The following is a 59,796-nucleotide window of genomic DNA, read 5'->3' on the forward strand; positions in this document are numbered from 1 at the left end:
TCGGCAAGGTTCGGCAGAAATTTGCCGAACATTGGTTCGGTTCGGGGTTCGGTAATGATAGACTGATAAAGCTATAGTTCATTCAGCTAGCGCGCGCTAGGCCGGCAAGGAGCTTCCTTGATTCAGGTATATACGTAGCGTACCGGTAGACAATTTGTACTTGATTGACTGCATGTGCTCGCGTGTACCTCTGTCACATCAAACCATTTTATCTCTATCTTGTTGACATGAAACTATGAAAGTTATAGCGCTCAACGAATCAACTGTTATCTCGAATTTGATTATCTGATGACAGATTAATTGGGTAACTCACAGTTCTAAAATGGCGACTCTTCCTAGTCGTCCATACCTGGACCACACTTTGGATACTTGCCAAATTAACTACGCTCGCACTCGTACCAGCTAGGCTAGCTAGGCAGCCAGCGCATGCAGTCCCCTTGTAGCGGGACTCTGAGCTCATGAATATTTATATATATATACAGTCCGGCCAAACGTGATTGGCAAGAGGCGGCCAGCGCCAGTGCACTGAACTGTAGGCATAGTAGGGCCAGGGGCGTGTCGAAGAAAGCGTGCTTATGTAATGCGCCCTTCGCTAATTGGCTCGATGGGTGAACTAAACCACCAATCGCATGTCGCTGATTGTCGCATAGGTACATACAGCCACGTGCTTTGTCTGCTCGCGAAACTCAGCTCACTGAGCTGATTGAAGAGCAATTCCCGAGATTTCTATGATTTCATTGGTCAGATTTCATTCGACCATGAACATACAGACCAAGTGGGATGCAAAGTTTTACGACTGTAATGGGACAGGGGGAGTAGAGTGATCATCGAATTGTTTATGGTTAATTTGAGAAGTTGATAAGAAAGGAAAACAAAAGTAAAGATTGGGGGTCATTTTCCCCCAAGAGATGAATGTTTCCGCATGGCTTTATCTTCATTCAACTTGTCAACGAGGGGAAGGGGATCTTTGCTAGTAGGTCCATGCTATACCGTAATCATTCATGAGTGTTTGATTTTTATTTTCATCTGATTGTTAATAATAAAAAAGATAACTTCACCTCATCTCATTTCTATATTATTTGTTTTGCGTCTCTCCTTTCCATCTCTAACAGTCACTCACTTTATTTCCCACTTTCACTTGATCTCTCGTTTTCAAAACTCTTTACTTCTCTCTAAAATCATGAAAACTAGACAGTAGCGAGCCGACACCTCAATAATAATGTCAATCATCTCAATCAGATCTTTATTCTCCGCCACAACAATACACGAGTTACGATCTTAATCACATCGTATCGTAATTCGTAATATTAATGGTACTTCATCTTTCACTTTCAGTTTATTGAGCTCGTTCATTCAAAATACTTTGAAGATTTTCAAACAAGAATCTTGTTCGCCACCTAAAAACAACAATATTTTAGATAATTAGATTTAACCAATGAACACTCATACAGTTTTGGTTTTCTTTACCATGCTTCGGCGATTCGGCCACAGAGCGGGAGATGATGAAAGCCAGTAAAATGATTATAGCGCAAGCTCGCGCAACATCATTCATCGGATCTCCTTTCTTAATCAGGTCCGTAAAAACCACAATGTCAACATGAAAATGAAAACAAAATCTAGTAACCGCAAAATATGCGCATACTTCCAACATAAAATTGCAAAGAAGATTCAATAGAGAATGCGCAAATATAATGATTATAAAGGGTGTAAACTTATAAATTTATTAGCTGAAAGCCGTTTTTTTTTTTTTTTGCCGAACTTCCGAACCAAGTCTTAGTGTTCGGTTCGGTTCTGTTCGGTTCGGAAGTGCCATGTTCGGCGAACTACCGTTCGGTTCGGCGGTTCGGCTACAGCACTAGTGTATTAGTAGTCTTCCCGACATACTGTTTGTTGCAGCGTTTGCAAGTAATGAGATATAATACCCATGAAGATTTGCAATTGATTTGCTGAGTAATTGGGAATTTCTCTCCTGTTACTGTGCTTACAAAATATTTAGTGTTCAACATGAATGGACAGATACAACATTTCTTAGCTTCGCATTTGGATGAGCCCATGTGTTCACTCTGATTGTTTTCAGAGTTTTCAGAGTTGACTGAAACACGGGACGATACTAATAAGTCTTGAAGAGAGCGGCATCGTCTAAATGCGATAAGGGGCGGTTCTGGAAATATTTCCTTTGTCACTTCAGATTGGTGAAGAATGTCCATGTGTTTGCGAGCAATTTGGGCAACTTTACGCAGGTTGGGGTGATAGGTGAGCACAAGAGGTGTTCTCTTCATTGTTTTGTCTTTCTTCTTATAATGTAAGAGGTTTTCCCGAGGGATTTCTTTAGCCTTGTTGATGGCTTTGCTCACTGAATGAGGATTGTAATTACGTTTCTGGAGATGTTCTTGCAGATCTGCGATACTAGATTCACAGTTGGCTTCTTCGGAACAAATGCGCCTTATTCGGATTGTCTGGCTATAAGGAATGCTATTGAAAACATGGTGTGGGTGAGATGAATCGGGAAGAAGATAAGCATGGGTGTCCGTAGGTTTGGAGTAGAGAGAGGTTTATAGAACGTTCTCTTTCATGTAAAGTAGAACATCAAGAAAGGAAACTTGAGAGTTAGACGTTTCAAACGTGAATTTGATTGTTGGATGGAATGAATTGGCAGCTTGGATAAATTGGTCAAGAGACTCCCTGTTTCCAGACCAGAGAAAATTAATATTGTCTACACCAGGATGATCTGTAAGGCTGTTGTGAGACTGAGGAGAGGAGTTTGTCTTCTAAGTCTGCCATAAAGATATTGGCATAAGAGGGTGCAACTGGAGTGCCATAAAGATATTGGCAAAAGAGGGTGCAACTGGAGTGCCATAAAGATATTGGCAAAAGAGGGTGCAACTGGAGTGTCCCAAAAGACATCAAGCAATTACTAATCCCTATCAAATCGGAATGCCCACAAATGTACTTTTTGCCCAAAATACATAAATTGGGCAATCCAGGAAGACCAATTGTTTCCGGATGTTCTTGCCCTACTGTTCAAATATCTCGCTTTCTCGACACAGTATTGCGTCCATTGGTACAACATACTAAGTCTTTCATACAAGACACAACGCACTTTCTGAAACATATCTCCAAAATAAACTCAGAGGGCCCAATTCCTAATGGGATATTCTTGGTCTCAGCCGACGTCAAATCCCTGTATACCAACATTCCCCATGCAGATGGTATCCAAGCCTGTAAGAAAGCTCTTGAAAAACGGAGATCGAGAGATCCCCCTACTTGTGATATGGTTCGATTACTTGAACTAATTCTGAAGTTGAACAACTTTCAGTTTGCAGGGGAATTCTACATTCAGAACCAAGGAACAATTTTTATCTCCGTGAAATCTTCACTAAAGATCAAGAAAATAGACATATTTTTAAAAAGAAACTTCAAGGAGAAGTCACGGAAGGATCTAAATGATGTCATAGCAGAATGTGAAATACCAGATCATGCGTGATATTTTATGTGGGCAAAAGCCCCTTATATTTTGGATGAGTCGTGTGTGTCGCGTGCATATGACTGATATTCCTTCGCACGCGAGATGATATGAACCCAGGGTGGTAGAAACCCATATTTTCTGAAAGTTTGAAGTTTTCTGAATGTAATGGTATACAATGTTTATGCATTTATACAATGGCATGGAATCGCATACGCTTGAAAAAAAAGGCACACATGGAAAATGAGGAATCTCGTCGACCTTGTTTTGACTCATTACGTAATTATATGGCATAAATTTTTTTAGTTTGTCTTTTAATTAGGAAATATGTTGCCTTGTGATATTTCTATTGTTGAAATTCATTGTAAATTTGTGTTGTGAATGTGATATTTGTCTGGGGAGTGGGGGCAATTGTTACCAAAATTATATTCAAATATAAATATATATATATGTATACCATATAGATTTCTATATAATATATTATGTCATTCACTTCAATGTATTCAAGTTAATTGTGTCAATATTTTTATTTTCTTTGTTGCTTTATTATAGAAATAATGTAGTCTATTATTAATATGATTAGGCCCTATTAATGTTATCATTAATATCATTATTATGATAATTTTTTTTTTTATTATCATCGGTAGTATATGAGAAAAAAAATATTACTACTGTTACATTTGAAAGGGGTAGCATCTTTTAGCTCATATGCCTTATTTAGTGAGAGTTAAACTGAGCACTCTTGTTTACAAATAACCTTTATTGTACAATTATTTAATTAATATATTGTGCCCTGTTCAATTAAATTTATTGCTTTGATAATTGTTTACATCAATTGGAGAAGATTGGAAAATAAGATATGGTTTTTGCTGTTATGGTATGACATCACACTATGTTTTGTTGATCTCTAGATTGCCAAAATGCATTAAGGATTGCATCAATGTTTTAGTTTACCACACAGTACCATATTTGGTAGCAACTAGCATTCATGAATAATTTAGCTGCAATTGATGAAAGAAGACCATGTGTGTCTAACTGCTAATATGTTTCCCCTACAATTTGGAATGACTAGAGGCAAGAGTCATAACTTGCATTTGCAAACAAGATTTTATTTTTTGTATATATACAGTGCGTCCAAGAAAAAACAAAACCGAGATTAAGCGATGATTTATCATAACTTAATCACAAATACAATAGACAAATGACCTACCAATGCAAAGCTTAGAATCTCCTCTTTCATCTGATATTACTTAGATTATTCCTCATTCACGCATGAGTGAGCAAAAACAATTTGAAGAAAGGATACCAAAAACCCATTTGGCGTGGGGTATCTGAATTTCAAAAGGAAAATCACATGCCTAAAAAGTTCAATATCTGCTCTTTTATTTGATACCTTAATCACAAAAAATGGTCAAGAAATAAAAAAGTTATGTTCCTTCGAAACAATACTTGTATTTCCATAATTTCATTAAATAAACGTGTTTTCACCGGTTTCCCACAGAAGCTATCTCATGGTTAACAAAAGACTTAATGCATGGCTGATCATCAACAAAATGGAGTGTCGAGTGAGTTTGAACGCTAGCCTGTAGAACCTCTTCATTTTATGAAATTATTGAAATTCAAGCCTTATTTCAAATAACCAGAACTTTGTTATTTCTTGACCATTTTCTGTAATTGAGGTATCAAATTAAAGAGCAGATATTGAAATTTTTTAAAATTTGGTTTTCTCTTTGATACCCAGATACAGCCTGCCAAATGACTTTTTGGTATCCCCTCTTCAAATTATTTTTGCTCACACTCATGCATGAATGAGAAATAATCTAAGTAATTTCAGATGAAAGAGGAGATTCTAAGCTTTACAATGGTAGGTCATTTGTCTATTGTATTTATGATTAAGTTATGATGAATCTCGGTTTCGTTTTTTGTGGGACGCACTGAATATTTCAGATGCCTGGGTTTCCAGAATGGTATAACACAAAGTATGAGGAGGATCCTGCCATCTACACATACAAATTGCTGGAGGACTACAAGGATGGGGAGTTGGAAATTGTAGTCTAATGGTGCATATTTACATACATAGCATTGGTCATAATAACCCACATCCACCACACCCCCTCCCTCCCACACTTTAAAAAGAAGTTGAATACTAACAGCACATTTCCTCTAATCCAGTTTTTAATTTACCAACATTTTAATTTCAGCTGCCTTGATTTCATTTCAGCACCATTGGCCTGGATGAGGATCCTGCCACCAGTTTCTGCAAGAAAACCAGACAAACGTGTTAGAACAGAAGGATCGCACAAGTACATGTATTGTCATCTGACATTGTTTAAAGGTACTTATCATTCCTTGTTTGTTGTTTTTTGTCTCATAATAACTTAGAATGTTTTTAAGTGTACTGCAATCAATTTTTTTTTGGGGGGGGGTAAATAGACTGTATTTCATGATATTTCTTACCGGGGGAATGGAAGGCGACAGACATGAAATGGAGATTCGCGAAGCTAAAATTGCCTGTAACTTCTCTAATATTCAAGGTATGGAGCTGATTTTACGACCATTCTTTTTCTCTTTTAATTATCTTTCCAATGATACCAAATTTATGGGGGTGCTGTACAAAAATCAAAAACTCACCGAACTCCCTAATGTGGAGCCAGCAATGGGAAAATTACTCTATTCTAACAAATCTCTCTCAACATTCTGATAGTTATCAGACTGCCCTTCTCCGTCACAGTGTTGGACCGTAATGTCTTCGCGTCTACAATGGCATGAAATTTGCCACTGGGCTGATAGCATCAAATGTTCTGTGATTATGAAAGTTTAACACACATTTCCTTGGGGAGAGCAGGGAATTCTTTGAGAGATTTAAATTCAACCAGCGAAATCAGGAGATTGATGAATCCATTGAGCAGTATGCCACGGTTCTTGGTATGATGAGCAAAACATGTGGATTCTGTGACTGTATGAAAGACAAGCTGCTTGTTGATCGTGTCCTACTCGGTGTGCGTGATGATCGTATGAGAGAACTTCTCATTTCGAGATATGACCTTGACCTCACAACTGCTATAGACGTGTCTAAAGCTGTAGAGGCTACATCTGTCTAAATGAAAGCTCTGAGTCAAAAGAATGAAGACATACATAAGGTTGGACAGAAACATTTAACAAAGTCTGGAAGAAAAAAATAACATGCAGAAACCACATTTTAAAAAAATATTGAGTGTCAGGGGAGAAAGAGACTACTATCGCTGGATCTCGGAGCTTAGAAATAGAAGCATCACCGGAAACAGGTATCTGTGGTGAGAACATAGAGATGTATACTATCTCTATGGGTGAGAAGCATCTTTATACAGCTCTGTAGAGGTCAGTGGTGTAGTCGCTTCCGTTAGCTTTCTTTAATTGAGCACAAGAGGGTGCGTTACATCCTCTACGTAGAAGTCTATGTGCTGCTGAGGATGACAAATTTCCCTAGATATAAATTCCAACAATATTTCTTGCGATAAATGACAATATATCGTTGATTCCAAGATAAATTACAGCAGCAACGGAGACTGTAGTGGTACATGTAAGTCAAACTCTCTTTTACATTTTTAAAAGAATTTTGTCTATGAGTATGACTACGCCTCACATACACTAGTCCCATCCCCTACCTTTTGCTGTATGGCGAATGGTCGGGGATGAGGAGTGGCAGAAACCAAAGGGGAAAGATCTACAGAAAGGTAAATCAGAGGTTAAGAAGTGCAAGTTCTGTAACAGGGTTCATGAGATGAAAAAAGAGTCCTGTCCAGCATGGGGACAAAAGTGCAAAGCTTGCAGTAAGCCTAATCACTTCAAGCAATCTTCAGTGTGCAAGACCAGGAATGTTCACCATGTCGGAGATGATGACTACTCATCCTCAGCTGAAAGCATTAGTTTTGTGCAAATTAATGCAGTGGATATGGACAAAGAGCCAATTATCTGTAACATGCTTATCAACAATCAGAGGGTACCGTTCCAGCTGGACTCAGGTGCAACAGTGAATCTTCTACCACAAAAGTATCTAAAAGAGGAGGATGTAGTTCAGAGTGCAAACATCCGTCTATCTATGTGGAATAAAGCTACAACTCAGGCTATTGGCAAGTGTAAGGTGATAACCAGAAATCCTGCTACTGGCAAGAAATACAAACTTCAATACCTCAGAAACAGAACCAACCAACCCAGCTTCCCTGAGACGATCTAGATGTCAGCGACGCGAACCGCTTAAGATGAGGGATTTTGTTACGTTTTGAACATTTAAACCAAAGAAGGAAAGAGAGTGAATGCTGAAATAAACAAACTGAACACTAACATTTCTCAAACAACTTTTTTTTTTATATCAAGCAAATTTTGAAGTCAGAACTGAACCAACAACCAACTCTTTCATCAACTCATCTATCTGGACTTTTTATTTTGTGAAATCAACCTGGACATTTTGTTTGCAACTGGAAGAACTGTTTTGAACTCAATTATTTTTCTGCAACTACAAAAATGTGAAAGTCTCATAAACTGGTATTTTGGTTTTATATTTTGGAAATATTTAAATACATTAATTGTTTGGTTTATCACTGATATTTTTTTTATTATCTACATTCTCTCTAGCACAAAGCTCAAATAAGGGAGGATGTTACAATATCTGCATGTTTATGAGATTTGAGGAGCATGTAATGATCCTGCCAAAAGAGGGCCCTACAAACGTTTAGTACTTATTAACTGCTACTCTCTCGACCATACAGAAGCTGTGTAAATTTTGTTTGTTTCTGACTCATAATATAACTTGAAACAAATAGTAGTCGATAGGACGGGCAATCAACTTTTCATTTGTGCCGTGGCAGTTAGGACACATTATTTTCTACCAGCATGCAGTCGGAGGAGCCCGGAGATACCATCGAAATGCTGAGAGCAAGAAAGGGGGAAACTCTAGAGGACAAGCTGGTTGGTCCGTCGGTTTAGCTGAAAATGTCTCGATTCATGGACGTTGTGTCCAAGACTAAGAGTGAGACAACCCCACGTGCCAAGCACGTGATACCACGGAGATACCATCGAAATGCTGAGAGCAAGAAAGGGGGGTAACTCTGGAGGACAAGCTGGTCGGTCAGTCGGTTTAGCTGAAAATGTCTTGGTTCATGGACGTTGTGTCCAAGACTAAGAGTGAGACAACCCCACGTGCCAAGCACGGATAATAATGTTGGAGTAGCTCCATGCTACAAACGCATCCATCTGCACACCCGTCTGGACATCGCCCGGCAGGGCTGACAGTTACGACCCTGACATTGATTTAGACTCTGTCGAAAGGCCTGAAGATGCAGTGGTCCTCCCTGTTGATCGCGACCTGTACAAAGGCGCAACCGAATTCGGTGCACTGGTTTCGGATTCTCTGGTTAATCACATCGCATGTCAAAGGCGGTAAAGAGAGTCCAAAAAGTTGCTCAGCAATATCTCATTCCTTCGAAGTGCTCACCGAGGGTACCCCCAGGAACTTTGGGGTTCGATTCCATGGAGAGTTCGTACTACTGAGGGTCGAGTACAAAAACTTAAGTCTCATACGATGAAGGGAGTCAAGGGACTACTCCCATATTTTAAATTACTGTGTGAAATGTTGGTTTTGTAAGTTGTCAACTGTCCTTGAAAGGAATTTGTTCCTTAAAAGGAATTTGTTCTTGAAAGGAATTTGTATGAAGATGATTGAATGCATTACAAATTTTCTTTATAAAGAAAATGAATATCTATCTTACCAAATGAAGAAGGTAAAAAACAAAAGACTGTCAGAAAGTCATTCAGAAAGATACAAAGATACAAGGAGTTCTTATGTTTAAGAGAAAGGGAAAAAAAAGAGATCAAAGAAGAAGAAGAAATGATAAATCTATCAAGATATTGTAATCATAATTAGATATCCTATCTTTGTTATCATGCTATCAAGTTTTTTGACATTGAGTAAACATAATTATAAACTCAGATTCTTATGTTGCATTTTTCATTAATACATGCCCTTTTGTCGTATAACTGTTTCTCTTCAGTTTCTGAACATGAAACGCTCTGAAGACTTGTACAAATGTTACATAATAGAATTCCTAAATTAGACAAGCTGATAGCTGTCAATAATCAACCATTAATGGGTATGACCTTGAAAGAAACCCAGTCTGTTACAAGAGTCAGTATAAAGTAAGTGCAGTGTTGATTATTACTTATTGAATTGATAACTTTATTATCCCCTGACGGGAAATTTGCTTTTCACTGGTGCATTACAAATACAAAATAATGCTTACAAGGATATGAAGTTTACAAATGAGATGACAAATATGAATAAATCAACAAGTCAGCAGGAATAATAAACTTAATTTAAACATAATTCAAACGTAGGGTTTACATGGTCAAAATCTTGTAACAATAATAACTTCTGAATAGAGATTAAAGTGTAAAGAATCAAGAATCCGGGCATACACTCATTCGGTGGCTAATTGTCAAATTGATCAGTATCTTTGTGCAGTAGCGTTTAAGAGGTGGACCGAGTTTGGGGTGAAAGATTGTCTCGTCCTTGCTCGGGCAGATCTCGGTACGCAAAGGCGAAAACCCGACCTATTTTAGTTATAGTTATAATGGAGTGGATGGGTGGGGTCATTCATGATTCTTTTTGTCTCGCCTGCATAGCAGAGCGAGACTATAGGCGCCGCTTTTCCGACGGCGGCGGCGGCAACATCAAATCTTTACCTAAGGTTAAGTTTTTGAAATGACATCATAACTTAGAAAGTATATGGACCTAGTTCATGAAACTTGGACATAAGGTTTATCAAGTATTACTGAACATCCTGCCTGAGTTTCAGGTCACATGACCAAGGTCAAAGGTCATTTAGGGTCAATGAACTTAGACCATGTTGGGAAAATTATTTTCAAAATCTTAACCGAAGGTTAAGTTTTTGAAATGACATCATAACTTAGAAAGTATATGGACCTAGTTCATGAAACTTGGGCATAAGGTTAATCAAGTATAAGTGAACATCCTGCTCGAGTTTCAGGTCACGTGACCAAGGTCAAAGGTCATTTAGGGTCAATGAACTTTGGTCAAGTTGGGGGTATTTGTTGAATTACTATCATAACTTTGAAAATTTATGGATTTAGTCCATGAAACTTGGACATAAGGTTAATCAAGTATTAGTGAACATCCTGCCTGAGTTTCAGGTCACATGACCAAGGTCAAAGGTCATTTAGGGTCAATGAACTTAGACCATGTTGGGAAAATTATTTTCAAAATCTTAACCGAAGGTTAAGTTTTTGAAATGACATCATAACTTAGAAAGTATATGGACCTAGTTCATGAAACTTGGGCATAAGGTTAATCAAGTATAAGTGAACATCCTGCTCGAGTTTCAGGTCACGTGACCAAGGTCAAAGGTCATTTAGGGTCAATGAACTTTGGTCAAGTTGGGGGTATTTGTTGAATTACTATCATAACTTTGAAAATTTATGGATTTAGTCCATGAAACTTGGACATAAGGTTAATCAAGTATTAGTGAACATCCTGTGCGAGTTTCAGGTCACATGACCAAGGTCAAAGGTCATTTAGGGTCAATGAACTTTGGCCAAGTTGGGGGTATTTGTTGAATTACCATCATAACTTTGAAAATTTATGGATTTAGTTCATGAAACTTGGACATTAGGTTAATCAAGTACCACTGAATATCCTGTGTGAGTTTCAGGTCACATGACTATGGTCAATGGTCATTTAAGGTCAATGAACTTTGGCCGTGTTGGGGGTATATGTTAAATTACCATCCTAACTCTGAAAGTTTATGGATCTAGTTCATAAAACTTGGACATAAGAGTAATCAAGTATCACTGAACATCCTGTTCGAGTTTCAGGTCACATGACCATGGTCAAAGGTCGTTAAAGGTCAATGAACTTTGGCCGTGTTGGGGGTATTTGTTGAATTTCCATCCTAACTCTGAAGTTTATGGATTTAGTTCATAAAACTTGGGATATAAGATTAATCAAGCATCACTGAACATCCCCTGTGAGTTTCAGGTCACAAAACCAAGTCAAAGGTCAGTTAAGGTCAATAAACTTAGGCCATGTTGGGGTAATTGTTGAAGTGCCATCATAACTTTGAAAGTTTATGGATAGAGTGAATGAAATGTGGACATGGGTGTACATGTAGTTGACAGTCTTAAGTCTCTGTTCAAATGTCATTTATGGTCAATGAACGTGGTATTATGTAATTATATGAATGATGTTTTTGTGAATGATTATTTTATAGTAGTTTTCAAAGTTAGCACTGCTGCTATATTAAATTGCGTAATGCAGGCGAGACTGCCAGAGGCGTTCCACTTGTTCTTCTTTCTTTCATTCTTTCTTTCTTTCTTTCTTTCTTTCTTTCTTCTGTTTGTTCTTCCGTTCGTTCTTTCTTCCTTCCTTCCTTCCTTCCTTCCTTCCTTCCTTCCTTCCTTCCTTCCTTCTTTCTTTCTTTCCCAATTTCCCAATATGACATTTCTGAGATTTTTAGTAATAGTGCTCCTTTAATGTTTACATCCTTCACAAAAATATACACTCAAGAGTCAAATTGCATATTTTATCCATTATTTTCATTGTCTGTTATATTATTTGGTATTTGTGATTTGAATACAAATTTCTTTTTTTTTTCAATGTATGTCTTCACTTTAAGTTACCTAATTTTTTTTTCATTTCTTCTCTGTTTGATTAATCTCAGCAGGTTTTAGATGATTCAAATTCTCAGCAAGAGCAAAAAGACACACTTAATTCAACTACTCAAAATGAAAACGTCAATGCAAATTCAAATAGTGAAGGAGAAGGGCAACTTGATACACCGCCAGAGGAAGCGCCTCTCATCCATGATGAGATGAATCGAGTTGATTATCCACCTACTGATCCAGGAGATACTGCTCCTGAAGCAGCAGATGCCCAAAGTCAAGAGACTGAAGCCGTTCCTTCAGATGCCACTCATAGTGTTCCTGCGCTGGCTTCAAGTACCTCTGAGAATATTTGCCGAAATGCCAGCAAAGAACTAGACCCAAAGGCCCAGGAAGCCTTTGATCGTGCTGTCCGTGTATTCTGCCCACTTGTAGATCCTAAGCACATGCTGGATGTAGTAGCTCCTGGCATTGGCAGCTTGCATCTGGACCATGCTCCTCTCAAGGCAGATAGTTCTTTTACCCAGCTTCTCACCAAGATGACTGATGTAGAGGTATATTCCTATTTTCGTATTTAGTTTTCTGTTCTGATTTATTAGTTTTACATTCAGTTTGTTATTAAATCCACATGTATGACCTTGATGCAATCATTTCTTTCTGAGTGTTCTGAGTAAGAATTTCATAACTTATTTTTTTTTTGTGGAAAAAATGCATATACAATGAAAGCACAGAAATAGTTAAGTTCTTGTCATTACCATGGGACTATGTTTTTTTTTTTCGCAGAATTTGACAAAATATTCTTGTACATGTGTACACAATAGTATTCAATTCTCTTACTCAAAAGCTTCAATAAAAGTCCAGAGTCTTATATCAGTATAAGTTTGCATTCTTCTATAAGTAACATGGAAATTTTATTCAAATGATTCAATACTTGACAGGAATTAGATTTTGGAAAGAATGAGATGGGACCTCAAGCATTCCGAGTGATCATGATGGCACTGTCAGCCAACACTTCCATCAAATCAGCTGTACTCTCCAACAACAAAACAGACACAGATACAGCAGTGAGTAGCATTTGTTTATTCAAGCCCCCTCCTGCATATAACTTGCCATTTACGGTAATTTGTATGAAATCATTGAATTTGATTGGTTGTTTGGCAATTCCACCATTTTTATTCCCATTGGATGAAAAAATTTCCTAATAATAACAGTAATTTTAATAAAATAGGGTATTTGGCACTTTGTCCTGAATGTTGCCATTCTATGAAAATACTAGCGGATCTTTTGGTTTTGATTTGATAAATAGCCGTGCTACAATGGGAACCATCTGTGAAGATCGCTTTAATTAGCGTTGTGGAGCGTTGTGGCCCAGTGGATTAGTCTCCGGACTTTGAAACAGAGGGTTGTGGGTTCGAATCCCAGCCATGGCGTAATTTCCTTCGGCAAGAAATTTATCCACATTGTGCTGCACTCAACCCAGGTGAGGTGAATGGGTACCTGGCAGGAATTTATTCCTTGAAATGCGTGTGCGCTGTAATCTTAGTAATTACGGCTGCCAAGCTACAGCTGGGGTAATAATATCCAAGTCCTTTGGAAGCGCATAGAGACATTATTCATAATCGTGATATGCGCTATACAAGAACTGTTTATTATTATTTAATTAAAACAGTTCTCTTTTGCGTAATAATCTGTTTCAAGGGGGGTGTTTAACTCTGAAGTAATGTTTAAGCAGTAAGTACCAACATACACACAATTATGTATTCATATATTTGTCCATAAAATAAAAATTTGTATTGTTTACATGTTTTTGTGAAAAACCTAATTAAAGACAAGATATCATATGGAATTTATAGACATGCAACAATAACAAAAATTATACATTTGATAATGACATTAAGCATATACATTAGATATACTGTATATTAGATAATTATTTACCCAGTCAATGTCAATGATAATATACCTACAATAATGCATCTTTATAAACAATCTCATATCAATGAGATTATATCATGTCACATATAAAATGATATGATCTGATTGATGAATTCCATGGTTGCATATGTTCTCAGAGTGTGTTCCCACTTGTGACAGGAAATTAAAATGTAATTTTGAGTCACTTTCGGTTGTAGCCCCCACCCCCTCCACTCCCTTGTACTATTACAAACTGCTTTCTCTTTAATAAAATCAACATCATAGCCTGCAATAAGAAAAAAAATGGAAAGCCTTAAAAATAACTAAGATTACAAGGCTCTGTGCAAGCTATTGATGCTCTTAGCTGGTCAAGAAATACATTTCAAAGGACAATAGACACTGCTCTTTGAAAAATGTTCGCAGAAGGGACAGTTTTAAAATACTTCTTTGATAAAGTTCTCCCAAAGCAGCTGTATAACTAAAGTCTCTACTTTCATCTTTCAGCAGGAATCACACCGTAAAGGATCTTGTTATCTTTCACATCATGATTTCTGCATTTTGACATTTGTCAGATTAGAATTAATGGTGACATATATCTCCCCAATTTATTTCATTGATTTGTATCTCTTGCAGGAGAGTATAGGAGTGATGATTACGACCAACCAGACATTGAAGAGCTTGGATCTCTCAAGTAATCAATTAGGGAAGGATTATCTATCAAGATGCATTGGACCTGCTCTCAAGACAAACACTTCTCTGACAACCCTCAAGTAAGTCTTTGATTTGATTGCATATTGACCATGCCTAAGACAGTGATACAAAAGGAAGCTTTTGTCTCTGTCTTACACAGAGTTGTAAAATACAAATTAAATTAAATTTGAGATTGACCTACATTCTGAACTCTTACAGCATTTGAGATCAATTTCAGAAGAGTTTGATTTGATTTCTGTAAATCGGTTGACTGAGCAAACAATGATTAGTGTGACAAGCCATTGTTAACCTAACACACATTTTCTTGCCCATCCAATCTGTTGTTCCTCTGCAGCTACTTTAAATGCACCAATGTTTTTTTTTCAGGGTGAATCAAATTGTCTATTCAGAGTTTGACCTCTGTGGCTACCAACCAATGAATAATGTAATTCTCTTATTTTCAATGTGTGCCATTAATATGAAAGAAGTTTATCATTGATTGTCAATTTATTTTTATTTTTTATTGAAAATGAAGATTTCCTTACTCCATATTTTATCCTTTCTGGGTTTTTTTACCATAAAGCATGTCAAGTTGTGGAGCTACAGACCTTTCTGCTCTCATGGAGGGCCTTCAAGAAAACAATCCTTAGTAGTCTTGATGTCAGCCACAATCAGTTGTCAAATAGCAATTCATTTGTCACTTCCCTTAGTATAATATTAAAGGTAAGTGTAAAGAAACCTTTCATATGCACAAGCTTATTTTGAACTGTCCTGTCATACCCATTGAATAATGGCTGATCAAATGTATTTGGAATGAGATAATTACTAGGCCTAATAATTACAGTGATTTTATATTTGTGATAAATTGTCCAATCTATGATTTTTTATATCTAAGTTTTAGAAAATATTCACTTTTGCAAACAAAATCATCCAAGAACTTCCATTTTGAACGATTGCTGGATTGTTTTGACAAAACGGCACACTTTTTTTTTTAACCTTTGTTTGTAAAAGCACGGCGGAATTCACTTAATGAAATAAATGTTTAACCCTGAGATTGCTGTCGTCCCTTCATAATTGTAAATCAGTTTTCACTTGACTTTATATTGCTACATTTGCTTTACTTTGAATTAAAATTTCAACCATTTGAATGTCTGTTTGATGAAGATAATGAGCTCCTGTTACAGAAATAAGATTCTTGGAAAGTGTCATTTGAATTTGGAAGCTCATATTGGTACATTTATGTTGGTATTTCATGATGTCGTTTCCTTGTTCCTTCCCAGAATTCCTCATGTGCAATAAAGGAGCTGAATGTTCGTAACTGTGGGATCCAGGGTACAGGGCTCCAGGTCCTGGGAGAGGGAGTCAAGGAGAATTCCTCCCTCGTTATATTTCATGCAGGAGGCAATGATGTAAGCTCCATGTGATTCTGTTTTCTTGTTCTGAAAGTGTCTGTGTTTGTCTGGAGTGGAATGATTGGGAGCGAGAAGTACATAATAAAGTGTTATTGAAGAAATTATCGGCAACGTGCGTGCAAAATATTGATATTTGAATTTTTATGAAATATAAATGACTGTGTACAACCGAAGCATGCAAGATATACAAGGACAGTCCATGTACACGGCCATTCATCAGTTGAATACATGTGTAATATTTCTATAATCCCTGTCCATGCAGGATAATGCTGTTATTTTTAAGGTGCTAAAGACATGATTTCTAAAAAGCTTTTTCTTCTACAGATTATCATAATTGTCATTAGAATTAACGTACATTATTGTTAGTCTTATGTAGTAGTACAACCGATCCTTGTCATGTAATATAACAGTAGTTCAAGTGGCTTAATTATAATTGTTTCATTGGCATAATCATTTCAGGTTTCAATTCTGGTTTCTGGCTATTTATGGTTTTGAAGATGTTCATATTTAAGGAGAAGCTACATGTATTTTTGGGTGTCTGAGATACATATGTTTATGGTATTTATATTAATCAGCACTCAATTACAAATAAAGTAGATGCAAAGATAATAAAAGCACAAGAAATACTTGTTTGACATTTCAATCATTTAAAGCATAGCACGTGCTTAGGGCAAGTCATGATAGTAATATAAACACAGAATAAATTATTCTCAGTTCCTGAAGAGTAGGCCTATATATATTGATGGTATGCAGTAATAATGATATTCTAACAGTGGCGTACGCAAGGGGGGGGGGGGGTTACAGGTGGGGTTTTTTGGGGGGAGTACAAAACGACCTAAAATATGTGGTAAAGACCTTTTTTTTTGTCAGCATTTCTTTCAGCTTGAACCCCCCCCCTTTCAAAAATCCTGCGTACACGACTGTGTTACATATCAATCTTTTACTTTTACTAGTAGAGATCTTTCCTAATCTGCTTTACTTGGTTTACTGTTTAACATTAATTCAATTAATTGAATTACCCAATGTTATCCCTCTGAGAAATGTACTATACAGTGCGTTCCACAAAAAAGAAACCAAGAATTATCAATGATTTATCATAAATTAATAAAAAAAATATTAGACAATTGACCTATCCTTGTCCTCTCTGGTATAAATTAGATGATTCTTCATTTATACATGAGTGAGTCAAAACAATTCTTGGCAGGCGGTATCTTAGTTTCAATCATCTACCGGTACATACAAGTTATATCAGATGAAAGAGGAGACTTTAAGCTTTACAATGATAGGTCATTGTCTATTTGTCATTTAGTTAGTTTTTATTTTTGTTGTTTTCTGAGAAGCACTGTATATCTAAGAAATCCCTGTAATACATGCGAACTTCAATAAAACAAAATTCTCTGTTTGTTTTGGCAGGTTTCTGATGCAAATGTTTTTTCGGAGGTATTGCTGACCTGTCTCCAGCATCCTTCCTTAGAAACTCTGAATGTGAATGATACCAGAATCAGTGAAACTGGCAATCAAGACATCGGTAGGTTAAACCATTAGCATTATGAATCAGGAGAGCTTTCTATGAATGTGAATGATACCAGAGTCAATGTGACTGGCAATCAAGACATTGGTAGGTTAGCATTATTAATCAGGGAGCTTTCTATGGATGTGAATGATACCAGAGTCAATGTGACTGGCAATCAAGACATAAGTAGGTTAGCATTATGAATCGGGAGAGCTTTCTATGAATGTGAATGATACCAGAGTCAATGTGACTGGCATTCAAGACATTGGTAGATTAGCATTATGAATCAGGAGAGCTTTCTATGAATGTGAATGATACCAGAGTCAATGTGACTGGCAATCAAGACATTGGTAGATTACCATTATTAATCAGGAGAGCTTTCTATGAATGTGAATGATACCAGAGTCAATGTGACTGGCATTCAAGACATTGGTAGATTAGCATTATTAATCAGGAGAGCTTTCTATGAATGTGAATGATACCAGAGTCAATGTAACTGGCAATCAAGACATTGGTAGGTTAGCATTATGAATCAGGAGAGCTTTCTATGAATGTGAATGATACCAAAGTCAATGTGACTGGCAATCAAGACATTGGTAGGTTAGCATTATGAATCAGAAGAGCTTTTCATGAATGTGAATGATACCAGAGTCAATGTGACTGGCATTCAAGACATTGGTAGATTAGCATTATGAATCAGGAGAGCTTTCTATGAATGTGAATGATACCAGAGTCAATGTGACTGGCAATCAAGACATTGGTAGGTTAGCATAATGAATCAGGAGAGCTTTCTATGAATGTGAATGATACCAGAGTCAATGTGACTGGCAATCAAGACATTGGTAGGTTAGCATTATGAATCAGGAGAGCTTTCTATGAATGTGAATGATACCAGAGTCAATGTGACTGGCAATCAAGACATTGGTAGGATAGCATTATTAATCAGGACATTAGCTTTTCACGAATGTGAATGATACCAGAATTAATGTGACTGGCAATCAAGACATTGGTAGATTAGCATTATTAATCAGGGGAGCTTTCTATGAATGTGAATGATACCAGAGTCAATGTGACTGGCAATCAAGACATAAGTAGGTTAGCATTATGAATCGGGAGAGCTTTCTATGAATGTGAATGATACCAGAGTCAATGTGACTAGCAATCAAGACATTGGTAGATTACCATTATTAATCAGGACTTGAGCTTTTCATGAATGTGAATGTTACCAGAGTCAATGTGACTGGCAATCAAGACATTGGTAGATTAGCATAATGAATCAGATGAGCTTTCTATGAATGTGAATGATACCAGAGTCAATGTGACTAGCAATCAAGACATTGGTAGATTAGCATTATGAATCGGGAGAGCTTTCTATGAATGTGAATGATACCAGAGTCAATGTGACTGGCATTCAAGACATTGGTAGATTAGCATTATGAATCAGGAGAGCTTTCTATGAATGTGAATGATACCAGAGTCAATGTGACTGGCAATCAAGACATTGGTAGATTAGCATAATGAATCAGGAGAGCTTTCTATGAATGTGAATGATACCAGAGTCAATGTGACTAGCAATCAAGACATTGGTAGATTACCATTATTAATCAGGACTTGAGCTTTTCATGAATGTGAATGTTACCAGAGTCAATGTGACTGGCAATCAAGACATTGGTAGATTAGCATAATGAATCAGATGAGCTTTCTATGAATGTGAATGATACCAGAGTCAATGTGACTAGCAATCAAGACATTGGTAGATTACCATTATTAATCAGGACTTGAGCTTTTCATGAATGTGAATGATACCAGAGTCAATGTGACTGGCAATCAAGACATTGGTAGATTAGCATTATTAATCAGGGGAGCTTCTTTTGAATGTGAATGATACCAGAGTCAATGTGACTGGCAATCAGGACATTGGTAGGTTAGCATTATTAATCAGGGAGCTTTCTATGAATGTGAATCGATGTGACTGGCAATCAAGACATAAGTAGGTTAGCATTATGAATCAGGAGAGCTTTCTATGAATGTGAATGATACCAGAGTCAATGTGACTGGCATTCAAGACATTGGTAGGTTAGCATTATGAATCGGGAGAGCTTTCTATGAATGTGAATGATACCAGAGTCAATGTGACTGGCATTCAAGACATTGGTAGATTAGCATTATGAATCAGGAGAGCTTTCTATGAATGTGAATGATACCAGAGTCAATGTGACTGGCAATCAAGACATTGGTAGATTATTAGCATTATGAATCAGGAGAGCTTTCTATGAATGTGAATGATACCAGAGTCAATGTGACTGGCATTCAAGACATTGGTAGGTTAGCATTATGAATCGGGAGAGCTTTCTATGAATGTGAATGATACCAGAGTCAATGTGACTGGCATTCAAGACATTGGTAGATTAGCATTATGAATCAGGAGAGCTTTCTATGAATGTGAATGATACCAGAGTCAATGTGACTGGCAATCAAGACATTGGTAGATTAGCATTATGAATCAGGAGAGCTTTCTATGAATGTGAATGATACCAGAGTCAATGTGACTGGCAATCAAGACATTGGTAGATTACCATTATTAATCAGGACTTGAGCTTTTCATGAATGTGAATGATACCAGAGTCAATGTGACTGGCAATCAAGACATTGGTAGGTTAGCATTATGAATCAGGAGAGCTTTCTATGAATGTGAATGATACCAGAGTCAATGTGACTGGCATTCAAGACATTGGTAGATTAGCATTATGAATCGGGAGAGCTTTCTATGAATGTGAATGATACCAGAGTCAATGTGACTGGCATTCAAGACATTGGTAGATTAGCATTATGAATCAGGAGAGCTTTCTATGAATGTGAATGATACCAGAGTCAATGTGACTGGCAATCAAGACATTGGTAGATTACCATTATTAATCAGGACTTGAGCTTTTCATGAATGTGAATGATACCAGAGTCAATGTGACTGGCAATCAAGACATTGGTAGGTTAGCATTATGAATCAGGAGAGCTTTCTATGAATGTGAATGATACCAGAGTCAATGTGACTGGCAATCAAGACATTGGTAGGTTAGCATTATGAATCAGGAGAGCTTTCTATGAATGTGAATGATAACAGAGTCAATGTGACTGGCAATCAAGACATTGGTAGGTTAGCATTATGAATCAGGAGAGCTTTCTATGAATGTGAATGATACCAGAGTCAATGTGACTGGCATTCAAGACATTGGTAGATTAGCATTATGAATCAGGACTCTAGCTTTTCATGAATGTGAATGATACCAGAGTCAATGTGACTGGCAATCAAGACATAAGTAGGTTAGCATTATTAATCAGGACTCTAGCTTTTCATGAATGTGAATGATACCAGAGTCAATGTGACTGGCAATCAAGACATTGGCAGGTTAGCATTATTAATCAGGAGAGCTTTCTATGAATGTGAATGATACCAAAGTCAATGTGACTGGCAATCAAGACATTGGTAGGTTAGCATAATGAATCAGGAAAGCTTTCTATGAATGTGAATGATACCAGAGTCAATGTGACTGGCAATCAAGACATTGGTAGGTTAGCATTATGAATCTGGAGAGCTTTTTATGAAGCAACCTGTCAGTGATTTTCAGCGACATATTTACTCTTAGCCCTTCAGAGTTTCTGTTTCTTGCATAGTTGTTTTGGAAAAAACTGCTTCTTTCATGAAACACTCACTTGGGGACTGTAACACAAGGCTTGGCAATCATTGTACAATTTTTTGTATGATTGATTACATTGACTGCAATGTATAATATATCATGAAAATCACACGTATGATTAATCACCAACTTTTGTGTTATGGGACCCAGGTTATCCCAGTATTCAAGCTTATGAGAATAAACATTTTTATAGTAAATGAGTTAAGAAATCATTGAATCTCTAAGAGACTCAGCTTACAGCGATGATACTGCAAAAAAAAAAAAAAAAAAACAATTAATCTTCAAAATACAGTACTTAGCCAATATAATGTATAACTTGTAGGTTTCATGTGAATTTCTTTGTTGAACTGGTAATAGTATGACTCTGTTAAACGTCAATATTTTCGTCAATAAATTTTTCTGAGTACAATTTTGTATAATTTGTATGTAAAAGAGTTATGTAAATTAATTTGATTCGTTATTGATTTGTTTATGTTATGAAATAAAGTTTTTTTTTATTCTCTGGAATAAAAAGGAAAGAAAGAAAAAAAAATGAATCTGTTAAACTATTCTTCATCAGTATGCTTGAAGAGATTAGTTGTTCTACTCAAGCTTTCAGAACCAAATCTGGCCCATTTAAAGGATTTCAGGCTTTTCACCAACTTCTTGGCAAACATGCTTCCTCAGTGTATCGTATTAACACAAGCAAAAATTAAAAATTAAGAACCTAGTATAACTATAAGACATTATTAGTCTTTAATAGGTCAGATTTCTTGTCACAATATCCTGTATTCTCGTATTCATTTAATCAGCAAGGCCTTTCATCTCCTGTATTCTCTCACTCATAAACACATAGATTCAGCATCCATAAGTGAAAAAAGGAAAAGCAGCCTGAAAATGTTGAATTTGGCGAACTGCTCCATAACTGATGACATCATGAAAGTACTGGCCAATCAGCTTCCTGCATGCTTACCACATGTCACAGAATTGAGTTTATCAGGAAACTCTGAGATGATGACAGTCTCGCTTCAGTATGTTGCTCAGCTGACTGCATTGACAGAGGGTTCAGGTAGGTAACCAACATATTTCTACAAGATTTTACTGAAAATACTTTGTACTTTATACTTTGCACTAAAAGCAACATAATGGTTCATAGCAAATTATTTTACCCTTGTTTGAATAAATCAAACAAACAGATGAATTAATTCCATACCATCTTATATACATGTAGCTAAATATATGTAGAGGGAATAATTGTTGACATACTGTATGTTTTCATATTAGGAGGTCAAGTAAAGGGTATTACTCAAAACAATGTGAATAAAATAGATCACAGTGGATGAGCCTCTAGTCAAGAACTTGCGACTTATTCAATTAACTATTCTATTCCATCTGATTACTGGTTAGATCTCCACAGAGCCTGCATCTATTAAGTCAAAGTTATTGGCAAAGTGAAAAGAGAGCATATTGGTCATTACACAAAATATGGAAACATTAAGATAGAACGACAATTGGATTTTTTAAAATATCATACCATAATATGAATATCTGAAATTAGAATTAAACTAAGTTTTGGCTTGACGCAGTCCTCACTATAACCCTGTAACATAAAGCCGAACAAGTGATTATAGAACTGAAATAGAATTGATAATATGATCACTGCACAATCAAGCATTAAAATCAGTTGTACATAATTGCTAAGCTTTGCTTTCATAGGGTCCTAATTGTATTAGCCAGAGCGTTGGGAATTACACCAATTGGTTTTAGACCAAATGGTTGAAATCTTCTGCTTTGGCCTAGAGAAATTATTCTTGATAAGTAATTATTAATATTTAATCTGTGCTAATAGTGTATTCTCCAGGATACCAATACCATTAGCCTATTTGAAGGAATTACGGTCTGAAAAGGATATTTGTCAGTGCCACCTAACTTATACTGATTGATTGATCGTAGAAATTTGTATTTTCTTTGTTAATTTGGATTTTGCACGATCTTCTTTATTGTTTAACTTAGAATACAAAACTGATTTGAAGTATTTTGCACTTTGCAATTGGCACTCCAATATGCTACACTAGTCTTGAATGAATTTTCTCACAATATCAATTCTCCAGCATAAGTGTAGTATTCAGACCACTATATAACATATTCTAATGTGTCAGGTTTTCTGTTTGCAAACTTGAATTTAACAGAGTTAAATTAATTAAACTAATTTGTTCAAATATGTCCTCTGTCTTAACTTCAGAATCCTCCATATCATCAGGTTTGACTCATCTTCACCTTGATCAGCAGTCTTTGGAAGATCTTCCTGATCATCTTCTCAACAATCCATCCTTCCCTAGCCTTACCATGCTGAGTATATGTAAGGCCAAGATATCACCAGCTAGTCTGGGTAGACTATCTCATCTACTACAGGGACCAGGTGGTCTCACAGAGCTCTGTTTGAGCGGACTCAAACTGTCAGAGACAGAAGCATTGGAACAGCTCTTTGAGCCAGGTGAGGGGATTGATAGTATGACACATGCCTTGATTCGTGCATTTCATAGTACATGCGCCACCAAGTCATTATCATTAGAGTCCTACGTGTACTTTTTTTTGTCTCGCCCACCGGAGGTGAAGGCGAGACTTGGGGATCCAAATGTCGTCCGTCGTCCGTCCGTCACAAACCTAATGACACAACTCCGCAACCATAAGTCACTTTTCAACCAAACTTGGATGGTAGATGGACTTGGGGGACCTGCATGTTATGCTGCAGTCGGATGTCACATGGTAAGGTCAAAGGTCATTTTCAGGACAACGTTAAAGTTTACATGCAAGACTCTTATGACACCTAACTCTGCAACCGTAAGTCACTTTTCAACCAAACTTGGGTTGTAGGTGTACTTAGGAGACCTGCATGTTATTGTGTTTGGAGGTCACACGGTATGGTCAAAGTTCATTTTGAGGTCGACATTAAAGTTTATGGGCAAGACTCTTATGACAAGTGTTATTCCATCCCAGTCATTTCACAATGAAGTTTTGATACAATTCTGTTGCGTGCCCTCGCAAAGTGCAGGGAAGAATAAGGATTAATCAGTAGAACTACAAGTGAGGTCAAAGGAAAATTGTATTTTTAAATGAGGTTTGTATTTACTTTGAAAGAGATATAGTGATTAATGCATAGTGTTGAGTATACTGTTGTTGACCAGTATTTCAGGAACAACACAAAGGAGTGACGTCACAATAAGGGCACAACTTACATAATGAAATGCATAAATTTTGAAAGGAATATGATATTGAAAAATGTGTACTGTTCATGGGAAACATAGATATGTTGGCATTGCACATCATATGAGTAAATCCCATTTAGAACAAAGTAACCTCATTTTCTGGTATGGCTCCATTACTTCTCATGCATAACACTAAAAATCATACAAAATATATCATTTTGTTGCATTGTTATCTTTCTCATTGCTAATCATTTTGAAAGGAAAATAATCACTTAATGTGACAGGGAACAAATGAATCACTGTTTTCTCTTGAAAATTAGCAAATATCTCAATTCTATTGGAATTCTGGATCAAGCTCCATTTATATTTTATACATAAACATTAAAAAGGGAAATGTAGCAATGAAAGAAAAATTACATTTTTCCAATTAATAGAATTAAAACTGATCATTGAAGATTTCACATTCCCCTTAATAACCAAGAAGATGTTAGTTCATTTGTTTTTAAAGTCAAGTTGACATAATTACATTCACAAAGATTGCACTGAAAAGTAATGTTCAATTGTCTGCTTTGTTGTGGTTACAGCTGTCAATCTGAGCTTGAAGAGTCTTTCCTTAGCTGGTTGTGCCCTCAAAGACTCTGACCTTCAACCGCTGACCTCTGCACTTTCTGCTGGATGGTGTGTGACCTCATTGACCTTAGCCAGCAACAGATTGACGGGGTCAGGGGTCAATCCCCTGCTGGAGGCCTTGACCAGTTCCGAAGAACCATGCATTGAATCTCTGAATCTCAACTCAAATCAGGTAATTAAAAAAAAACAAATTGAAGGGTTTCCTCTGCTGTTTTCCATCATATCATCCTTCTGCAATAATGAAACAAAGGGAAGAAAACAGAGTTGATATCCAGTTCATATACAGCATAATAAATATTTGTTGTTGTAATTTATTTTGTCAAAATGAGGGAAATATTATCGTAACTCTCAATTCCAGCATTCTAAATCAGCATCTTTTGAAGTAAATAATGTGAAACCAAATAAAAATCAACTATGTAGGAAGCTGGTTATTTTGAGAGTTTACTATACTATTGAGTGAGAATGTACAAGGATTCATTGTACAGAAGTCTTTTTGATGTGGTTGTATACATGATGTATTTGGGAATTCTAAGGGTTGAATGTCGATCGATTTTATTAAATTCTATAAGAATTGCATGCTTACAGGCTTTCAATTTGAAAAAAAATCTATATTTTTTTCTTACTTACATTTACATCATCCAGCTATCAGATGACTGTCAAGATGTGCTGACTAGTCTCCTTACCAAGGCCAAGAAGCTGCATACATTATCTTTCAATAGAAATAGCCTGGGTTGTCAGACTTTATCAGCAATAATGAATGCATTACACCTGGCAGAGAGTCTAAAGCTGCTTGATCTGAGAAATCCTTTAGATGAAGAAGATATGGAAGAACTCATGAAGAATTTATCAGAGGAACTAGGTAAGAATATATCCATTGACTGGTGGGGTATATCAAAGATATGATATAACATATTCTGTTCCAGTGGTAAAGTCAAATTAACAATATTTGACAAGAAAACATGATTTCTTTCTTTAATCATCTTGTGGTAACATATAGTTTTATAAGATTCTGTTCATGCTATACAGGGGGGGGGGGGGGATACTACTTTCCCTATAAGTGAAGATTGGGAGAAAGAAAAGTTTTACAAGTTTTAACTAGTTATAGACAAAGCTTATATCTTGGTCTTCTTGGACAAAACTACAATTTAATTTTGTTTTTCTCTTTTGATTTCTCTGTTTTCTCTCTTAAGTTACTTACTTGCAATTGTCTAAATATTGGCACCTGTTATGCATACTTTTAGCTCTTGACTGATTACATCGCTGGTTCTCCTACAACTCCTACTTGCAGGACAATTTATAAAATACTAATAATGATAATAAAATGAACAATCCAAATGTCCCTGTATCTGTCATGTGTAGATGCTCATGACGCAGTATTGAAAGGAAATAGAAACATTGTGAAAAGGGAAGAGAGCTACTTTTACTGGAAAGCTTTCTGAATAACCAGATTTTTTGTAAGATTTTGAAGATGCTAAGAGAGGAAATTTTACAGAAATCTTGTGGAAATGATAAAAAATTATGGAGGGTCAATTGTCATAAGCATATCAGTGATTTTAATTTTCTGAATGTATCAGCAATTACAAAAGAATATTTGTGGAATTGGAAGATGAATATCAAAATATGTAACTAATGTGACCGAAACTCAAAGCAAATTTGACTGAATAAAATTCAATTTCTTATCCTTTCTTATCCAAGGATACACCATACATGAAGACGAATATGGTGGTATCGAGGCTGGACGTGGCCATCTTCCATCCAGATCATCTGACTTGTCCATCTTGTTGACTGGTCTTGGAGCTGACCTTGGACCTGTTGGTAGGTCACTGGACAGTGCAATGGTCAAGACTGACCATGGATTAAAGCATCCTCTTCCGCTTAGTCTTCAACATGCCTTACATCTTGGGGCTTGGATGACTGCACAAGATCCCATGAGTAAGTGATAAATTTTCTTCGACAGTCCAGCTCAAATTCCCTGATAAAGCAGGCAATTTCTGATTAGATTTTTGTCTAGTATTGTAGTTCAGAGATCATGAGTTTTAAAGTTATCGATCACACTTGAATTATTCAGATTTAATATTATTTACTTCAATTCAGCCCCACAATGCAAAAGGGATGTGTACCTGTCCATTGATCATAATTTCTTCTCTGGTGATCCAATTCATTAGGACAAAACTTTGTTCAAAAATAATAAAATAGCAAAATGTACTTCATAGAGGTACATAGAGAAGATTTTGATTCTTAGACCAATATCCATCAAGATAATTTTTTTTAAAGAGTTGATGGTACTTGATTCAATGTACACAAATTTCTCTAACAGATTCAAAGAATAAGAAGATGGAAAGGAATTTAAGTTTCTCAATTATAAAATTGCATACCTATGCATGATCTGTTGAAACTCAACAAAGTCTGAAAAATAGAATCGGTTTTAAGGAAATTCTTTTACATCATTGATTGAATTTTGTACTTTGGCAGGAAATATAAGAGTTTCAATTCAAGATCAGCCAATTTAACCAAAAAAAAACATGGAATTTGAGCTTGACTTTCACGTATTCATTTATACATTGCTTGAATTTGCAAAAATGCTCCGCTGGCCTGTTATAAGGTAGATTTATCTAATGATTCTAGATTGTTTTGATTTTGAAATAAAAAGAGAAGAACTTTACAAAGTCTCTCATCGAGATTATTGCCATACTTTATTTATTCAGAAACATTTAGATGCTTGCAGATATAATTTGCTATGTAGTCTCCTATTCTGAATGTTGCTTTGATGCTAAATAGTATTTTCATTTTATTTGAAAAAGAACAATGTCTGCAATGTGGAAATTCAATAACTGTACCATTTCATGCATTTCTTATTTCATGCCCTGAAGTCGCGCATTTATTGTGATGTCATTCTACATTAACTCTGAGATATTGGTCAAACAAAGTGTAATAAACACCATGAAATAATCCCTGTGTTTCTCAGTCAAAATAATTACAAACCTCATTTATACATAAACTACACTTCCCTGGAATGACAATTGTAGTTCTACCAATTGTTTCCTGCACTTAGGATTCATTATTCAGTTGAATATCTCTTTGTTTTTGTCTCACCTGCATAGCAGAGTGAGACTATATGCGCCGCTTCTCCGACAGCGGCAGCATCAACACCAAATCTTAATCCAAGGTTAAGTTTTTAAAATGATAGCATAACTTAAAAAGTATATGGACCTAGTTCATGAAACTTAGCCATAAGATTAATCAAGTATTACTAAACATCCTGCCTGAGTTTCGGGTCACATGACCAAGGTCAAAGGTCATTTAGGGTCAATGAACTTAGACCATGTTGGGGAATCAACATCAAAATCTTAACCTAAGGTTAAGTTTTTGAAATGTCATCATAACTTAGAAAATATATGGACCTAGTTCATGAAACTTGGATATAAGGTCAATCAAGTATTACTGATCATCCTGCTCGAGTTTCACGTCACATGATCAAGGTCAAAGGTCATTTAAGGTCAATTAACTTTGGCCAAGTTGGGGGTATTTGTTGAATTACCATCATAACTTTGAAAGTTTATTGGTCTAGTTCATAAAAATTGGACATAAGAGTAATCAAGTATCACTGAACATCCTGTGCGAATTTCAGGTCACATGACCAAGGTCAAGGTCAATAAACTTTGGCCATGTGGGGGAGTATCTGTTGAATTACTATCATAACTTTAAAAGTTTATGGATCTGATTCATGAAACTTGGACAAAGAGTAATCAAGTATCTTTGAACATTTCGTCCGAGTTTCAGATCACATGACCAAAGTCAAAAGTCATTTAAGGTCATTGAACTTTGGCCATTTTAGAGGTAATTATTAGATTGTTGTCATAACTTTCAAAGTTTATAGATATAGTGTAATGTGGATATAGGGGTAATCAAGTTTTACTGACAAGTTTTAGGTCACATGATCAAGGTCAAATGTCAATGAACGTAGTATTGTATCATTATATGAATGGTGTTTTTTTTAAATAATTATTTGATAGTAGTTTTCAAAGTCAGCACTGCTACTATATTGAATCTCGTGATGCAGGTGAGACCGCCAGAGGCATTCCACTTGTTTACTTTAGCCACTACTCTTTCCTCATATAGAATTGTCATCGAATCTAAATCATTGCGTCCAATTATACGTTGGGCTACTCCCCTCGTTCTGTCTAGCTTTTTTTTATATCTGCCTGCGTTGCATTACCAAAATAGCAGATGATGTTGTATGTAGCAACACTTTCAATTAGTGATCTGTAAAAGAGAATTAGTATAGTTTTATCTACATGCATTTTTCTCATCATTCTCAGGAAATACATTCTCTGATTGCACTTTTTCCTAAAAAAAGTGACATTTGGTGACCGGTCGAGAAACTAACATACAGTTGTTCCCAGATATTTATAAGTTTGCACTCTTTCAATTTCTGACCCTTGAATAATAATCTGCTGTCTTGCTTGTGGATTTCTCCGGAAATCTATGACCATTTCCTTTGTCTTTGAGACATTCAATTTGAGGTAGTGGCGTTCACACCACTCTACAAACCAATTTACGCAACTGACATACTCATTTTCTTTTCTGATATCTGATATATAGCCCTAAATTACCCTATCATCGGCATACTTTGTGATGTGGCAATTTGGCAATACACTCTTACAATTACTTGTGTAGATAGAAAATAACACTGGGGAAAGAACACAGCCTTGGGGCGCTCCAATACTAATAGATCTGACATGAGAGTTTACGTTTCCCATGTGAACATATTGTTGTCTTTCGTTTAAAAAATCTTGAATCCATAAAATAAGGGTAGGATGTGCTTTCATCTCTACAAGCTTGTTAGCAAATATATGCGGTACAATTGTATTGAAAGCACTTGAAAAATCAACGAATAAGCATCTAACAGAATTACCTGCGTAATCCAAGTGATTATATACATTATGTAGAAATGTCAAAATTGCATCGTCTACTCCTCTACCTTCTCTATAAGCAAATTCAAATATTCAAATATGATTCAGTACAGGCTGGTTTCCTGTAAACACTGATGGATTATAATTGGATCATTGTTTACACAGACCATCGTGTCCCAGAAGTTGAATGACCTCTGAACTTCTTCGTCAAGAGTGAAGTTTTGGTCAATGTTGTTGATATAATCGGTGGATTGTTGATATGGTCACAACGATTACTAATGTGTCGTCCACGTATCTCTACCAAATCTGACGGGGTGTGTTGCTTCCATGAACCTGTTATAGTTTATAGGTATAAAGAACTTAGTGAATGTAGTTGTTTCTTGAAAATTCCCCGAGATTGTCAGAAATTCCCAATCTTCCCACAAATTCCTGTTTATTCCCATGGAAAGTTTCCACCACAAAAATTCACGGGAATTTTGCAACACTTATACAGGCAAGTTGCTGGGTCCTCCTTTTGTTACCTCTCTGCCACATTGTTGATGTTACCACGTTCAACTGCTCGGCCTACCTCTCCCATCTGAGCTTATCCCTCCATGCCCCTGGAACAAGGTTGTAGACTTCATCTTCTGCATACATCTGGCCAAAATCCAAATTGGCATTCCCCATTATCGTAAGGTTGTGAAGGAAATACAAGCAGTGGCTATAGTCCTCATAATCTTTGGAGTTTGAAGTGTTCTTTCACTCAATCATTGACAGTTCTTGTCAACTCATCTCCTTTTGTGAGAGATGGTAATTGAAGATCTGCTGATGTGTGACATTGGCATGCCTGTAAGGTCTTGTCATTGTGGTTCTCATAAGAAAGATGTCATCCTGAAGTATGACAAATGGAAAACATTTAAAAGTGTCCTGCCGTCGTTCAGGATTGGTGATAGATCTGGGAACCCAATGCTATCGTCTTTAATGCTGTCATCCCATTCGCAGTTGTTATAGATCTGCGCATCGGATTGTTGGTCGGATTGGTCCAATCCTCTGATATCGAACCAAATGAACTTGTACTTACTGTTCACCAGTGCCATGAGGACAATGTTAGTGAAACCTTTATAATTGTGATAGAGGCTTTTGGAGTGATCTAGTTTCTTGATGGCCATGTGCTTGCCATCTAATGCTCCCAAAGCATGGGGTATATTCCACCTTTGTTTCGAGCCATCCTACTGGGGTTAGGGGGGCAGGGTAGTACTTCTTCCTTGTATTCAGCTGCAGTGGCCCTGCAGACCTCGGGTACGAAAGGGCATATTGATTCAGATGATGTCCAGAAGTCAAATGACAATGAAGTGTAGGTATCAGCAGTTGGCATGTACCTTAACCTCATGGCCAGCTTCAGGCATGCAGTGATAGTTCTTCCGAACTATGTAAACTGCTTCTGCATTCAATGATGTACTCAATGACACGGTCAGTTGAATATTGCTGGGGTAATTCTCAGGTACCTTTTGAACGACTGTATGTCTTCAGCTTGGAGTTCTTGCATGTGTCCAAACTGAAGCCTCCTTTCTGTTGTCACCATGACCATGGCTTCACAAACCCTGCTGTAACGTCTTCTTTTTTCCTTTTGAGAGCCAGGGCTAGTCCTAGTTGAAGTTCAGCAAGATGAACGGGTGTGATTGCCATGACGCAAATAGGTACATGTACACATAACGCTATCTGTGTTTTAATGCCAGCACAGAGCATTCTTTTTTACACAACATTTAGCTTTTTTTAAATTGTGCTTTTATTTTCTTTCTCTCTTCATTTGATTCAAATCCAAGTTGAATACTTAATCAAGGGGTTTTTAGCTGTATACAAAGGGGTTAGGGGAATACAAGAACTTTTTAGTCAGGGTTTCATTGATAGCTCTATCTGTTATATTCAATATAAGAAAGTCCAAACAGAATTTATAGTTTATAATACTGTTACCTGTATCAAGAAACTTTTCTTTGCACAAGAAGCTCTTCTGTCTGCACAAGAAAGGTATTGTGAAGAGCATAAACAGTCTTGAAATCCAAAACTGTGAAATTTTGGATTGGCAGTGCATTTTAAACATCATTTCACAATCACTTTGAGAGGATTTCTTTCATTTTTCAAATTCAATACTGAATAGTAAGAATTAAATTTTGTCTTGAATTAACATTTTCTCTCTGCAGCAGGCACAGACTGCTATCCAAGAGAGCAAAGTCCTTAAATCAAGGGTTTATCTGGAAGTCCTCAGAAGTCACCTAACATGAAGCAAGCAATATGGACAAGGTTAGGAAGAAGTCATTGTCATGCTGGAGGGATTCCATGACATTTGCTCCAGCAACAATTGCTCTTGTTTTAAATTCTACACACTAAACAAATGATCACCTTCAACCCTGGGTTTAACGCTATACCCTACCCTAAACCTAACATAGGACCCTATTGCAAACCTAACCCTAACCCTACATCTTACATAAAACGAAGTCCGGAGCAACTGTTGCAGGAGCAAATGTCTTGTCACCACTGGAAGATGGACTCGACAAACTCGGTCAAAGGTCAAGAAAATTATCAGAAATATGCTGTGAGATCCAGTGGTAAGTTGTGCAATATTTATTATTTTTATCTCTATAGGGCATTGTAGCAGTGCATTTAAAAATACTTATTTTTTATAAATGTTTTTTTGGTGCAATATCAGGGCATATTTAACAATGGCCAAAATCTGATCAATTCCCCATAGAGGCAACCTGCTGTGCAATGTCGGGCCTCAGGTCACTTTGATAAAAGTATTCAATTTGTATCAAACATTGTAGGAAAGCGACGTTTCGTACAACGTTTGATACATCGTGAGACAACTGGTTATTTCTTCTACTCAATCCTTCACCACGATGAACCTCTTCCACATCATCTCTCAGAAGTATTCAATTTCTTTGTGTGAGATGATTTAATATTTGATATCAATAATTATATTCTGTCATGAAAGTTCACCTGAAACTTCTACTGACGATAGTAAAAGAATAGCATGTTTTCAAGTCATGGTCAAATGTTATATTAGGTCAATGAACTTTGGATTTTATTATCAAATAAAATAATTTCATTTTGAAAAATTGTTCATTTTGATTACTTTTCATGAAGCTTCTACATGTATAAAGTGTCTCATTTTCAAACATAATTCTGAACCTAATCTTATCCTCATATTATTATAAACTTACAAGCTTTGCTTTTTGATAAGTCCCTCATTTTCATTTTCACATGCTAACTGTAATCTATAATTTGTCTAATTATCAAAATGTGTTTGGAACAAAAAGACTTATATATACTTTGACTATTTCCTACGAATTTGTTAATTAATTATTGAAGTAATCTTATGACACTTATTCTGTTATGTACATTCATACATATGTATATATGTTTGTTATGTTTATTATAAATCAGAAAATGGAAGTGAAATAAACTAAACTGAAACTCAACTGAAATAAACCAAATCCAGTCACTGCCTTCAATCTTATGTCTTCCATGAAAGTTAGATGGGAGTGGTCTGTCACCGTAGTAACTGTTTGGTCAGCCATTGATAGGAGCTATGCATTGTATCGGGATTCAGTACAGTGAAGTTTGCTTTTGCAATCACCTTTTTTTTAATATAAACTTGATTACTTTTTCATCTTACAAGGACTGGAATAATTAAGTTGTTACTTTTCTTTGGTTCACAGCTTTACCTCATGGCTGAGAGGAGGCTTACACAGCTGATGGATGACAGTGCTATGTAAAGTGAGTATAGGGAAATAAAGATAGTTGCAGTTCATTGAAAAAAAATCTTGATTATGGAATGCCAATAATGCAATATTGAGTGATTTCAAGTTTAGTGTTGTTTGCAAGCACGATTGCGATCACCTTCCATAACACCTAATGGGACTTCATAACAAGAATGATCCAAATCACTTTGTTAGCTCAACATAAAGTGAGATTGGTTCTTGAACCAGCTTCACTTAAACATAAATGCCCAGTTCTAGTGACAACATGTAAATGAGTCAAAAAAGAATCCAATAAAATGACCACCCAAGTGTTTGTATGTATTTGACAGTGAACAAATATGTACCAGATGATTCTAGTAGAAAATGTGTAATTGGTGAGAAATGGACAGAATAAACAAGGCATTCCAGGCAGGCATTGGGTCCATTTTTTTCCAAGCAATGATGATGCACTGTACCACATGTGCTTATCTGTGTTTATGATCTTGAGTGTAATCATTTTCAGCCAATATTTCATGATTTTACAGATTTAGATTGATGTACCGATAAATGAACCATGACTAGGTAGTGTGATTTCAGTTATGACACAGTGTACTTCTTCATCAAAGAGGCTCTTTTCAGAAGAAAACATTTTGGAGAAATTATTTTTCAATGCTGGAAATATATGTGTGTAAACATCATGCCTTATGCTGCAATATGCACATATGAAAACTAGATACAATGTAATCGAGTTAATTAGCAAGATGTTTTTGATGATGTCAATGAATTGATGCAAATCCCCAAATTAAATTTTGTTTCAGTGTAGTCTAGCGGTAGTACATTTGTCCGAAATGCAAAATTGTATTAAATCCTATGTAGATGTGTCACAGTACAATTTTTATACAGGATATATTGTTAGAACTTCGAATAATGTTTTGTTCTTTCTCCTTATACTTGCAGTCATGTCACTCGGTGTACAACATGGATGCACCCCCTATCTGGGAAAGTCTACCAGAGCTAAAGATGTGACACCAATCTTGACATCTTCTTCTGCACTGAATGTCTGGTGCGATCATTTGTTGGTACATACATGGACATGATGTGTAATCCACCTGTAAAGAAAGACCAAATGTTATATCCTTTGAAACATACAACAAAGGAACCTGTTTTGTAAATACCTCTTTTTCTTATCTCTGAGAGAGACGACTACCAGGGACTGGTACTTTGACACCAGACATTATACACGCTCTGTTTTTGGTGCTCCACTTATGTACTTAATATGGAAATTTCCACCATGTAAATCAAATTGAACGAACCAAATGCTGATTTAAAAGACTATCTGCATTCGCTACTTATGAACCAGGATGGGAAATGGTTTTTGTCTCACCTGCATAGCAGAGTGAGACTATAGGCACCCGCCGCTTTTCCGACGGCGGCGGCGTCGGCGTCAACACCAAATCTTAACCTAAGGTTAAGTTTTTGAAATGTCATCATAACTTAGAAAATATATGGACCTAGTTCATGAAACTTGGACATAAGGTTTATCAAGTATTACTGAACATCCTGCTTGAGTTTCATGTCACATGACTAAGGTCAAAGGTCATTTAGGGTCAATGAACTTTGGCCATTTTAGAGGTAATTATTAGATTGCTGTCATAACTTTCAAAGTTTATAGATATAGTGTATAAAGTGTGGATATAGGGGTAATCAAGTTTCACTGACAAGTTTTAGATCACATGATCAAGGTCAAATGTCAATGAACTTAGTATTGTATCATATGAATGGTGTTTTTTGTGAATAATTATTTGATAGTAGTTTTCAAAGTCAGCACTGCTGCTATATTGAATTGCGTGATGCAGGTGAGACCGCCAGAGGCATTCCACTTGTTATTTTTTAGGGGCTATTTTTGTCCACAATGGGGGTGATTGCTGACTTTTTGGGGCTATTTCTTTCATATTAAGAGCTACATTTTTTGCAACAAGCACTTACGCTGCAAAAGCATTTCTCATCATTCTGCTGTATGTAGAAAATTTATTTTTAGACAATATTAGCGCCCCAAAGTGTTCAATTTTGTGAATTTTCCAACACTGTCATGAACCCATTTTAGGTATTTTATGATGACTTTTGTGTATCTCAAAGAAGCAGGTCCAAGCTATTATCTCTGAACAGTGATTTTCAGTTTAAATTTTAAAAAAAGACCTTTTCTCTTTCTTAAAACCTTTTATTCTGTTTCAAACTTGATTGAGAATGAAATTCTGTTTTTGAGAAAACGTACACATAAAAAGCACGAATTCCATTTTGCAGTGAGTTTTCTCCCTAAAAGTATAGAACCAAAACAGATTTTTCGTTTTGATTTACTGGTAAACAGAAAATCACTGTCCCTAATTATTTGCTGACTTTCCAAATTATCTGAATTATCTGTTGTTTGATTAATGGATGCATAGAATGTAGAACATGATTACTAGGAGAAAATATGTGCACAAGGTTACAAATGATTTCCAAGTATCATGAGGTTTATAATAAATATGGTGTGGTAATTAGGGCTTGTAGGTTTTTGTGGAGTTAACTCGGTTTACATGAAGTTAGTAATTGTGTTTATTTTGTGTTTACTATTCCGCAAAAGTGGACCCAAAGGTTTTCCAGAGTTTTCCTCGAATGAATTTTATCTCTGGTTTTTTACCCTGGATCTACTTGTCGTAGAATAATTGTTTAAAGGGGAACGTAAAGGCTTGTTTACTTTATGCACACAATAATAATACTGTACTGGATTAATGAAATCAAAAATTGGAAAGCGCGAATTTAACCCATCCCAGGGTCATCATTTATTTGAGTTGCCGAAGTTCTCTTCAATCTTTCGCCCTAGACTCTTAACTTGCTTCTGGATGGCTCTGCGCCAATTATGTGATACCCCTTAACCCTATTAGGACTGGGAGGGGGCCATGATGGCCCCCCTCGACGCGTTGCACAATATTTCCGAAACGCAAAAGGTAGCTCCGCAAAATTTTATGACTTTTTTCTTTCAAGTCTCGCAAAACTTTTGAGACCAAATTTGCGACCTACGGGTATAGCATCGGGACGCTACGTGACTTTTTACGAGACAATGTCATGCCGAAAATGGATCATTTTTATACTTTCTGTACAAAGTCTGTGGGAGATGAAATTCATAAAAGTGTGATTATTTTTCATTCTAATTGGTCTGCCTAATTAATATAGAGTTTAACTTAGTTGTTAAGTGGTCTGTAATAATTTCCATTGAAAAAAAAAAAGAAAAACAAAAGATGAAAAAACAAAGAAATACATAAATTCTAAAAACAAAGAAATACATGAGGAAAAAATTGGCTTTCGCAATTTTTCTTTGTGGAAACCTTTAAATTAGTTTACAAATATGACATCTGGAAAAAAAAAGAAAATTTGAAGTGAAATTTGGTGTTAAATATGCAAATAATGGTTTACACGAATAAATTTGCATATATTATTCATAATGAATAAAAAATTATTTTCAGAATTCTTTTTTTTATACTGGCTTGTAGTTTATGCGGTAAAGAATGCGCAAACGGCGGCCGAGATCAGAAGGGGGGGCCATCAAGCCTATCATGCCCCCCCCCCAGTCCTCATTATGTCTCAAATAGCCCAGTCCTTTTCTCTGATTTTATTTGTAATTGCTTTTTCATGTGACCAGCCACCCACAAAGCAACAATAAGTTGCCAGGGAAGCTTCTCTGTAAATAGCCAAAATAGCAAATTTGATCCTCAAAATGAAAAAAGAAATACGGTATCTTCTTCTTCATACTGTCAGAATTTTAGATTAGAAAAGTTAAATAGAAAAAAAAATAGATACAAGAGTTTCTTTGACATGAGTTTTTTGCAGGCTGCTTGAAAGTTCACTTGCGTCCACCTTGAACACAAAGATCCCCCCCCCCCCATTTGAATTTGTGCGTAATGCAGCACAATAGCTTGATATACACTTATTTTCCATGAATATCATTACTATGTTCTGTCCAGTTTCATAATTTATTATGATACAAAAAGAGTTTATGATAATTTTTTTTATTTCATATTCTAAATAAGAGATTAAGGCTATTTCAAATGCAGGAATAGCAGTTTGTTCTAAGCTAATTCAGTCTATTTTTTTATATTAATTTCACAAAATATTTTTTGTATCATCTGCATAGATAATGAAATGTGATATTTCAAAGGATTCAACTTTGTCATTAACACAACAAACACCCAAGTACACTTCATTGCAGGATAACTCATGTTTCGGAGAGAATGTTTTTGGACAAAGTATCAGATCAATAGTTATTGAAAGAAGTTAACTAAATTGGTCCTGAGATGAAAAAGGTCACAAGTCAAAAGTCGCAGAGGTCATTTTGTACCCCCACAATATCCTTTTTTCATGAAAAAATAAATAACTGTGTGAAGATTCAACTTCAAACTTACCTCTTGCGTATGGGTATGACAAAGCTCATGAATCCATCTATTTTATATCAATTTTTGTTTCATTAGTCCCAGTAATATATAGTGCTATACTGCTAGTGATATGTTTTTCTTTTTGTTTCATAATATCCAGAGTATATAGTCATGGTGTTAGATTTATGAAAAGTTTTATAATTAATATGGTGTGGTAATTAGGGCTTGTAGGTTTTTGTGGAGTTAACTCGGTTTACATGAAGTTAGTAATTGTGTTTATTTTGTGTTTACTATTCTGCAAAAGTGGACCTAAAGGTTTTCCAGAGTTTTCCTCGAAATAATTTTATCTCTGGTTTTTTACCCTGGATCTACTTGTCGTAGAATAATTGTTTAAAGGGGAACGTAAAGGCTTGTTTACTTTATGCACACAGTAATAATACTGTACTGGATTAATGAAATCAAAAATTGGAAAGCGCGAATTCAACCCATCCCAGGGTCATCATTTATTTTGAGTTGCAGAAGTTCTCTTCAATATCCTTTTTTCATGAAAAAATAAATAACTGTGTGAAGATTCAACTTCAAACTTACCTCTTGCGTATGGGTGTGACAAAGCTCATGAATCCATCTATTTTATATCAATTTTTTTTTCATTAGTCCCAGTAATATATAGTGCTAGACTGCTAGTGATATGTTTTTCTTTTTGTTTCATAATATCCAGAGTATATAGTCATGGTGTTAGATTTTTGAAAAGTTTTATAAATCTAGCAAAATGATTCTTCGAAATTGTTTCACGAATAGACTGAAAGTCCTGCCTAATTGTTAATGTGCATATGATATTTCATGTGCAGTCTCATTGATTCATACACAGTAGAGTGCATCTACTGAGGGTGATCCAATCAATATGGTCATCTGTTTCTTTCCACATGCAAGTGGAAATTAAGAGCAATTTTTTTGTCACACTCAAATCTTTGTGAAACACTCCTTTGATTTGTCTCTTATGTCACATATAATGCCAGATAGCTTGGACCTGCACAATAATGTTTGCTTGTCTGTACTATATACTTGTTTTGTATTCATGATTTTATACTTATTTTTTTATGAAATTATGTAAGACCAGCAGCCTGGAAGATTTATTCAAGTTGCAGGACCATAGCAGTTGATCTCGATTGATGGTGGTAGGCCCTAAACCTTACAAACATGGCTTCCCGTCTGGTTTGAGCTGGGATCTTCCTGCCAGAATCACACAATTAGTGACGTCACTACCGAGAGATTTATTTTTCAGTATGCAGAGAAGGGCACTGGACACTGTTGTGCATGGTATACAACTTACCACAATGTAAGTGCGTTGATAATGATTTCAATGATTTTTTTTGTATGTAGAGTATGCAAGACAATGCAATCGGTTTTCCAGTAATTATGTCCTGAGGGCAATAACATTTGTGAAAATATTGGGTAGCAATTTTCCCCATATCAGGATTTTCTCTCTTTTCTTTTAATGATTGTAATCCCTTCTCTTGACCTTTACTGTTATTTTTTTCCATTCCTGTATCCTTTTGTTGGGTATGTGTCAATCCATTGATTACAGTCTTTCTTTATATACCTCCCAGTGCTATCTGTTCTAGCTGTTCTAACTATATCTTTGTTTCACATTGTTGCAACATGATATTTGCCATGACTGAGTTAATAATTTGATAAAAAGATAAAGAATTTTTATAAGAAATGTTATATATGTATTCATATATACAGACTTTGATCATGTTATTTTTTAAAGCAGAGCAATGATAGAGCAATGTAAAATATGTTGCAAAATATTTATTCTCCTTTTCTGTATGTGTTATTTTTGGGGTCAGACTAAATTTGAATTACTATTTTCAAACTTTATCGCGGTCATTTCACCATTTACCTTCATGAACCTCATGTTTGTGCTAAAGCCGATGGCACCACCAGAAACATAAGGGTTGTGCGAGTGCCGAGTGTGTATCCATCATGTAATCACAGAATGAGAAGAGGTAATGTGGACTGCACGAATGTTAAGATATGTGATGATAAGGTAGATTCTCAATATAGGTTTGTTTGTCCAAATCTTCAACTTCGGATATGAATTTTTCACCCATTTTTACGAGGATAATGCACCTGAATGGTTTTTCCACGGTGTGTAAAAAAAAATCTCCTTCAATCAAAGCAATATATGTAAGTCTGGAATCTTGTTTTAGAAGTGCAATGTCAAATTTTGATTTCTAGAGCCTTGCCAGTATAGTGTTTCAAGTTGACCCATATTGATATTTGAAATATTGATGGAGCGGTTTAGCCAATATGGCTTTGGAGCTCGGTGACATTTGTCAAGATCGATCAAAAACTGGTTTGCACTCCAAATTGACGCAGGTAACCATTTATTTTGCACAAAGAGAAGACGGAGGAACTGGCAACGTATGTTTGAAGAGAGGGATACTGACTTCCAGAAATTTGTTTAAGTTGCATGTGACATCTTTATATTTGGTGTTTGGAATCTGGTAATGTTGCTATAATCTTCAATCACTCTCTGACCACAAGGAATGGTGCTCCTTTCAGCTTTAACCCTATCTAGGCCGGGGTATTTTGAGAGTTCATATGGCCAGGGGGGGGGGCCTCCCAGGCCCCCCCTTTAGATCTCGGCCGTCGACCGCCGAAAATTGGCATGCGGGTTGCCTGGGACATAATCTACACAATTGTATAGTAATTTTTTTCATGCGAATTGCTATTAAGTAATTATGCTAATTTATGCGCAATTAGTATGCGAAATCATACTATTATCTCTTACTCCCTAAAAAAAGCTCCAAATGTTCTAATTTTTGGTATAGAAACTCTTTGTGGTATTCTTAGCAAGTGTACTTGAACAAAATTGCGATATCAAATCATTTTCTTATGTATTATATTGTTTTTTGCAATTTCTTATGTATTTCTTTGTTTTTTTAACCTTTTGTTTTTCATTGTTTTTTCTATGAAATTTGTTGGGGACTCTTCTGAGATCATAAAAAGCATAAAATAAATACATTTAGACCAGCAAAACTAAAAATAATCATACATTTATGATTTTTGGTTGAAAACACAATTTGCATTGACTTTGTACACAAAATCACGTTTTTGAGCAATTTTTTGTCTGACATGCACTTACATAATGTTGAGTAAAAAGTCAGCAAGCGGCATGGTCAAAAAATTTCGCGCGGCAAAAATATTGCGCGAATCGTTGAGGGGGAGCCTCCGAGGCCCCCCCCCCCCCCCCCCGGCCTAGATAGGGTTATGCATGATATCCAGACCTCTTCAAAACCTCATACAAGTCGCATACTTCTTGGATTCACAAATGCCGATATCTTGTGAGAGTGTTGGCCTCTTTGTGGTGGCATTAGAGGAATTCTCAGTGGATCTAGTTCCAGGTGGTCATTTGTGTCTTTTCCAGCCATTTGTTGATATTTTCCTGTGTTTATGAGATTTTCCCAGATTTATTTGCATCTGATGAAATGAAAGGCAATGTGAAGTCTTGGTATTATAGAGTCAGAGTCAATAAAGACTATTTTTTCTCCTCATGCATGCTGATCTTGTCACCAAAAGGGAAGCTTCATACATATGATACATTTTCTGGCTAAGTCTGTAACTCTATTATTAAACCACAATGCACTAGTTTGAATTCTGATAAGGCAGATTCTTAAATTGTTTGTCAACATTCATTTTCTGAGGAAACGTTCTTTATCTGGAAAGAATTTTGAATAGATTTCCTGTGTAAAGGAAACTTCATCACATTCAGAAATGTACAGAAATGTAATCCCTTAAAGTGAGGGGAAGTTACAGTGTACTGTGTTTAACCCTATATAGCCAGGGCTATTTTGAAATTGCATAGCCAGGAGGGTAAGGCTTTTTAGACACCCCCCCCCCCCCCCAGATCATGGTCGTTGATTAGGGCCGGTATTCAATTTGATACTTAGGCCAGAATTTTAGGTACTAGTATTTTACTCAGTATTTTGCCTTTAAAAAACGCACAAAAACACATCCATCTTTGGTATTCAATTGTATTTGGCTTAAATATAGGTCAGCCACACACCAAAGTCTGGCTAGCATATACCGTAGTTTACAAACGTGATATGCGCAGTCATACATTCTGCGCTCAGATGATAACATACATTGCGCGTTATTTGGCTCAAACTTTATCATGTCAAAATGGTTGTTACTTGTTAGTATTTTGCTTAAATATGGCTGAATGAAGTAAAATACTTGGATGTGATCCAAATATGAGGTCTTTTTTTAAAAGCCCCCCCCCCCCCTGGGCTATAGGGTTAAGTGAAGCATGTACCTGCTTATCATTGCCAGTTATTTTGAGAGAAGGGCCTCCACTCAATGATTCTGAATTTCAATATCCTTTGATCTTGTGCCATCTAAAAATCTTTCATGGGGACTTGTGAGTCTTTGATTTTCTTTGCAATGATCATACAATGCATAATTTGCAGACCATCATAAAATTATTTCCTTCTTGCTTATAGTTCCTCTGATCATGTCAGAGAAGTTTCTCAGCCAGGTCCTGAAGCTTGACATGAAGTGATGTTAGGCTGTTCATTCATCCATCTTCCTGTCTGTGTGTAGGGCAGTGATTGGTAGATTTTTCCAACACTGTCCCTGTGGCTAAAGACATGGTTTCCTATATCCAGCATGGAACAAATTTTGGAAATTTTGATGGGTGCTGTCTGTTAGATTTGACATTGCATATTTTGGTAGACTGTTCCAACTCTCCATGACCCTTGGACTGAAGAAGTGGTTTCGTCCATCCAGTCTGGAAAGAGTTTGGACAATTTTATTAGGTGCTGTTTGTGAGAGTTGTCGTTGGTTCTTGATGACCATTTGGCTGAATATATCCATGGAAAGATTTTTTCAAAATAATTTATTGGATGTCTTCTTTGAAATTTGACATTTTGCTTCACTACTAGGGTTCATGCATTGTATTGTAATGATTGATGGGGGATTATAGACCATTGTGGGATATGAAGTGTACTCCCTCAGGACAAGCCTATGTTGAGGTCCTAACCCATTAGATCTATCTTTCATTGTCGGTGCCTCGCCTGATCTCTCAGAGTTCATGGTTATGTGATGGATACAGTAGGCACGCAAACATTTGGTTCTTGTATGATGGTGAATGAATAAATTAGCTTGACAGGGGAAAAAATAGTATTTTCCCGATTGGTTTCTATTTTGATCAAAATGCAGTGTTCATTTAAATTCATAGAAATGCCATTGCATCATGTACGGAAAAGGGTATATTTATTTGCAATATATTTTTAATATATTCCATTTGCTCTTTTGAAAAGAAAAGCCCCCCCCCCCCCCATTTATTTTTTTTTATGTGATGATATAAATTGACTTGTTTAATGAAAATTATTAGAAATAATACTAAAAAAAATTTTAATTGAAAATTAGAACTCTGTAGGGTCAGTCATGGATAGTTAATGTTGAAAGGATGTGAAATGATTGAAAATGGGCAGATACAGGGAATTAGTGATTATCACTGATTTGCTCTAAGCCAATCAGATGCAAGGATCTTCATGAAATGCTTCCCTGGATGGATAGTACAGGGAGGTATACAAATAGAGCACAATCAGTGGATTAAATGCTATTTGTATTGAATGGGGGAGGGGGAGATGGTTGTAAGGAAGGGTGGTGGTTTTGTTCCAGGGCGAATGAAAAGACTACAAAGGAAGGGGAGTAGTTTGGAAAGATTGAGGGGCAGGGGGGTTAAAAGAAATTGCTTCTTGAGGCAAATTTCAGATGAATATGAATTAACTTCCCCCCCCCAAAAAAAAAAAAAAGTAGTAACTGTTGCCCCCAGGAACACAATCACTTGGAAAGTTGATCGATTGTCTTGCATACTATTGGCTACATGAAATATCATTAAAATCATTAACAAAGCCCTTTCATTGTGGCAAGTTGTATACCATGCACAACAGTATCCAGTTGCCCTTCTCTGTGCACTGAAAAATAGGTCTCTCAGTGGTGATGTCACATATTGTGTGATTTTGTCAGGAAGACCCCAGCTCGGACAAGGCTGCTGGTCATTTTGTGAGGGGTGGGGTTTGCCCCATTGAATTCAGAGGTCAGCTGCTATGGTATCCTGTATACTTGAATGAATCTTCTTGGCTGCTGGTCATTTTTTTTTGTTCACTTTCTTTGAAAAAATGAATTAAAAATCTTATGAATTAAAACTTATTTTAGACTCATTTGTGTATCTATATACGTACTGTGCCAAATCCCCCCTCCCTTATCAATTTGACCTGCCTGCCCTGCCCCCTATCAATTTCAACCTGCCCCTTTTTTTCATCCATTTTGACACCCCTTTTCCCTTTTTTATTGGGAATGGGGTGCCAAGGGCCCTGTTGCATAAAACTACTATATAGTCATTTTGCCATCTAATGTTTCCATGTTAGCTACCATTGAATGGTATGACCTTATACAATACACATCATAGAGGGCATTAGAAAGAATCATACACAATGTAACTGGAAGTTCCAATATCCTCAGGGCAGAGCCGAGTGTTTGGAATGTTTCTAAAGTAACAAGTGTGTGCAATTATTCTAATGCCCAAGCAACATGATGTGCATTATTTGTTTAATAAGATAGTGATATGAATTCCTATTTGATAAACCATCATCTCTTCACCATGACCGGTCAAAAGAACCGTTTTTTTTTTTCCTTAGCGCATAGAGAAAGGTTGGGATATGCGCTATATAGAAAATATGATCATTAGTAGCACCAATTTTGGCAATTTTTCCCTGTTAGCTAAAATGTATTACTGATCATGTGATCGATTTCAGCCAATCATGTGATTAGGATCCATATCACTATTTTTTATTTTTTATGCAACAGGGCCCAGGGCCTGTATTCTGAAAAATCGTGTCATTTTTACAACCCCGTTATTAATTTATGTAGAATGTCTTTATTTATCACATTTCTGTACTTTTCCTTAAAATGAAATATTAAGTAACCTGGACTTGTTTTCATTGTACTTCCCTTTTTTCATATCGAATAAAGGCAATATGCAAAAAAAATGTATATAAAGCAGCCATGAATACCATTTAAAAATTTGTAATGGCATTCAATATAGAAAAGGTAATGCAAAGAAAACACGATTTTCAGAATACCGGCCAGCTTTTAGGTTGTACAATGTGCAGAAGGTAAACCAAAAATTAGAAGGCTTATGCTTGATTGTATTCTTTCAGTTTTTTTTTTAAAGAAAATTTATTGGGCCTACATTTTCCATCTTTCCCAAGATTTGAGAAGAAAGGCGGAGAGTTTTAAGTTATGAATTAACTACTGAACATTTGTAATAGGCGAGTTCCGTCTCGTTTTCAATGACCCTCACAATTCAAATTACCTTCTGCACTGTATAAGCCAAATATTCAAGTTAGTGGCAATTTTGCCGGTGATTATCTTGTAAAATTAGTGAAATGCAAAACCACAACAATTTCAGCTTATAAGTTACAAGAATCTTGTCAGTTCGACATTTAGAAATATCTTCAGTTTTTAATATTTTAGAAGAGTGAACTTCACAAAATGAAAATAATTTTATTCAATACATTTTGATTTTGAACTATATTCTAAATTTGCTTGAATAGTATTTTATGATGTCCTGTATTTTGTCACCTATTTGGTTCATAGTTTTAATTAATCATCAATGCATTAAGAAATGCAATTCATAAAGATTATATGGAATTTACAAAACAAAAATGACTATTATTTCAAATTGGCAATGTGAAAGGTTGTTTAGTTAGACAAATTTTAGTTTTCCAAAGTTTGTAACATCTATTATAAGATGTTTTGCTCAAGTTTTGAATATAGTTAATTCATGTGAAGATACATTTCACTATTTTTCAAAATCCGAAAGAAAATGAGGTAGGCAGAATATACATAAAGGGGATTTCAAAATTAGTCATTCGACCATTGCGGGCATTACTATCATGGGCAAATTTTAATGTAACCAAACGGTCGCAAAACTAAGTGTGAAAGTCCCTTCAGAGGTAGATCATCTTCTTTGCTCATGAGCAAATAAGATCTGCAGGGGGGAGAGAAAGAGTTGAGAAAGGAGAGGAGAGAGACAGGGGAAGAGATGGATGAACAGAAAGAAAGAGAGGGAGAATGGCAGAGAGGAAACCGTTTTGTATTAGAATAAATACAAGTAGCCAAAAGGAGCTTAACCATTGGCGGCGATTTCATGGGATTTTTGGTCCATATGGGGGGGGGGGGGGGGGGGGGATGGACGACAGCCCTTTCCAATAAACTTCTGTACAAAATTTTAAAAATCAAAGGGGAAGGGGGGCATGTTCCCTTCACCCGGAATCACCGCCAATAGTTGTAACACAATCATTTATTAATTAATCATCAAGGCAAAATAACAATTCTTTAAAAATTTGGCCATATTTCATTTACACAGCAACTAATAGTTCGGATTTACCAGGTGCACTTGTAAAAATAGCCCTACCGTATTTTATTCTTTTGGGAGATGAGAGCAATCAAAAACATACAACGAAACATTTTTATTTGTCGAATTCTATAAAGCTTATTTTTTGTCAGGTGATAATTACCAGTACTGACCGCACAGAAACGTTGTTAGGGTAACAATGCGTTCACAGAGGCCCTGTTACAGCAGGTAATGTGGCAGCGATGCCTAATGTTACAACAATACATTATTTACACATTGAAATACATGTTTTGACTTCACAATCCGGAAGATGTGACTGGGCTTACTGTTAACGTTCTGTTAGACTAACAACGTTTCTGTGCGGTCGGTACAGAATGCAGATATCAGAAATATATCGTTACTTAGTCCCACCCCATCCCCCCCCCCAAAAAAAAAAAAAAGAGATAGAAATGTCCATAAAATTAATTCACTTCAAAACGGTCCATTGAAATATTTGCCTTATCACCGGCAGTCTTTTTTTTTTTTTATGTGTAATGGAATTTGCATCTGAGAGGTTGTATGGTCTACAAATTTTCTACACTTCTGCATCTAACCTGTGCACCAAGAGTGAATGAAGATAATCACCCTAAAAGAAGTAAATATACCAGGGCACTGAATAAACATAAATCAAAGAGAGGAAGTAATCAATATCAGACAACATAAAAAAATTACAATATATAAATATATTACAATTTTTTTTCATTTGACATTCGTATATGAATTAATGAATGGATGGATTGATAAATGAATGAATGAATGAACAAATGAGTGATTGGATGGATGGATAAATAAATAAATGAATGCATGTGGTCATACACAAATCAATGAATGGCTAAGTGAGTGAATGAATGAATGAATGGATGGATGGATGGACGGATGAATGAATGTATGCGAGCATACATGAATTAATGAATGGATGGATGGACGGATGGATGGATGGATAGATAGATGAATGCATGTATGTGAGCATGCATGAATATTAATGAATGGATGGATGGCTGAATGGATGGATAGATTAATGGATGGATAGATGAATGAATAAATGGGTGAATAGATAGAAGGATGGTTGAATGAATGGATGGATGTATGCTCGTCCATGGACTTTCAAAATTGACCCTAAAGTAAACATTCTTCATTTCAGATCCCTTCTCAAAGGAACGATACCCGCCTAAACAAGTATTTTTCATGTTTTCTCTAGCCTTTATAATACCCTTTTCACGTATCCAGAGTTGGAGATTACTTCTTGGGTTTGGAAATTTTTATACCCTTTTTACTTTATGCTCTAGTACCCTCCCTTCCCTGCTCCCTCCCCAAGGTTCCTCAGGCAAGCGGAAGATCAACTTGATCTTGATCACCTCCTCAGCATGATGGACTACATCGGGAGAACTTTCCACCATGGTATTTTCAGGATACTCGTCAACAGAAGTCTACCATCCACGTCCTACTCTTCGTACTAAAATTGAGTCCTTTTGTGGATGGAGGAAGTCAGTCGACTTGCATGGCCATTCGACAGTGACATCAGACCTCATCTCACCATCAGATAGCTGCGTGCAGATGGGCGGATGCCTTTCAAGTTCCAAGCAACTTTCTCCTCTACAACTAATTCCTGCTCCATGAATTTCTTCGCTGACCAGGCCGCATGGATGGTTATGTGTAGTCTTCTCGAGTGTAACTCTATTCCACTTCCAATTCTTATTGTGGCTCAGGGTGTACTTGCAACAGATGGCAATCGATCTTATCGAAAGTCTTGGACCACTCCGGATTACTTCTTTGCTGATGGAAAAACAAAACAGAACAGAAAACAAATGAAACAATCTGATACATGTTCCGTTTTTCTTCTATGTCATCGAACATCGTTACTCTCGTATCAATCTGAAAAATCCCTGCAACCAAATTAAGTTGATTCCTGTTGACACACATAATTGCTGTTCAAGACAACTCGAATATATACAAATTTGCAATTTACATAAAATGAGCAAAATAAACAAGCACAATTAAATTTTTGTCAAAATCTAATGTAAAACAAAAAAAATATATAATAAAAATAAACTAAAGATACATTAAAATACATTGCCACGGGGCATAACAATGGATAACTCTGAATTTGAAAGAGTAGATCACTATATCTACCTTGGGCAACACATCAGAATGGATCATGAAGAACTGATGGAAGAAATTAAAAGGGGCAAGGGCTGGATGGAACGCTTTGGTGAATTCCAATGACATTATTAAGAGCAATATGCTTATTTACCTTAAAAGAACAGTTTTAATCGATGTGTTCTACCGGCAATGACCTATGGTTCCGAAACCTGGTCTGTAACAAAGAAAATGGAACAGAAACTAAAAACCATGCACTCAACACAGTGTGGAATGTACAATGTACGGATATCAAAACGTGACAGAAAAACCATACAATGAATTAGGAGCCAGACTAGAGTAATAGACATATTAAATCAAAGCAATTAAAACAATGAAATGGTGATGAGCTGGCCACCTTGCAAGATTTTTTGATATAGATGGACCAAACGCATCACAGAATGGAGACCATGGCTATATAGGATCACAAAATCGGGGTAGACAAAAACTGAAATGGAGTGACAAGCTCTCAAAGTTCATTGGCATAAAGTGGATTGCATCAACACAAGACAAGCACATTTTGGCACCAACTTGAGGAGGCCCTTCACCTTGCGGTGAGCTGAACATGGCTGATATAAATAATGATGACATCAAACAATCGCTTATTTTTTTAATAAACATAACTTATGCACAGCACGGTGATATGCAATAAATGAGAGAGATGGTATCACACGAACATTATTCATTTAATATTTCATTAAATGTATCATATAATATTTTTATTTTTTGCAAATTTGACAAAAAGGAAGCTCTTCATTTAATCACAATTACAGCAATGGAAAATGTCTATGGAGAAATAAACTTATTTTTTATGCTTTATAATGAGGAATGAATTTAAATATTTGTTATTTCATATAAAACTGAGAGTAGAATACAAAATGTCTAGTGAGTGCATGACGTCATCTTTTTCGTCATTGGTCTACAAGAAGGATATGCATAACTATTTTGTGAAAATTCGAAAATGAAAAATGGCGTAACTTTTTTATTTCACATCCGATTTTAATCAAGTTTTCAGCGTTATGATTGTTGCATTTTTTCTGCTTATTCAAACCAATTTTGTTGAGGTGGACTTCACTACTAGAGGCAGAGCTAAGTAACTTTGATAATTTTTTTTTTAATTTACGAAACATCCTATGCACAAGGCACCAGAGCTAGAGCACCCCCCCCCCTTCCCAACAAAAAAAAAGGAGAAGAGAATAGAGAGGGGGAAGAAAAAGAAGGAGAAAGGAGGAAGAAAGAGAAGGGAATTAGGGAAAAGGAAAGGACGAAAGAGAGGGAAAGAAAACGAATGTAAAGAATAGAAGATAAGAAAAAAGTAGGGAAAGGGAGAGTAGAATTAAATGCCCTATTTCAATATACCCTTATTCATATACTTTTAATAAATGCCCCTTTTCTTTTCTAGTTTGTTCTGTTGATGTTCTGATTGCGTTCCTTATCTTTGAGAACAAGTGTTCCTAAATGAAGGGGGAAAAATTGTAAGAATAATCCTACGTGCCTTGAAGACCCAGACCAGACCAAAAAGTGAAATTGAAAAATCCATATAGGCGGATCCAGGGGGCGAGGGGCCTGGCCCATTCCCCCTATTGGCGGATAAAAAAGGGGGAGAAATAGGGGGGAAGAAAAAGAAGGGAAAAGAGAGGAGAAAAAAGAAGAGGAAAAAAGAAAAAGAGGAGGAAGACGAATGAATGAAATAATGTGAGGGGAATATCAGGGGAGTGTTTCCGACAAAGTCCCATTTTATCAGACAGTTACCATAGTAACAGTGCTTCTTAGCCAATCAGATTCAAGGAAAGATGTCAGATCTGACAACTTGTCGGACGAAAATGTTGATAAAACGCTCCCCTGGAAAATAATTTTGAAAAATCTTTATATCACAATATTTAATTTGCGCTCGCATTGCAGATGAGAGACATATCTTGCTAAATGAATAGGCTGATATGGGCCTTAAAATGTCAAGTTTTGAAGTCAATATACAAAACGTATTTTAGCTCGGACATTGAGCTTTCATTATTTTGTTTGATTTACAAATTTACAAAATTACAAACAGTGATCTGTAAATGTCCGTTATATTTTCTTTTCGCGATTTGCGCTCGCATTAAATGTTAAATATATATATATATATATAAACACATGCTTCCTATTCCTAATGACAAAAGTGTTTTAAAATGTCCAGTTTTCAGGCATTAATATCATCAAACCTCGCGCTTTCATTGGGTTCATTACATTGATAAATAAATAAGATAACAATATTTTCATAAATTGCTAATAATTAAATTGTCCCTTTTTTGGGAAAGGAATATCGACAAGCATTATCTCGCGCTTATAGGAAGATAGTCATAATTTTTCATATGATGAGAAAATGTCCTTAGAATGCCCTGGTCCTAGGTCAAAATCATTTATTAAGTGCAATCCGGATATCCACTTCACAATTTTCCTATACAGTGCTTGAATTAGTTTTTAAATGGACCCTATTTACAATCGGAATATCAAATATTTCCAGCTCGCGCTTCGCGCTTGCATTATTGATTTTCATGATAAAAAATGTATTTAGAATGACAAGATTCTAGGTCTAAATCTGAAACATGAGCACGTGTGTTTGAGATTAGCAGCTTGTTCTTTATTTAATATGCTTAAATTTATACGCAGTTCAGAATATATAAAAAAAAAAAATCGGCTGAAAAGCAGTGAAAATGCATAAAGCTGACATTTCTGTATTAATTAGTTTATATTAATTAAGCTTTCGACTGGTATGATTTGTCAATTTTACTTTTGGGCTTGTTCTGGGTCTTCAAAGTTTCATGAGTCACGTGAGTGGATAGATAAGTCATTTTTTTCTTCTTCGTGTTAAGATATAGTGCCATGCATTTTCGAAAGAAAAGGTGCCCTTTCTCCATGTGCCCCTCCCCCCTCTATTTGTACTTGGCTCTGCCCCCTCTGCATTTTTTTGTTGTTGACTAAGAAACGTATTTGTAGGAATTTGTAAAATTGTCCAAACTGCTTTTGAGGTTGGTGTATTCCTTTATTGGAATAGATATACAAAGACCGAGTGCTAGAATATTCGTATTAAGGTCAGTACAGTATATATGCTCCACGTCTGCATGTTTTTTCGATGAGATAGTACATATATCGTATCCATGTCTATAATTAAAAAAAAATTAAATCAATATATATCAAAGTCTTTCATCTCGCGCTTTGTTTTTGCAATATTTTAAATGAGATGTGGGACGTTTACAGATCTTGATATGAAAATTGCTGTTGTTGTTGTTGTTCGTTTTGGGCCTGTTTCACGCCCTAGTAGTCTCCTCGGTAGACACTTAGTGTTGAGAACTCAAAGGTAGAAAAACTGCTAGGTAATTGTTTTGTTGGCTAGTTTGGCTAGATGCATACGCTGGTGGATGAGACAAATGCTACCACCGATGCTCTAATAATAGATTGCATTTGCTTGGTCATTGCAGGGTTGAAGCCCAGGAGGGTGACCACCGAGATCTCTCTGAGATGGTATGGAGTCTTTCATTTATCCACAATGGGTCCGATTGTACATCTTCACATGTAGACAAATTAAACTTGCATCATTACATACATCTCAGAGCTTCTTTTTGTTTCATTTAATTTATGGAGTATCGTACAAATTTAAGTCAATTTTTACCTGAGGGGGGGGGGGGGGGTAATATTTTAATTTTTCAAGAATCACCCGATGTTCGTTTAACCCTAAATTACTAAATTAACCCTATAAAAGGCCTTCATCTCCCCGTATTGTGTCTGTATAATCATGTGTATATATTGCAACTTACATTATGTTCCCCAACCCGACCACTACTCCTTATTGTCCCACGGTGATAATGACATTCCTTCCATCCCCAGACCAAGTGTGTAAACATTGACCATACTGTATTACCCCCATCATAAACCCCTCGTTCTATCCATCTGGGCCCCGTCTTACAAAGAGTTGCGATTGATCCGATCAATCACAACTATGGACGGCCAGCAATGTCAATATCTATTATGCATGTTTGTTCAAAATATTTTCTAACTATGATGTATATTCATGCATTCATTGTTTTCTTGAAAATTCACTGTGCTTCTCTTTGTTTACAAAGGACTTTGTGTAAATTTCCTGAGGAAAAAATTATGACACTGATGGATTTCCATAGACTTACGATTGATTGGATCAAGCGTAACTCTTTGGAAGACGGGCCCCTGGTCTATACCCCCATTATCACCATGCCACTCAGAAAATATTATGTAACCATGTACAGTGTATAACATGTTTTAGTTTAGTGAAGAATAAAGTCACCGAGTTGTGATTGTGACTCCAAGCCAAGCAGTCATGCCCAGTTCTTGAGTAGAGATCGAGACCGAGTACAAGATCAAGTGTGTATTAGAGTCAGTTACTGCTAAAATACGTTGTCTGTACGTACGGGACTCCAAGCTCTTCAGTCTATGTATTGGTGAGTGAGCCAACGCAGTTCAGCGGAACAACCAAAATACAGTCACAGAGACTGAAGCTTTTGGTCTAGGTTAACCTTGTTAAGTTGTTCATTGAATGTATGAGTGGGTCAAGCTCTTTTTCTAACTCTAAGCAAGGCTCGACATTAGCGGTGGCCCGGGGCCACCAGAAATTCACTTCGGGCAACCATTATTGATAAAATGTTAAGTTTTGGTGGCCCGAATCGGGCAACCAATAATTTTCAAAGTAGCGCAATTTTTCTCCCGATTTTGCACGCATTTATCAACATTCTACAGTTCAAATTGCAAGCCAGTTCGTCATGCGCCCTTTTTGTTGATCTACACACAAATACACACACACAAAGTTTGCATATTAGGCCTACAGCTATAGCATACAGTAGCTATTATCCAGCCAGCCGCGCCGGCCGGCCAGCTGGCGTGAGTTTGCATGAAGCCACTGCATACAGCTGTGCTCTAGATCTAGCTCAGCCTATTCAGACTCTGGGAGCTGCGATAAAAAATGTTGCTGCTAAGAAATCTTCCACAGAACTTTGAAAATCTAAGTCAAAGTCACATTTTACACCAATGAAATAACATTCTATAGTCTATATTACGAAAATTTGGTGTACCCTGATTATTTGCAAGCATTAAGAAGAGGAATTATGACCTCTCTTTTGACTACAAAAGACCGATTTCCAAATGAATTAATACACATAAAAACACATAGGCAAGTACATCACAGTCCCACATGTGCATTTGTATGTATGTTGATACTTGGTTTCTTTAGAAGCTGTGTCTTTTCTAGCCAAAAATGAACAGACAGTTCCTTTCTTTCTTGTTTATAAATGACTTCTTAAACCACTCTTGAGAAAGTAAGTACTTTGGGAAGGCATTTCATCGATATGAAATGTGAATTTTTCCAACATTTTGGCAAATATAGGGAAGGACTTTTCCCACAGTCACACTTTTTTTCCAGATATAACTTTTGCCGTTTTCTTATTTTTTTTCTTTCATTTTGTTTACAGTGGTTAAACCATTTATACCCCTTCCCATTGAATGTGCCTGATAAAAAAATATGTTTCTACTGAAAATTAAATACTACAAACTAAAGGATATAAAAATAGAAATGTGCCATTCCCAGAAGGTAAGTGAAAATTATTTGCTTGGCTTTTAATTATATTCCAGTCAGAATAGACTGTTGCCACAGCTGTTAAAAAACATTCGTAATGGCTTCTTAATTTTCCCCTTTTCCCCATGTTTATATTAATTTTGTTTAATTCATTTTTCTTTCATTTTCTTTTCTTTTTTTTCTCTCTAATTTTCTTTTTCCCTGTTCTTTGTTTTTTCTTTCTTCATTTTCTTTCTTTTGTTTTATTTCACTTATTTCTTTTATTATTTTTGTTTTCTTTTTGTAATATACTTTTTGAAAATTATTTTCATTTGTTTTCCCCTTTTATGCATTATTCTAATTTTGCAGCATATTTTTCTGTGATTTTCTCCTGCTATAATATTCTGCAAAAGAGAAAACAGAAATAAACTGGATTTGGGGCCTGCATAATCTAGGTTTCAGGATTCAAAGAGGAAGAAATGAAAAACCATTGTTTTGTACATCTATCTGAGTTTGCTATGCACTATTTTTTTTTTTTACCATTATGAGTGTGTGTCTATACCGAGATAAAAAAAAAAGTCCACACAACCTGCGAACAATAAAATTCATTTACTCTCTTTCAATCATTTCATTTTTACAACGATAGAAACAATTTATATTTTACCACAAACCAATTAGCAAAGTAAAAAACAAAAATAACAGCAAACAAGGTTTACATACAAGATGATAAAGTGAAAGTAACTTAGTGGTATTGGCTGCAGAATTAATATTTCAGAAGTTTGTTTTATTAATTTTTAATGTTTTTCTTTATATTTTTCGGGCCACCAAAAAGAATTATTTGATGGTTTTGGTGGCCCGAACGGGCCACCACCAAAAAAAGTTAATGTGGTCTGTGGAGCCTTGCTCTAAGTCTAAGTAATGATGCGGACTGTGAAGACAAACATCGATAGAATAGAGGAGGTGCATGATTTGCTTTTTTAAAATAATTTGGGTGTTTTGAAGATTTTCGTGACGATGACGCAGAGTGCCACAAATTGTAGCTCAGCATCATCGTCACGAAAATCAGCATGCTCGCATCCGAGGCTCCCGGCCCGCCGGGCGCCAGCGTGATACCGAGGCGATAGCCTGCTGGCTGCCTCCGATAACTAGCTCCGGTATAATCGGGCTTGGAAAGTCAGTTCACAAATACCGGTAAGTGGCTAAAACAGGGGCAATATACTTACGCACACCGACAGTCCATGACAATTTAGAAACAAATACTTCAAATCCTTTCCTTGATGCCATTTCGGGGATTTTGTAGTCAAGTATTATAACTAGCCATGCCAGAGTCTTAGAGAAGCGCGTTCGCAGTGGTAATTGAGAAATCGCACGAAACTATGGTGTTAGCACTAAGGCGAATAAAAAAAGGGAAAAATTAATGTGGGCATGGGATACAACACAACAACATGCTCAGCTCAGCAAGTTCACTGAATGTGTTCAGAGTAAGGGTCTGTTGAACGAGAAAATATTTTGAGCAGTTATGTTATACCAAGGTTTTTTACCTGGCTGCTAAGAAAGCACGAATGCCTGTGAGCAAGCAACCAGGGGACCAACCGCTTTAGGTCCTCTCCGAGGGACCTGGTAATGAGAATGCCTTACTAAAGGGCACTATCTTGTATGATGTATCTGAAAAAAAGAGTTGTTTAGTCAATTCGTATCAATCTACAATGTTTCTTGTTAAGGGAAAAGTTCACCCCAACGAGAAGTTGATTTGAATATAAAAAGAGAAAAATCCAACAAGCATATAACGCTGAAAATTTCACTAAAATTTGATGTAAAATAAAAAGTTATGACATTTTAAAGTTTTGCTTAATTTCACAAAACAGTTATATGCACATGCTGGTCGGTATGCAAATGAGGAGAATGATGACGTTATCCACTCACTATTTTTTTTATAAATTATATGAAATATTCTAATTTTCTCCTCATTGTCAAGTGAAACAATGATTAATTCCTCACTGAACTTGTGGAACTAGCATTGTTTAATACTATATGGTTCAGTCAAGTTGGTCCTTATTTTCAAATATGTAAAAATTAAATATTGTATAATTCAAACAATAAAAAACAAAAAATACAGTGAGTGATGGACATCATCGACTGTCTCATTTGCATGTCACTGAATTGTGCATATCACTGTTTTGAGAAAAATAGGCGAAATTTTAAAGTGTCATAACTTTCTTATTTTACATCCGATTTTGATGAAATATTCAGTGTAATGCTAGTTTAATATTTCTCTATTTATTCAAATCAACATTTTTCTGAGGTGGACTTGACCTTTAAACATTGGGGTTACCATGGGAACAATATCTATCTTTTCCATCTTGGCTAATTGCATTGTAAAAATGATCTCCCAGCAGTTTTCTGTTCTCTGATATATTTATTCATTTATTCACACACAAACAGTTCACACAAACCGGTTCACAAGATCAGAGATAAAATTACTGTTTTGCATCTTGGTCCTGGTAAAAAAACCTGAAGCGGGGGTTGCAAATGACAATATCCAAGCACCACTTACCGACTTTAGGCATGTAGAGAAATCTGAGTAGAAATCCTCCAATATATATTAAAATTGTTCCAATTATTGCACGATCCCAATATTCGACACAATACACACAAAATCACACAGATATTATAACAAATCTAACTTGGCTAGCACAAGCGGTATTTTGGATTTTTCTCTTGGTGAAATAAAGGAGAAAAAGGGACGACACTTGGATCCCTAAGTCTCGCCTTCACCTCTGGTGGGTGAGACAAAAATGGCAATGGGCTAGTTCATGGTTTTTCATGAAAAAAAAATCTTCTTTTGTTCATCTTTATTGTTTGTCTCCCTCATCACACATTGGGACACTTTTCAGAATTTGTTTTTTTTTAAAGATCACTTTTGGGGGAAATATGGAGTTCACGATTTTCATAAAAAATAATATTTTTCGGGAGGTTCTTCTTTACTTTTTTTAATCCATTAATGCTCCCTTATCCAAGGAAACCCATCAATAACCTATGAGTGTAGTGGTGGCTTGGGGCATTCTTCAGAATTCTTTTTGAAATAACCACTCCATCAAAAAAGAAATGGCAAGGGCTTAATTCAAGATTTTTTAAATAAAAAATATTACCTGTTTTGCATGTTCCCAGACAGCCAATTTCAAGAATCATGTTAATTTTGAAAAAGATTTCCAATTGAGTGAGCACCACATACTTTGTAAAAAATGACTCGCAAAAAAAATTGGAGTTACATGTAATAATAATAGTTAACATTATTTGTATAGCGCTTATCACAAAACATGTCTCTAAGCGCTTCAGAAAAAAAAGTGTATGTGGATGAAATGGGTGTGAATCATGAAAAGCACATGCCCTGTAGCTATTTTAACTAGGCCGGGGTATTTTGGGAGTTCATATGGCCGGGGGGGGGGGGGGGGGGGTCCCAGGCCCCCCCCCCCCTTGAGATCTCGGCTGTCGACCGCGCCGAAAATTGGCAGACGGGTTGTCTGGGACATAATTGTATAGTAATTGCTATTAAGTGATTATGCTAATTTATGCAAAATCATACTTTTTCCTTTAACTCCCTAAATAAAGCTCCAAATGTTCTAATTTTTGCTGTAGAAACTCTTTGTGGTGTTATTAGCAAGTGTACATGAACAAATTGCGATATCATATCGTTTTCTTGTGTATTATATATTTTTTTGCAATTTCTTATGTATTTCTTTGTTTTTTCAATGAAATTTGTTGGGGACTCTTCTGAGATCATAAAAAGCATAAAATAAATACATTTAGACCAGCAAAACTAAAAATAATCATACATTTATGATTTTTGGTTGAAAACACAATTTGCATTGACTTTGTAGACAAAATCATGTTTTTGTGCAATTTTTGGTCTGACATGCACTTACATACTTAATGTTTCCTAGGTAATTGGTTATATACCAGCTTGGCGTTTACCAGCAAAAATGCTGTCCTGCCGAGTTCCTACGGGAGTTACCATGAACAGAAACAGAAACATAATGTTGCGTAATTTCGGAACCACGTACCCGGGTGACGCAAAATTGGTCTTAAATATTGCACAAGACTTGAAAGTAAAAAGTCAGCGAGCGGCGCGGTCAAAAAATTTCGCACTGCAAAAATATTGCGCGAATCGTTGAGGTCCCTGCCTAGATAGGGTTAAAAGATATTCTTTCCTTTCCAACTTTTCTCCTTGCCAAACACAATCCCTTAAGCAGTACTACTCCCCCAACACACACCTAGACCATCATGATATATGGTGTTCATGTAGCCGTGAACTACCGTATGTAAGCGTATAAGTGCAACCAAGATGTACAGATAATAATCTCTAAACAAGCCATCATCCTTTAGACAACACAATATCTCTGATCTCGTCATTTCTTCATCATAAAATGTTTTTTTAGCCATCAGAATTCACACTGTATTGACCATTTTTTTAACAATTATAAATCGAATTTGGCATTGGTAATGCTTTCATTTCAATTGCAATAACCCTTTCAGCATTTACTTGGGCATTCACTTTACAAATTAAGCCATGAGTGTCTTATTCCTGGTCAAATTTCTTTCAATTTTATATTTCTCCTTTTACTTACTGTGGTTGATTCCATCTCAACTGAAAGTAGATCTATTCTTTACTTTCCTGGTCAAAAATATTTCAAAAATGAAGAAATGGTGGAGTATAATAAAAATTACACCTCAAAATTTTTAACTAAATGAAAAAATTGTCATAAACAAACAAGTATTACAAATATCCCAAAAAGACTATCCCCCAAAATTTAAAACCATTTATCAATTATATATTTTTTATACTTGGATAATTAGGTTTCTTACTTTGATGTAAAATGTGTTTTTTGTGTATAAGGCATGAATATAATGAATAAATCCAGATATCAATGAAGTCACAATCTTAAAGAGTTGCAGCAAAATTCATTGCAAAATACCTTGTTTAATAAACACTTTTCAAAATTGACTCCCATGTTAATTTAACCCCAACTAGGCCAGGCCACTTTGGTAGTTTATAAGTCCAGGGAGGGGAGGGGCCTCCCAGCCCCCCATCCTTTGTGATCTCGGCCGTCGATCGGCCGATCGTGCTGTAAATTGGCACGCATATGCTGTCCATGGCGTACTCTATAAAACTGCAGCGTTGATATATCAAAAAGTTGTATAGTTTTATTATGCTAATTTATGCATAATATCAGAAATCTGCTCTAAATCAAGAAATAAAAGGCCAAATTTGGACTCCAGACCCTCTTTGTAGGCTACTTTGTGAATCTAATATGAAAACATACAATGAACCAAGTTTAATCCAGTTAGAAATCAGTGCAAGAAATCAGACAGGTTACCCTCAATGAGTGCCAAGTCTCAGCAAGGGTCATGCCTTTCAGCTGCTTAAACTTGATGATAGCTTAATACTCAGG

General features: G+C 36.1%; 1 protein-coding gene and 1 long non-coding RNA gene across 2 annotated transcripts; one reads left to right on the forward strand and one right to left on the reverse strand.

Annotated features, from left to right (window-relative positions):
- The first annotated feature begins 8,332 nt into the window (after positions 1 to 8,332).
- Positions 8,333 to 37,032, forward strand: LOC129257075 (ribonuclease inhibitor-like). Its single transcript, XM_064101512.1, is given in 16 exon segments — positions 8,333 to 8,407; positions 12,178 to 12,669; positions 13,054 to 13,179; positions 14,663 to 14,799; positions 15,303 to 15,362; positions 15,364 to 15,442; positions 16,000 to 16,128; positions 17,545 to 17,659; positions 22,172 to 22,384; positions 23,558 to 23,809; positions 25,106 to 25,323; positions 25,794 to 26,010; positions 26,847 to 27,083; positions 32,242 to 32,646; positions 33,760 to 33,817; positions 34,738 to 37,032. Coding segments are annotated over 14 exon segments (2,388 nt in total). The 3' UTR covers positions 32,280 to 32,646; positions 33,760 to 33,817; positions 34,738 to 37,032.
- Positions 37,033 to 45,543: 8,511 nt separating this feature from the next.
- On the reverse strand, positions 45,544 to 55,724 carry LOC135154790 (uncharacterized). The gene is made up of 3 exons (XR_010294229.1): positions 55,570 to 55,724; positions 48,908 to 48,970; positions 45,544 to 48,429 (listed from the first exon to the last, which is right to left on the reverse strand). It is a non-coding gene; the product is annotated as an uncharacterized LOC135154790 (long non-coding RNA).
- Between the last annotated feature and the right edge of the window lie 4,072 nt (positions 55,725 to 59,796).

Source organism: Lytechinus pictus, chromosome 7 (genome assembly GCF_037042905.1).
Source record: "Lytechinus pictus isolate F3 Inbred chromosome 7, Lp3.0, whole genome shotgun sequence".
Taxonomy (NCBI): domain Eukaryota; kingdom Metazoa; phylum Echinodermata; class Echinoidea; order Temnopleuroida; family Toxopneustidae; genus Lytechinus; species Lytechinus pictus.